Source organism: Trichechus manatus, unplaced genomic scaffold (assembly GCF_000243295.1).
Source record: "Trichechus manatus latirostris isolate Lorelei unplaced genomic scaffold, TriManLat1.0 scaffold00028, whole genome shotgun sequence".
NCBI lineage: Eukaryota > Metazoa > Chordata > Mammalia > Sirenia > Trichechidae > Trichechus > Trichechus manatus.
In genome coordinates this window covers 16422101-16491889 of record NW_004443964.1, presented here as the reverse complement: position 1 = coordinate 16491889, position 69789 = coordinate 16422101, and the positions used below count along the sequence as shown (strand labels likewise).

Here is a 69789-nt window from a genome sequence, read left to right as displayed (position 1 = left end):
TTTTTTTTTTTTTTTTTTGGTATCCATTGCAGGCGTGGGGTGAGTAGTGCTTCTGCCTCTGGAGAAAACTTGACTGAAGTCCCAATGGTCTGAAGGGATTAGCCTGCAGGGTGGAAGGGCGGGGGCTTTGCCTTCTTTTGCTCCTTTCCTCATCCCTGCCCTTTGAGTCCTAACCATGCAGCGGGAGCCACTGGGCTGGGCGGTCGGTCAGAGGGTGACTGGGTCTGGACTCTGGACTGGACGACACTGGGGACGGCTGGCCTTGGGAAGAGGGCCAGGCTGGATCATTTTTCTGGCTACTATGGGCCTCAATAGACATTCCTTTCCCCTGTCCAAGCTGGAAACGCCACTGTGCTGAGCATCTGTGGTATATATGTGTGGTGTGAAAAGCACTAGGCCCTGAGATCCAGGCCCTCAGCTCTCCGGAGGTAAATCCAGTGATTCAGCCTTTGGCCTTTTAGGAACTTGGATGCAGAGCAGAGAGCAAGGGCCCTTTCAGTACTCTCCAGGCTGATCACAGGCCAGGTACAGCATCAGCTTTACATCAAATGGGAAACAATGACAATAGCAAATCTCTATTTAAAGGCTTATGACAAAAGCCCGGTACTGTTTGTGCCTATTTCATCGCAATCCCCCAGGGTAGGTGGAAGAGGATTGGAGGGAAGCAAGGAAAGGGAGGCTTAGTGAGGTCAAGTAACTTGCTCAAAGTTAAGCGAGGTGTCAACACCTTTGGCCTTATCTTTGTAGCTCCAGGCCAGTCATTTTGCCTCTCTGAGCCTCAGTTTCCCCATCTGCAGAATGGAAATAATAGTAATACCTACATGGAGAAGTTAATACAAAGAGAAGCTGAGCCAATGCATGGAAATTCACTTGATGAACTAAAGTACTTCACACACACACAAGTAAGGTTAGAAAGCTGCTTGACTAGAACCAATGTTGGAGCAAACCCAGATGTCTTCCTGGTAACAAGGAGTAACAGTTTCTTTGATGACACTCTTCTATGCGGTAAACTAGATTATCTCCTGGTAAGAATAGCTGTCTTTTCGTAAGACACAATAAAGCTCATTTCATCTTGACTGGGAAAAAAAATGAGGCCTTTACACATTTGTGTTTTCTTGGAAATAGCCCTTGTGCTAAAGGGGGGCTGCTCACTACTGAACAGGCTGTGAGCTCCCCCCAGGCAGACCACGTTATGTTCTGTGTCACCAGCAGCTTTTAGCCAAGTCCTGAGCACGAGTTAGGCTCCTGCCAAACACCTGGCTAACAACAGATACTTTCTTCAATTCCTACTCAAATACAGTAAAGGCCCTGCAGGCTTCAGCTACCTTAAACAAAACAAAAAAACCCACTGTGGTCGACTTGAGTCTGACTCATAGGGACCGCACAAGATTTCCAAGGCTGTAAATCTCTAGGGAAGCAGACTGTCAAATCTTTCTCCCGCGGAGCTGCTAGTGGTTTGGAACCACCGACCTTTCGGTTAGCAGTCAAGTGCTTTACACACTGCGCCACAGCTACCTTACTCAAATAGTATTTTTTCTCCATTACAAAGTGCAAAGAAAGTGTCCCATATTCTTAAATTTTAAAGTTTTATTCATTTGTTCTATACACAAAAATATATTTGAAAATTCATTCTGCAAATTTCGAGCATGTCCACAGTACCAGGTAGTGTCTAGATTCTAGGAATACAGGACAGACTCCATGCTATCCACATGGAGCTCACCTAGTTTAACAGGAGTAAGAGAAAACCCAAGCAAACTAGGAAGTAAATAGCACTGTGATCAGTGCTATGGAGGAAACAAAGACGATGCCGAGATAAGGTGGTCCGGAAGGCCTCTCCATGGAGAAACACAGAAGGGTAAGAAGGAGCCATGCTGTGATGGGGCCGGAGACAGGATGCTAGGCAGAGGGAACTGCACGAACAAAGGGCTGGGGGAGGGCTTGGCAAATCTGCCTAGAGGAGGCAGGTAGGACAAGACTCAGAGCCAAAGGAGAGGTAGGCAGCGGGGCTTGGAGGCCATCAAGAGGAGTCTGGATTTTAAGATTGCAACAAGAAGCCATGGATGTTTTTTAAAGGGCGTGAGAAATGATCTGATTTACATTTTAGGATCTGTATCATTCAGGGTTCTTCAGAGAATAGGATATATGTATGTTGTTAGGTGTTCTTCAGTCTAGGAGCCCTGGTGGCACAGTGGGTAAAGCAACTGACAACCAACTGAAAGGTCAGAGGTTCAAAACTACCAGTGGCTCTGTTCTCATCTGTCTGCTTCAAGATTTACAGCCTTGGAAACCAGTTTCCAAGAAGCTGCTGGTGGATTTTGACAGCTGACCTTTTGGTTAGCAGCCAAGCTCTTAACCATTGCACAACTGAACCAAAAAAAAAAAAAAAAAAACCATTGCTGCCAAGTCTATTCTGACTCATAGTGATCCTATAGGACAGACTAGAACTGCCCCATAGGGTTTCCAAGGAGCAGCTGGTGGATTCAAACTGCCGACCTGTTGGTTAGCAGCCATAGCTCTTAACCACTGCGCCACCAGGGCTTCATATATAAGTGTGTGTATATATACATATATATGTATATAAAACTCCTACTTATGGAGACCCCATGCATGTCAGAGTAAAACTGTGCTTCATAAGGTTTTCAATGGCTGATTCTTTTGGGGTGCCCCTGGGTGGACTCAATTCACCAACCTTTTGGTTAGCAGCTGAGCACGCTGACCGTTTGTACTACCTAGGGACTGACTCTCTCTATATAGAGAGATATATGTATGTGTGCACTTGTGTGTATACATACACACACAAACGTATAGCTATAGAGAGAGACAGAGTGAGAGACTGAGATTTATTTTAAGGAATTGGCTGCAGGTTGGAAAATCAGGCAGGAGTTGATATTGCAGTCTTTAGACAGAATTTCTTCTCCTCCAGGAAAATTCAGTTTTTGCTCTTAAGGCCTTCAATTGACTGGATGAGGCCCACTCACATTATTGAGGGTAATCTCCTTTACTTAAAGTCAACTGACTGTAGATAACGACCACACTTACGACACCTAGATTGGAGCCCTGGTGGCTCAGTGGTTAAAAAGCTTGGCTGCTAACCAGAAGGTCAGCAGTTCGAATCCACCAGCTCCTTGGAAACCCTATGGGGCAGTTCTAACCTAAATCAGTTCAAGCCAGATTTAGAAGAGGACGTGGAACCAGGGATATCATTGCTGATGTCAGATGGATCCTGGCTGAAAGCAGAGAATACCAGATAGATGTTTACCTGTGTTTTATTGACTATGCAAAGGCATTTGAATGTGTGGACCATAACAAATTATGGATAACACTGGGGAGAATGGGAATTCCGGAACACTTAATTGTGCTCATGAGGAATCTGTACATGGATCAAGAGGCAGTCATTTGAACAGAACAAGGGGATACTGCATGGTTTAAAGTCAGGAAAGGTGTGCGTCAGGGTTGTATCTTTTCACCATCCCTATTCTATCTGTATGCTGAGCAAATAACTCGAGAAGCTGGACTGTATGAAGAAGAATGGGGCATCAAGATTGGAGGAAGACTCATTAACAATTCACGTTATGCAGATGACACAACCTTGCTTGCTGAAAGTGAAGGGGACTTGAAGCACTTACGGATGAAGGTCAAAGACCACAGCCTTCAGTATGGATTACACCTCAACATAAAGAAAACAAAAATCCTTACAACTGGACCAGTAAGCAACATCATGATAAATGGAGAAAAGATTGAAGTTGTCAAGGATTTCATTTTACTTGGCTCTACAATCAACACCTATGGAAGCAGCAGTCAAGAAATCAAAAGACGCATTGCATTGGGCAAATGGGCTGCAAAAGACCTCTTTAAAGTGTTGAAAAGCAAAGATGTCACTTTGAGGACTTACAGTGTGCCTGACCCAAGTCGTGGTGTTTTCAATTGCCTCATATGCATGCGAAAGCTGGACAATGAATAAGGAAGACCGAAGAGGAATTGACACCTCTGAATTGTGGTGCTGGTGAAGAACACTGGCTACACCATGGACTGCCGAAAGAACGAACAAGTCTGTCTTGGAAGAAGTACAACCAGAATGCTCCTTAGAAGTAGGATGGTGAGACTACATCTCACATACTTTGGACATGCTACCAGGAGGGACCAGTCCCTGGAGAAGGACATCATGCTTGGTAGAGGGTCAGTGAAAAAGAGGAAGACCCTCAAGGAGATGGATTGACACAGTGGCTGCAACAATGGGCTCAAGCATAGCAACAATTGTGAGGATGGTGTAGGACTGGGCAGTATTTTGTTCTGTTGTGCACAGGGTCGCTATGAGTTGGAATCAACTTGATGGCACCTAACAATGACAAGTCAGAATTGACTGGACGGCAACGGGTTTTAGTTTTCAACACCTAGATTAGTCTTTTATCAAATGACTGGGTATATAGCCTGGCCAATTTCTGCATGTGTATGAAGCAATTGAAAAGATCATGGTACCTTAGTTCATTAAAATGACATCTCTGCTTTTTAAAAACTGTTGAAAGAAAAAAAGAAAGATTAACAAATCAATTAAGAGTTAACAAGGTTTACTGAGAGAAAATCTGTTGGCAAACTGGGAGCATCTAAGCAGAAAGTGGCAACGAGCTTGCTCAAGCAGCATGAGCACAGGGTTTTAAAGGCAGTTAGCGAATTTCCAGTGAGGAAGGTATAATGATTGGATCTTGAAAACTAAAACCAAACCTGTTGCTGTCGAGTCGATTCCGACTCATAGTGACCCCGTAGGACAGAGTAGAGCTGCCCCATTTTTGACTTATTTGTTCTTGGCAAGGTTTTGCACTGGCACAAATGACCATCAATTTTTAATATTTAACAAAACTTTAAAGTGGTCTTTTGCAACAGATTTGCCCAATGCAATACGTCATTTGATTTCTTGACTGCTGCTTCCATGGATGTTGATTGTTGATCCAAGTAGAATGAAATTGTTGACAACTTCAAATTTTTCTCCATTTATCATGATGTTTATCAGTTGTGAGGATTTTTCATTTTCTTCATGAAGTGAAAAATGAAGACAGAAGAACTGATGTGTTCAAAGTATGGTGTTGGCAAAGAATACTGAACATACCGTGGACTGCCAAAAGAATGAACAAATCAGTTTTAGAAGAAATACAGTCAGAATGTTCTTTAGAAGTCAGGACGATAAGACTTCAATTCACTTACTTTAGACATGTCATCAGGAAAGACCAATTGCTAGAAAAGGACATCATGTTTGGTAAGGTAGAGGGCCAACAAAAATGATGGAAATCCTCAATGAGATGGACTGACACAATAGCTGCAAAAATGGATTCAAACATACCAACGATCATGAAGATGGTGCAGGACCAGGTAACATTTTGTTCTGTTGTACATGTGCTTGTCATGAGTTGGAGCCAACTCAACGGCAACTAACTTGGCCTAGCCAATGGGATACATAAAACTAACCATCACAGGATCACTTTCATCGCTATGGAGAGAATGGAGAGAAGAATGACGGTGGGCAGATAAGTTAGGGACTGTCAAAGTTGGGAAGGTGAGAGATGATGGCAAGCCACGGATGCAGTGGACACGGAAAGAAGGGGGGCACATGTGGGAGGTATTTTATAGGTAGGGTTGGCAGGACTTGCTGACGGACTAGATGAGGGGTAAGAGAAGGTGGTGTCATGTACACAGGAAGTCAGAAGAGGATAGGTGTGGGGAAGAAATAAACAATTCCATTTTAGATATGTTAAGCTTGAGATATCAAATCGGAGATTTTAATTAGGTCCTGGAAATGTGGGTCTGGGAATTAGCAGGGAGGTCAGAGCTGGAGAGAAAAATTTGAGGATCATCAGCCTGAAGATCGAATTTAATCCAGGGGAATATGTATTGAATTAAATAGATGCATTGTAACACAAAAATTTTTCACTGTCAAGGGTAACCAAGAATTAAAAAACAAAAAACAAAAAAACCCAAACCCAAGCCCATGTCGTCGAGCCAAGTCTGACTCATAGTGACCCTACAGGACAGAGTAGAACTTCCCCACAGGGTTTCCAAGGAGTGGCTGGTGGATTCAAACTGCTGACCATTTGGTTAGCAGCTGAACTCTTAAACCAAGAGTAAAAGTTAGTAAATCTAGTTCTCAGCTCCCTGGAAAAAGCTGAACATTCTGCATATGAATGAGTGCTAAGCATTTACAAAGACAGCAGTCTGGGTCTTCAGTGGACTGTATTCAGAGTTGACAACTTCACTTAACAGACCTCTTTGCATTTCTATTCCTACAGCAGGTAATTCTCATTGAGGGGCAAAAGTGAAAGGATTCTTGCCTTTCTATAAACCTAGTTGCCAAGTAGAGTCACGGCGACCCCATGAGTGTCAGAGCAGAACTGCTCCATAGGGGTTTTTTTTTTTCCTTCTCTCCGTTGTCAAGTTTTTCACCAACCTCTTACCCTATGGTTTTACCTTCCATTGATGGCCACTACCTACTTCCATTAGAAGCTGAAAAATGGTGATTTTCTAATTCTGTCAGTTTCTCTGTAATTCATTGAAATTTTTCAATACAGAACTTTCCTTCATCCCCTACAGGTGTTTGTTTACATTGAAGTGTGGTTCATGCTTGGAATACTGGTCAAATGCTGAGTCCATAGGGTTTTTAATGGCTGATTTTTCAAAAGTGGATCTCAGGTCTTTCTTCCAAGGTGCCTCTGGGTGAACTCTAGCCTTTTGGTTAGCAGTGGAGAGTGTTAACCATTTGCACCACAAAAAAGTGGGGTCAGAGTCTCGGCTCTGGCGAAAAATGAATCCTTTGTTCGTCAAATTGACTTACATTGAAGAAGTCAAACTTATGTTTTCTAAACTTCTGTTTTAGTTGAAGGGAAACATTTATTCATAATGTATTTCTACACCGTTATGTTTTCTAGTGATTTAGACCCCTGAAGTATTATAATGAAATGTGCAAAGACCCGGAGTTAGCAAATCAAAAGGGAAGAACACACTCAGTATTTCTCAAGTTGCAAGAACCGAAAAAAAAAAAAATTCAAGCTTTGAGTTACAATTTTGAAGAATTCTATGGGCAAAATATTGAACGATGTAGGAAGCATCAAAAGAAGATAGGAGGAATACAGACTCACTGCATCAAAAAGAACTGGTTGACATTCAACCATTTCAGGAGGTAACATACAATTAAGAACCAATGGTACTGAAGGAAGAAGTCCAATCTGCTCTGAAGGCATTGACAAAAAACAAGGCTCCAGGAATTGATGGAATACCAATCGAGATGTTTCAACAAAGAGATGCAGCACCGGAGGTGCTCACTTGTCTCTGCCAAGAAATTTGGAAGACAGTTACCTGCCCAACCAACTGGAAGAGAGCCATATTTATTCCCATTCCAAAAGCAGTTGCAGCGGTACATTGACAGGAAACTGCCAGGAATTCAAGCTGGACTCAGAAGAGGATGTGGAATGAGCACAGAATACCAGAAAGATGTTTATTTGTGTTTTATTGACTATGCAAAGGCTTTCGACTGTGTGAATCATAACAAATTATGGATAACGTTGTGAAAAATGGGAATTCCGGAACACTTACTGGTGCTCATATGGAACCTGTATATAGACCAAGAGGCAGTCACTCAAACAGAACAAGGGGATATGTGTGGTTTAAAATCAGGAAAGGTGTGCATCAGGGTTGTAGCCTTTCATCACCATACTTATTCAATCTGTATGCTAAACAAATAATCTGAGAAGCTGGACTATATGAAGAAGAATGGGGGATGAGGATTGGAGGAAGACTCATTAACAACCTTAAATATGCAGATGACACAACCTTGCTTGCTGAAGGTATAGAGGACTCGAAGCATTTACTGATGAAGATCAAAGATTACAGCCTTTACTATGGATTATACCTCAACATAAAGAAAACAAAAATCCTCACAACTGGACCAATAAGCAACATCATGATAAACAAAGAAAAGACTGAAGTTGTTAAGGGTTTCATTTTACCTGGATCCACAGTCAGTGCCCATGGAAGCAGCAGTCAAGAAATCAAATGACATGTTGCATTGGGCCAATCGGCTGTAAAACACCTCTTCCAGATGAATGAACATGTCTGTCTTGAACAAGTCTGACTTCATCTCATGTACTTTGGACATGTTATCAGGAGGGACCAGTCCCTGGAGAAGACTATCATGCACGGTAAGGCAGAGGGTCAGTTGAAAAGAGGAAGACCCTTGACAAGATGGATTGACACAGTGGCCGCCAACAATGGGCTCAAACACAGCAACGATTGTGAGGATGGCGCAAGACCAGGCAGTGTTTCATTCTGTTGTACACAAGGTAGGTATGAGTTGGAACCAACTCAACGGTACCTAACAACAACAAACTCCTGAACAATCTGTACTTCTGTGTGGGTGATTACATTAGTTTTCTAAACAGTTAATCAGTTGCCTCTGAGTCAATTCCAACTCATGGCGATCCCATATGTTTTAGAGTAGAACTGTACTTCATAGGGTGTTCAATGGCTGTGATCTTTTGTAAACAGACCGACAGCCTTTTCTTCTGAGGTACCTATGGGTGGATTCAGCCAGACAACCTTTTGGTTGGTAGCTGAGCGCTTAACTGTTTTTGCGCCACCTAGGGACTCCTATTAAAATCAAAAACCCATTGCCGTTGCGTCGATTCCAACTCATAGCAACCCTACAGGACAGAGTAGAACTGCTCCACAGGGTTTCCAAGGAGCATCTGGGGACTCCTTTTAGTTTCCTTAGGAAAAAAAAAAATGTCATTGAATCAATTCTAACTCATAGAGACCCTATAGGACAGAGAAGAACTGCCCCACAGGGTTCCAAAGAACGGCTGGTGGATCCAAACTGCTGATCTTTTGGTTAGCAGCCGAGCTCCTAACCACTGCACCACCAGGGCTCCGATTAGTTTCCTAGGGCTGCCTTAATAAATTACCACAAACTGGGTGGCTTAAAACAACAGAAAGTTATTCTCTTATAGTTCTGGAGGCTAGAAGTCCAAAATCAACGTTTCAGTAGAACCATGCTCTCTCTGAAGGCCCTGAGGGAGAATCTGTTCCATGCTTGTCTCTTAGCTTCTGGTGTTGCTGGCAATCCTTGTTCTTTGGCTTGTAGAAGCGTCACTCAGATCTCTTCCTCGCTGGCCCATGGCTTTCTCCTTGTGTGTCTCTGTCTCTTCTCCTCTTCTTCCAAGAACACCAGTCATATTGGTGTTTGCCAGTATGACCTCATCTTAACTTGGCCACATTCCTGTGTACTGAAGGCTAGGACTTTACTATATCGTTTTGGGGGACACAAGTCAACCCACAACAGTGGTTACCATAATCGCTAACACAAAAATCTCTGGGAGGAGTGCTATAACCAAATCAAACACCTCACCAAGCAGATCCACGTTTGCTCTACCTGCAGTGACTGGACTCCCTCCCCTGCCTTTGAGGGCAGCGGTGAGGTTGGAAAGACAGATTTTTCAACAAGTGTCCTTCCTTTGTTGCCCACAGCTCTTAATTCCAATCGCTGTAAAACACAGAGCGGGAGCTCAGGCAGATAAAACACGAGAGCTTAGGAGGAAGGAAATGAACTCTCACATCAGGAAGTCCTCTCCCCTCAGCTGAAAGGATCCTTTAGCAGCAAGGGGATGCCCAGTGGCAAGGCTGTCTGTAAGTTGGCTGCCTGGCACTAGCGCTGCCTCGTGGCTCTCTGCCAGCAATTTCAGGGCAGAGGGCTTCGTTTCTTCATCTGTGGCCCTGGCTGTTCGCTCATTCAGCAAGTAGATCTTGAGCACCTGCTATGTGCCAGATGCTGACCTAGGTGCTAGGACTTCGGCCGAGAACAAGACAGGAAAAACCCTTTGCCTGTTTATATGGGCAGACAAAAAACACAATAGTATGTAAAACACAGTGCACATTGCCTAGTGAACAGTTTTAAAAGGGGGGGTGGTGTTAGTGAGGGAAAGGTGTTAGGGAGTGCCATGTGGGGGTAGAAAGGAGCTTGTGATTTCAATAGGGAGTCAGGAAAGGCTTCACTGAGGTGACCTTTGAGCACAAACCCCAAGAAGCTGAGGGAAGAAGGCATCCAGGAGGATTCAGGAACAAGCCTGAGCAAGAGAGCAGCTGATGAGGCTGGAGAGGTCACTGGGGTGGGAGAGGGGAAAAGGAGAGAAGGACACAGGGCTGGACCTTTAGGTTTGATGGAGAAGACTGACATGATTTTCTCATTTTTTAACAGATCACTCCAGCTGCTATGTTAAGGGGACAAGGACGGCGGCTTTTGAGGTAATTCAATTGCAGGAATGATGGCTTGGACCAGGGGTAGTGGTAGAGCTGCCACCGGGAGTTAGAACTAAAAAAGCAATGTTTTTATCCCTTACCGGATGAAGTGGCTCAGAAACTAGTGTCCTAAAAAATTATTTATTTGGGGTGGGCGTGGGTAGTAAAACATTCCAAAGATACAAACGGGTATTTACTGTGAAAAGTCAGTTGAATTCTTAACACAGGTGTTCTCTCCAGAGGCAATCATTGTTACTAATATATTTTATGTGTCTTCTCAATATTCTAAGTGTAAACATCTTTTTTTTTCTCAATTGTGCTTTAGGTGATTAGTTTCTTATACAAAAATTTATACACAGATTGTTATGTGACCCTAGTTGCTCTCCCTATAATATGACAGCACACTTCCCCTTCCCACCCCGATTTCCCATGTCCATTCGGCCAGCTCCTATCCCTTTCTGTCTTCTCATCTCGCCTCCGGACATGAGCTGCCCATTTAGTCTCATGTATCTACTTGAACTAAGAAGCACACTCTTCACAAGTATCATTTTATGTCTTACAGACCAGTCTAATATTTCAATAGTTTGCTTCAGGAATGGTTTTAGTTCTGGGCTAACGGAGAGTCTGGGGGCCATGTCTTCTGGGGTTCCTCCAGTCTCAGACCATTAAGTCTGGTCTTTTTACTAGAATTTGAGTTCTGCACCCCACTTTTCTCCTGCTCCATCAGGGATTCTCTGTTGTGTTCCCTGTCAGGGCAGTCATTGGTGGTAGCCGGGCTCCATCTAGTTCTTCTGGTCTCAGGCTGATAGTCTCTGGTTTATGCAGCCCTTTTTGTCTCTTGGGCTAATATTTTCCTTGTGTCTTTGGTATTCTTCATTCTTCTTTGCTCCAGGTGGGTTGGGACCAATTGATGCATCTTAGATGGCTGCTCGCTAGCTTTAAAGACCCCATGCCACTTCCCCCTGTTTTTAATACCAATCATAGCACATCCACTATTTTGCACTTTGCTTTTGGTTTTCTTCTGTTTTCTGGAGGTTGTTCCGTATCAGTACATGCTGAGCTGCCCCTTTTTTTTTCTTTAAATTTTATTTTGTTGTTGTTGAGAATATACACAGCAAAACATACACCAATTCAACAGTTTCTACATGTACAATTTAGTGACATGGATTACATTCTTCAAGTTGTGCAACCATTCTCACTCTCCTTTTCTGAACTGTTCCTAGCCTATTAACACTGCCCAGGAAGGTTCCTTATCCAATCTTTCAAGTTGCTATTGTCACTTTGATCCCATATAGATAGTTCTTAAAACAGTATAATGCTCAAGGCAGACTTTTTTTTTACTAGTTAAGCTAAACTATTATTCCGTTTTAAGAAAACCTCAGGGGATATTTTTGGTTTGAGGTTTAAAGATTATCTCAGAGCAATAGTTTCAGGAGTTCATCCACCCTCTATGGCTCCAGCAAGTCTAGACTCCATAAGCATTTCAAATTCTGTTCTGCATTTTCCCCCCTTTTGATCAGGATTCTTCTATGGAATATGTCATTTTTTTAAAGGAGCCTCAGTGGCACAATGGTTAAGTGCTCAGCTGCTAACTTAAAGGTTGACAGTCTGAACCCACCCAGCGGCTCTGTGGGATGCCTCTTCTTTTTAATGCCTCTAAGTTAAACCATGGCATGAACTTACCATATTTATTTATTTAACCAGTATTCTCTTGGACATTTATTTCCAAATGTTTGCCACTGCAAACAGGGTAGAAATGAATATCCCTGTATACACTTCTGTGAGCATATGTGCCAGTATGTGCAGGATAAATTCCTATTAACTAATGGCCCGAAGGGTCATCAATTTTACATTTCAATAGATATTGCCAAATTACCTTCTGATGAGGCTGTACTAATTTATACTTACACCAAAAATGTAAATAGGCACTTTTTTGGCACATTTGTTCATAAAAAGCCCAAATCAGTGCAGACATTTCGTCAGCAAACTTCATCTAGTCTCCTGTCCCTCTTCCCTGAACCATGACAGTATTTGGCTGCTGAGCCCTCTTGAGAGCTGATGGGCTTACTTTCCTGATTTTAATCTCCAGGACAGAACTTCTGATTTTTATCCTCTGGGCTCATGACTTGTGAGAGGCACTCCACTCTAGAAGGCCACCTATAACTCTCGATAGCCACCTCTCTCCACCCACTCCTGTGGAGGGCAGTGGTCAGATGACGTCGGATTCTCCATGAAGATGCTCCTTTCATAATACTTGTTTCTGCAACATGAATGGGGTTATTACAGCCATCTTAAATACCACCCATGGTGCAAATCATACTGACATATCTTCACAACCTCATGGCATCTGCCTCACACTCAGTCTTCACTACAGAGCCTTGCAAACACTGCAAACCTCTTCAATGGGGAAGGAATAAGCAAGGCAACTGTGACGGATTGAACTGTCCCCACAAAGAAATATGCTGACATCTTAATCCCTGGTATCTGTGGACATGAGCTTGTTTGGAAACAGGGTCTTTGAAGATGTTATCAGTCCGATATGAGTGTATCCTTATAAAAAGAGAAGAGACACAGAGGAAGAACACCAGATGACAACAGTGGCAGAGACTGGAGTCCTGCTGCCACAAGCCAAGAACACCTGGGGCTACCAAAAGCTGGAAGAGGTAAGGGTTACCAATGGATTTAAAACCACTGTTGAGGAGGAAGAATATTCCAGAGCAGGACAGTCAGTCAGTCTCAAAGATACACATAGATAACTTATAAAGTACAAAGGGAAGTACTTTTAGAGTAAAGTAATCTGGTAAACCTGCCTTAACTAAGTGATCCAATTTAACTTCACTGATGATGAGATACAACTCATCACAACCTGTGTCCTTCTCTGTAGCATTCTTCCCAAAAATGTTCAATCTGAATCTAATCATATGGAAACACCCAGAAAATCCAAACTGAGGGACACTCTGCAAAACAACTGGCCTACATTCTTAAAAAAAAATGACAGTGTCTAGGGAAACGTTCTAGATTAAAGGAAATTAAAGAAACATGAAAACTAAATGCAATGTATGATCCTTGAACAGATCCTGGATAGGGGAAAAGTCCAGGTATATAAAAGACATTACTGGGACAATTATGGAAATTTGAATCATTCTAGGTAATAGTACTGTATTAATGCTGCATCGTGGTTATATAGAAGAAGACCCTTGTTTTAGAGGATCAAGCTAGAGTATTTAGGTGTAAAGTATCTGGATGTCTGTAAATAACACTCAAATGGTTCAGGAAAAAATAAACATATATATATAGAGAGAGAGACAAAGCAAACATGATAAAATGTTATCAATAGGTAAAATTTAAGCAGCCAATAGACACTCCATGGATCACAATGGTCTGATTCCATTGTATGTGGGGTCCCATGAGTCAAGAGCCAACTTGAGAGCAGCTAACAATAATATGGGTTCACTGTATTTTTCTTGCAACTTTTTGTAGGATTAAAAATTTCAAAATAAAGAGCTGTGGTAAGAAGTCCATCTTTAAGTTCTATACACGGTCCAGAATGGACTCCGCTAGAGTGATAGTCACCAAACATTTACAAAGAAGGCTAAGGAGAAAAAAAGCAAATAAATGTCTAATAATCTTAAGTAGTAATGATAACCTACCATTTCATAATGTCTGCATTAGTCTGCATTTCCTTCAGAAAACAGATATGGTTCACAGGAAATCATCTCCTAGACAGAGAACTTCAGTTTAAAGAACAATTCTTTTATTATTATATAGATATAGTATATGTAATCAGAAACAAATGTGAGATACAATTTAGTGCTATAAAAAATAAAAGCCTATGATGGAAAAATGTGGGAATGGATAAGGGTGATGGTTGAACAATACGATGAACATAACTAATGTCACCGAACTGTACATGTGAAGGCTGCTGACATGGAAAACGTTTTGTTACATATATTTACCACAATTTTAAAAAAGTGGAAAAAAAATCCTAGAGGTAGAAGACAACACTGTTTATATTTAGTGAACAAACATAGATGATTTATTTCCTGGAAAAAGTAACTGCTGCAAACCCTAAGAAGTATCACTCTACAGTAAGACAGATAAAATCCACTGTTCAATAACTTTATTCAATAACCATTTACTGAACACTTATGTGCCAGTGGTCCTGTGCTCAGAGTACAGAAAGGATAAGACATAGTCCTTGCCTTGAAGAACTCACCCCAAGAATCTATGTTTCTCTAAAATCCTTTTTAAATTTCTAAATTCAGTGACTTTGATTGCAGATAACCTAGAAACGATATGCAACTAGTATTGACAGGCAATTAAAATTTTCAGCTTAATTAAAATGAGATTCAATTCTGCTAGTCATGATACTTTATATCCTTGTGTACAGTAGCCATATTTTATCAAGTATCTGACAACACTCCAGAAATTTTAAGCATCAGTAGGTATGCTTTTACAACCCATATTATTCAACTTAAAACAAAGACTTTACAAGAACCCTATATAGAAGGTTTATTCAAACAGACAAAAGTCTGAGGGCATGGGGAAATCTCCCTTTTACCTCTTCAGCCTCAAAGGCCTTGTTTGATTCCTGACCAGGCAGGTCATTTTTCACTGCAGAAGCCATCTTCAAGTACAACTAAATCAGGAGTCACTAAGAACAAAATGGCAATTTAAGAACTGTCACTGAATTTCAGTTACTTATCTTATTTTCTCTGGCTCAAAGAATCCACAAGTCAATCAGACTTGTCTCTTAATTATGACTTCTTATAAATAAAATCATCAATAGTTTATAATCTAGAAGTGTGAAAATCCCAAATTATCTTAATGCTCATAAAATGGATCTGTAAATCATAAAGGATCTCTTACCCTGAAGCTCATAAAAAGTTTAGAAATTCACAATTTTATAATGTCTGATGTCTGCAAGTAACTCTTAAATGGTTCAGCAAAAAAGATAAAAAGGGGATATACTGTGGAGACCTACATTTTTCACTGCTGCTGAGAAGAACTGTATCGCTTTCGTTAAAAATGGTTGAGCAAAAGGTCCCACTGTATAAAGCATGACAATATATACTCTTATCTTTGGTATTTCTTTTCTTTCAGGTCTAAAAATAGTAAGAATGACTGAGGAGAACCTGTGTGTGAGCTGCCATAGTTGTGACTCAAGTTTCCACAGAGTGACCTGAAATAATGCCTTCACTTTTCTAACGCCAAGTGAAATTAAACGATTCTGTAAAGCTGGCCTCTAGAATCACCCTTGAACTTATATTTATGCACTAGAATTCAGAGGACTTTTGTTTTTTAAAAACGTATTGTAACTCTTCACATTAAAACAGGTTTCAAAATCATTTACTCAACAGAGACTTTCATTCATAGCTCAGAAGGGTTTCAGGTCACTTTGGGGAAACTTAATTCTTAAATATAATTTACAACTTCATTATCATCTGAAAGTGATTTCAAATTTAACAAAAATAATCTGCGTTTATCTTCAAGAAACAAAAACATCCATTTCTTCTACATAAAACATTTCCATTTGTCCTAAATTCAAACAGTTAAAACTGGAAAGTATGGTTAATCAACCTATAAAACTATTTTCAGAAGCGCTTTTTTTTTCTTTTTTAACTATTTGGTAATACACTAAAACTTGCAAAAGCCAGAACCTGTGCAAGGCAGAAACCTGTCAGAGAAGGAAAACTCAAATATTCTCCACTAACACAACTGATAGAAAAGTGGTAAGACTGTACCCTCTCAAAGGCGGAAAACTTGCGAGACTCGGAAAAACAAGGCAGTCCTATCAAGTCTGGATCTTACAGATTTCACTGCATACTTTCATATCTTAAATTGACTGCTATCAATTAATCATGGAGGTAATCTGAGAGACAGTATATAGAAAGAGAAACTTTTCAATCTTTGGGTAGGTAAGCAGGTGAGTGGAAACAGGTATAACAATAAAGGAAAATGGCAGGAGACAGCTCTCCCCTGCATGAGGCCCCCTCCCTGCCCTGCTTGTGGATTTGACCTCTTCTGCCATGAGCACCGATGAGCCAGGGCAGCCTCTGACTTTGATAAAACTACTTTCTTCCTAGAAGCACTGCTTCAGTGGTGATTTTTTTTTATTAAAAGAATTACTCAAAACGTATGATAAGAAATTAGACTTTTATCAATACACAAATAAATTTACTTAAAATCGGCTTAGTTACATGTGTAAAAAAAGTTCGAGAACCTCTTCCATCAACATCCACAAACTAGAATAGGTTCTTGTGAAACCTGCAGTCCTACCTCCCATTGCCGTCAAGTTGATTCTGACTCATAGCGACCCTACACCTAGCCAGCATCAACAAGCAATAGTCCCAGGTAGTTGCTGACATGTTTTTGATATTGAGAGCCGGCCACAAACAAAACACCTCTCTTGCCTGGATAAGTAGGAAGAGTTCACATAAAAGGGCTTTGTAAAACGTCTATGAAGGAAAACTGATAATGTCAGAAGAGTTCCAGCACTTCGATTGAATACAATTCTGTATTATTCTTTTCTTGATTTAATTTCTGTAGCTCCCGAAAACTTACTTCAATCTTGTTGAGCTCAGAATAAACGCTTATCTAAAGAAAAAAAGTTGTCAGAGTTAACTTTTACCATAACTTTGACCTATAAACAAATCCTCCATGATTACTAATGACTATTTCAAGAACAAAATTTAAGAACAAATGATAGTTAGGTGGTGCTTGGGAATACAAACAGAACTCAGTATATATCCAACAGTCACAAACCTGGGCTTTCACAAACTTGTAAAGATTTATCAGTAGCCTTTTTGCTTCTGGTATCATTACCACAACAGTAAAATTAGCATCTAGAAGTAGGCATATCCAATCCATAATCTGAAGATAAATAGGAAAAGAAAGTTAAGATTTTAAATTTAAGTTTAGGTTAATTCATTTTACAAAGTCTATAATTACATCAAACAGTTATAAAAAATATAAATCTTCTTAATAGGAGTCTGCACATCTTAGTTTAGACATGGAGAGACTTTCTAAGTAACATAAAAAGGCTCTTTTTCACTTTTATACTTGATATTTGACAAGCATAACTGGAGCCTTTTCATAGGATTCATAGATAATAAGAAAGTCAGGGTGATATTTAATCCAAGGAAGAGTCAGTGCTTATATCTTATTTTTAAAAAAATTGGTTTTGGTAATTATTTGCAGTTAAGAAAATAGAACTCACTCATCCTTTATTTTGAAAGATACACTACACCCCAAGAATAGGGTGCTGTGTATTGTAGGTGAGCTACCTTGAACTAAAATAAAGTTATTTATAAAAGTATCCCATGTAGTTCTACATCTTCAAATGGTATAGTTAACACGCAAATATCACTGTCATGAAAAACTGGCTATCTAATTTTGAAGGAAAAAAAAACGAATCTTGATAAAACTCCTTATTCCAAAATAAATTCTGTCTGTATCAAAGAATTAAATTAAAAAAAAAAAACACACAAAGAAATTATGAATGTACTAAACAAAAACAGGATGATTATTTCTATAATTTTAGAGTGGGGAGGACCTTAAGCATAACATAAGCCTAAAGAAGCCATAAAGGAAAAGCGAGTAAATACTGATAGCATAAAAATTAATAACTTCTCTATGGCAAAAACTACAATAAACAGAGTAAAAAGACAAATGGCTAGGGAAAAGCATTTATAATGTAGGATACAAAAAGGTTAACACAAAGAACTCTTTATAAGCAAAAAAAAAAAAAAAAAAGATAGGAAACACAATAGAAAAATTGGCAGGACTCTGACATGGCAGTTCACGAAAAGAAATAGAAACAGCAAAGATGGTCCACTTCTTTCACTATCAAAGAGACAGAAATGGAAACAAGGTACCATTTGTAACCTATCCAATTAGCAAAAGTTGGACAGTACCAGGTGTTAGTAAGGATGTGAAGCAATAAGCCCTCACACCTTGGTGGTGGTAGTAGTGTCTACTGTCACAACCCTTCTGAAAGGTAATCTGGCATTTTCAAAAAATTGCATGCACCCTCTGATGCAGTAATTTCACTTCTGAGAACCTACCCAGCAGAAGTTCTCTCATACGTACAGAAGGATACCGTATAAAGGTTTGTTTACAATAATAAAAAGCTGTAAACAACTTAAATGTCTATCAACAGGGGACTGATAAATTAAGATAAATGCATAAAATGAAGTAGTATGCAGTGGTTCAAAAGAATTAGGCAGATGTATGTGTACCAGTCCAAAAAATGTCCAAAACACTGTTGAGTGAAGGAAAAAAGAAAGTAAGTTGCAGATAGCATGTATACTATGATCTCATTTGTGTCAGAGAGACAAAAAGAGAAAAAGGAAAATAAGTTGGTATATAGGAAGAAAATTTCTAGACATAAATTACTGTATTTAAAGAGTGTCTACCATGAGATTCTTTGAGAACATTACCTCATTAATTTTCATTCTCTTATTCTTAAGTGGTATATTAGAGGGAGAGCGCCTATTATCAGCCTCTCCCTGTCTTCTCCCAATGCAACTAAGGAAATGCTTAGAAAGGGATTTAAAAAAAAAAAAAAAAGAAATTTAAGATGAATCTAAGTCCTGTATTATAGAGCTATAGTTTTAAAAATCTATCTACCAAATAGAGACTCCCTCTACCTCCCCACTCCAGTGGTTTGTGTGCATGGTGAGGGAGGAGCATCATATGCACTAGGAATCAAGGAGAAACCAGTTACTGAATTCCAGGTTCTGACACTATATGACCTTTTCAGCAGACTTTTTCCAGCACCAGCTCAAACTAAGTATATTATCTCACCTGGTTCAGGGTTGGAGGCTGTATTCCAGGAAGAGTCATAGTAGCATTTTCACTACACTTCAGATAAAGAAAATACAAATACTGGAGAAATAGCTGGGTAGGAGAAAAAAGGGACAATTTATCACTGATTAGAAAAAAAAAAAAAATTCTCTCTATATAAAACTAACAGAGACTGTTCCATTTAACTGTTTATCAAACAAGTGTGCCAGGTATCTGGGGGCACACAAAAAAAGGACAATGCAGTACCTGCCATCAATGAGGAGCTCATGTGGTTTGGGGTGAGGAGCTTTTTCTATTCCTAAAGGTTCCTTAGTAACAGGCAGAGAAGAGAGAATTCTTTCCTGGCATTTTAGTGTTTGGCATTTATAACTGAGATGGCTTAACCCGGCTCTCAGGCTTGGCACAAGGACCACGTCAAGGCCTGCCACCCAAATATCACTCTAGTCTCCTAGGCACAGTTTTTCACCATGAGGGCTGAGCAGCCCCTTATTCACGGCAAAGAACTTGATGAGCTTTAGACTGCTCTAGCAGCTGGTTAGAGTCAAGCAGAGAAACATAAACCAGAAACAAGATTCTACAGGATTTGTAAGAATACTTACTGTGACATGTTGTGCAGGAATGTTTTTCAAGTGAGGCAAAAGGAATGCTTCACTATATGCTGAATGAAGAACTGCGTTTCTACTTAGGACTAAAGGAAAATCTTATTTCCATGCTATTTAAATTATGAGTAATGCCCTTCCTCAATAATATTTTTCTAAATTTATACAAAATGTTTTATTTATCTAGAAGAATTCTATCACTTAACACCCCCCCCCCCCGAATCACTAGTGATCATCTGGAATATTTCTCTATTACCAGTAACTGGTCTATTTATTTAGAACATTAATTTTTAGAATTGATGGAGCTTCTGCCTTTAGTATAGCTTCTTAATTAAGAAAACAGGTTTAAGTACATTATTTCAATGTAGCATTGAACATAATCCATTTTCAAGCAGAAATTGAAAAAAGAAAAAAAAAATCCTTAAATGATCTAATTACCCCCTCTTAGTTATTTTTTGGCACATGACTATGTCCATAGACAGAGACAGTTTAAGGAAACTCTGGATTTCCAAGGATACAGCAGAGCTGCTCTTTTGGGTGTTACAGGGCTCAAAGTGGTCTCCTCTGTTGTACCCTGAGGCTTTTCTTTATTGCTGTTATCTTCTTCAGGATTGAAACCATTTTCCATAATTTCAGTTTGCTCTTCCATTTTCTCATCTCGTACAGTATCACTATAGTCAAAAACCGATTCCGTACTGATATCTGTTTCTTGAAGACTGTCATCATCAATGCTATGATGTTAATTGAAAGCAAGAAATTCTTATCACATCTCGAACTTATTGGAAAAAATTTTACTTTTTAGGCACTCAAAGTTTTAGAAATCAAATAATGCAGTAGATTAAAAATGTAGTGAATGAAAAGGACCATCAGCTTCTAACTTACCTTAAGAAAATTTTTAAGCAAGCGCAGGTGACCGACTCAGGAATGTCAGGGAACTGCTGGAGACAGAGCTGTAAAATCTGCACGTCTGTCTTTTCTAAGGCAACTTCCATTAAGCCAGGGCATAAGCTAAGACAAAGAAAATTCCACATCATAGTTTTACGTATTAAGAAAAACTGCAATCACAGATAATTTATAAGCGTTTTCAGGGTATGTGAAACTTGGTATACAGAGGTACCCACCTGTAGGAAAGCACGTGTGTTTGGATAAGCTGCATCAGACAGTTCCGGGGATAAAATGATGGTTCTGCTTTACACCTTCCCAGGAGTCCTGTTACTATGTCCCCAATAGTAGTATGAAACTCAGGTGTCTGTTTAATAGCCAAAAATTTACGGAGTTCTACTTCAATGTGTTTTTCTGTATCATTCTGAAAGGACAGAATTAAGAGTTCAGTCTGGAACATTAATAAATATCACCGAATTTAAAAATTCCTAGCTCAACACTTGTCAGATTACTAACAGCATTCACACGTTCTTGTGCAACTGGGGTTAATACTACTTTTTGCTTCATAAACACAAACTGGAATGAAAAAAACATTCAAGGAGTGATAAACCAAAACATTTTAGGAGACTAAATTACAAACATGTCCAATGCACAGTTGAATGAGAACTGCTGAGGCCAACGCCATCAATCATCTCACAAAATCACAATGAGAGTCAAATAAGCCAAAGTATTGGACCAACTCTGGCAACTCTAAGACACTATACAAGTGTTCGCTGTAGCTACAAAAACGATCATAAAAATAAGACAAAATGAAAAGTAGATGGAATTTCTTTTAATCTTCTGTGTTGATTTTTCATATAGCTATTATTTTTTTTTACTTACCTTTATGGTTAATAAAAGTTGTGCAGATGCTGAAACAGCTGGCTGTAAACTCACTTCAACTTTTCTCGTCCTTAACTGAAATTAAGTAAATTGATTAGGTTCTCAAACCAATACAAAAGATCAATTACACATTTAGAAGCATATGGAACACCCTAAAGAGACTAGCAGGTTTTTGCTCTAATCACAAACTGTTTTTAATAGCATATATTTTTTTTAAATAGTGAAAAGTGGGCTTATTTCAACTTTCAAATTAAATACCTCAAAAATTTTAAGGTTTTTGATTTTTAAGCACAAAATAAAATCTCTGGATTCAGAAAGGTATTATTGCTGATTGCATACTGGTTCAGTTTCACACCTGGGCCTTAACATATAACACACACACCCTGATAAAAATTAACTAAAGGACATATGTGCCATTTCTGATAAAGGGTGTGAGATCACTGGATTCAAGCTTCAAATTCCTTCGTCATCAAGATCAGAGTTGGAAGAGTTTTACAAATATGAATCATTAAAATAATTTAGCATTTTTCTGTTTTTCAATATCTGCACTAACATTTCTGTTTTGATGTTTAAACTTACAATTCTTGACTGCTCTGAGTTCTGTGATCCAAGTCCATATTCCTGAGATGTTTCCCAGTTCACAAAATGGGGCACAGCATGACTGCCTATGAAAACACAAAATGCACAATTTCTGGAATTTTTTGGACTATCGAACAATAACAATCACTCATGCACAATTCAAGAGAAGCTTGAAAGTCCACGTAATTCTACTGATAACCTCAGATCAGTAAATCATAATATAGTAAAAGGCCATATGCCCAGCAACATTAAGCCAAAGATGAGGCTGTCGGAAAACCAGGGAGGGTAGAGGCATTACTGATCTTGCCTTGGGGATTCTCTCATTGCCCCTGAAGTCAGAAGAACACTGGCTGTTCAAAACACAGTGCAGCTCCTCGGTCTGCAGCATTACTTGCAATATGGGCAGCTCTCAAGGTAGCCTCCTGGGTCAAGGAAGTTTCCGTGAACAGTGGCAAATTTCAAAATTAAGAACAGGCTCTGCAAATTGAGTGGGAATCTACATATCAAACTGAGAGCTAACAAAATGCTTTGTTTCAGTAAAACAAACATATAGGTAAGTTCCTACCTGGTTCATAACTATGCTTGAGTTTTCCAAGTGCACCTGCTAACGATGACACTTCACACTTGTATGGAATCACGGTCAGAAATTTTCCATGTAGCATAAACAGATTTTCCCCATAATACCAGAGCTACAAAAAAAGTTATTAAAAATATAAGCAATTTTTTTCCTCTCCAAAGAACTGACTCAGCAAAATCTTATAATTGGTAACACTGTGTAAGCTATCTTAGTGTAAGAAAAAAAGGACAAGCTAAAGTTAAGCAACTTCCCAGAAGACACTCCTATATGCAACATATTAACTGGAGTAAGATTATATAGCTCTTATCTGTGCACAAGTCTGAATGAAGCATTAATTTTTTTAGTATTTATTGAACAGCTTTACTGAGATATAATTCAGATACCATACAATTCATCCATTTTAAGTATACAATTTAATTGCTTTTAGTGTATTCAGAGTTGTGCAACCATCATCACAATCAATTTTAGAACATTTTCATCACCCAAAAAGAAACCCTTTATCCAACAGCAGTGCCCCTCCCGAGGTAACTTAGCATAATTTAAATGATACTTTCAAATACAGGCAGTCCCTGGGTTACGAATGAACGACTTACATACAACCCGATTTATGTACAACCCGTAGTTATGAACCAAGCCCTCTAAAGCCTATTATATTAAAAACCAAGGTACATACAATGGTTTGTCATAACAAACAGGCACTACTTTGCGACGTGCATCAAAACATGATTATTACTGTATTATTAGGTCAAAGATGTTTTAGTGTATCTGCAAGTGTTTAATGTTTTTTATGCATACAAAAGTACACTATATACTAAGACAAACATCTGACTGACTGATGTACATGTTCCAACTTATGTACAAATTTGACTTAAAGACGTACTTAGGAATGGAACTTGTTTATAATCCGGAGACTGCCTGTAATAAAAATCTGACCATTTTTACGTTTAAAATAACTGAACTGTTTTACAATAATACAGTATTACACATCTAGTAACACAATAACTACCAAGGCGACTGTAACACGAACACACTGTCATGATGCACTAGATGAAAAAAGAATTTAAAATCGTCTCTATTTTACGATTACAATGATAAATTTTTAGAAATAATACAGGTAGGTAAACAAAAGGCTTAGAGGCACATGGAATTCAAAAAATAAGTTTGTGAGAGTGGTGGACTTGTGAGTGGTTAATTTTGTTAAAATACTTTAAATATAAACTAGAATTAAATTGTATGCTGAGAAGACTAGCCACCTTATCCTCTAATTACAATTATCAATAATGCCCTACTTCTTGATTTATATTTTATTTTTATATGGATAGTCATTCACTACATAACGAACACTTACTGAGCACCTTTGCTCCGAAGAATTGAAAAAACAGAGAATAAAACTGATGAGGAATTACCTCAGGAAGTTTACAGTCTGGTCAGCTTAAATTTTAATTCTTTAAGTATTTCTATGTAATTCTACGGGAACGTTTTAAGATATAACCTAAAAGACTAATTTATTAAGGCAAAGTAATAGCCTTGGGGTATAGTTAAAAAAAAAAAAAAAAAAAAAAAAGATCAAACCCACTGGCTTCCAACTCACAGCAACCCTGTATGACAGAGTAGAACTGCCCTAGAGTTTCCAAGGCTGTAAATCTTTACGGAAGCAGACTGCCACATCTTTCTCCTGAGGAGCAGCTGGTGGGTTCGACCTGCTAACCTTTTGGTTAGTGGCCGAGCGCTTTAACCACTATGCCACCAGGGCCCCTGATCAAACCAGAAAGCACTTAAAAGACAAAAATGTTGTTCTATTAACTAGCTAATTGTTGTCCCTTGATTTAAAACGTGCTATAATTTAGTCTTCTAAAGTGATAAACAGAAGGAAACTATTAAAATATAGCCAAATTAAAAATAATCTTAGAGGTAAAAAAATATCTCTTATATTAATAGCTGCCAAAAATATTTAGCTCCAAAGAGGTCTCTTCTCTTACAACGTATTTATCAGACACAATACTTATACGTGAAAAAAGTTTCCCAACTATAAAAACTTACCTGACCACTGGTCCCTTGAAGTAAATCTTTTGAAGCCTGCAGTGTTTGAAATTTGATGTTCCAAATGGAGAGGCATTCTATAAAATAAGATACACAAATTCAGAAGCCCCCAGTATAAATATATGATGCTTTGGAAAAGTCACAGTAAAATACACAAGTCTTGCATTATTAAGAATAAAAATTAGTGAGTGCCACAGAAGCTCAAAGAAACGAGCTCACTGCAGGCTGAAATAATCAGATGTTAAAGAGAAGGTGAGCTCTGAAAGGGGGCCTCAAATAATGGATGAATGACATCCGACGACAGGGAAGTGACTAAACACACTGAGGGACATCCATTCAATGAAATACTATGCAGCTGCTAAAACAAGCAAATAAATAAGGAAGATAAAAAATAATACAGTGATAAGTAAAGACCTCCAAGAGATTTTAAGTGAAAAATAAGGTGCACAACAGTTTGTATGGTATGCTCCCATTTGTGGAAAGAGGAGCATATATATTAGTATTTGCTTGTATTCGCACAAAAAAAGTCTGGAAAGGTACAAGACAAACTGTAATAGTAGTTCTCTGGTTTTCTGGGGAGTAAGGGGTGCAGTGGGATCAAGGAAGAGGAAGGATGGGGGCTGAGAGAGGAAAATCACATAAAGTGGTTAAGAGCCAGGATTCTGGAGCCAAGCTGTCTGGATTTGAATCCCAGTTGTGCCACTTAATGGCTCTGTCAGCTCTGTGATAATTAACCCATCTTGGCCTCAGGTTTCTTATCTTTAAATATTATCTTCCTCATAGGGTTGCTGAAAAGATTGAGTTAATATATATAAAGTGCTTAAATTAGTGTCTAGAACATGGTAACTGCCATAGCTTTTCATGCTTTTTGAACAATGCAAATATACCTATTCAAAAAATTACAAAAATAAATTTAAATTTTAAAAAATAACAGTAAAGAATGGATAGGACTTAGGGTAGGGTTTATAGCATAATGGAGTCAACTTGCTTGACTTAGCTACATAACTTTCCTATACCTCAGTTTCCGGATTTGCAAAACAGGGACAATAACTACGTTCTCTCATAGGGTTGGTTGAGTGGAGAATTAAACATTACAAACAATGAGATGATAAAAGTCAAATGTCCAGCACATGACAGTCACACTGTGACTGTCAGTCAATGGGCTTAGCTGCTAACCAAAAGATTGCGGAGGTCCAAGTCCATCCAGAGGTGTCTCGGAAAAAAGGCCTGGTGATCGAATTCCAAAACATCAGCCATTGAAAACCTTATGGAGCACAGTTCTACTCTGACACACACACGGTGTCATCACGAGTTCAGGCTGAACCAATGGTAACTGGTTTAACTGGTTAAAAGAAAACCAAACCCATTGCTGTCAAGCTGATTCTGACTCATAGCAACCCTATAGGACAGAGTAGAATAGTCCCACAGGGTTTCCAAGGAGCGCCTGGTGGATTCGAACTGTCGATCTTCTGGTAGGCAGTGGAACTCTTAACCACTACACCACCAGAGTTTCCCGTTTAACTAGTTAGTATCTTTAAATCATATGCAGGAGAAACATAAGAACAAAGGGCAGGTGAGGATGAGAATAGCAAGCTTGTAGTCAATAGGGAGCCTGGCCTGAATGAAGCAGACGGTTCTTGCTCAGAAACTGGGGGAAGAGGTTGAAAAAGACAGATGGGGTCTAGGCTATAGAGGGACCTGAATAGTAAACAGCAGATTCTAAGTTTTACGTGTAGGCTGGGACGCCCACTGGCAAGGAGCAACTGTGTTCTTTACGATAGACTAGAAGTCTGCGTGTGTTTGTAGGTGGTGATGAGAATCCTGCTTAGAAGTCACAGACACAAGAAGCTTACTAGTAATTCTGGCACCTCAAGCTGTCTAAGCCCAGTAGATTTACATGCCGTGAAATATCACCAGGCTATGCATTCAATCCCTTATTGCAAGGCTAACCAACATTTCAAATGTCTATGAACTAGCACAGGTATTAAAAAATGTTTTAGAAAGATTAATCAAGGCAAAATAAAATCAAAGACCTATTCAAGAAGAGATAGGAAGCTGTGAAAATAATTCAAGTATAGTGATAAAGAGAATGAATTAGAGTGACAATAAAGAAATGAAAAAGAAAGGGAAGACTAAATGGTACACTTTGAAGCAAAAATCCAGAGGACTTCTTAATTGATTGGATTTTAGTCACCCTTAGAAGCTGACAGTGGAGTTCCCAGGACCGCTATGTGATCTTGATCCAGGACGCTGAGTGCAACACCATTTCGAACATCACCAGACACAACTGCCTTGAGCAACAGTGACCTAACTACCACCTGATTTTTTTCTCGATCACTTGGATGTGTTGGTATCAGGGTTTCATATATGCATCCATCAGAGCCTGTTGGAAATAAGCATTTGTTGTTTGTTATTGGGTAAAAGACAGTTCTATCTCTATTATAGGTTAAAGGCACTAGGTGTTTATAAAATTTTACCAAATTGATAAAAGAGTCAACCAGAAAAATAAACGAATGTAACCTTATACTAACATATTCTTTCCCTTAAAGAACATATAACATACTTAAAATTGAGGGAGGAGTATTGTTAATAAAAATCTCAGTAAAGAATGTCATAATAGCCAAGAAATAAAAACTGTAAATACCTATATTGAGAGGGGACTGTCAGGAATACAGGAAATTAGGAAATAAGTCACTAAAAAGGATATACCTCTCATTCATCAGAAATTAATTATCATTCTATACATTAAAGCTCTTGTTACTCAATCACCCTTATCTTAGTTATCTAGTGCTGCTATAACAGAAACACCACAAGTGGGTGGCTTTAACAAACAGAAATTAATTTTCTCACAGTTTAGGAGGCTAGAAGTTCGAATACAGGATGCTGACTCTAGGGGAAGGCTTTCTCTCTGACAGCTCTGGAGGAAACTTAATGTTTCTTTTGAGCTTCTGCTCCTGGGTGATCTTCATGTGGCTTGTCATCTCTCTTCCCTCATCTCTGCTTGCTTCTCTTTTCTCTCTTGTAAGAGATTGACTGAAGACACACCCTACACTAATCCTGCCTCATTAACATAACAGAAACTCATTCCCAAACAGGATTATGACCATAGGCATAGAGGTTAGGATTTACAACACATATTTTTTGGGGACAAAATTCAATCCGTAATAACCATGAAGATCATATGAAAATACTGTTTTTTGTAGATCAATTAAATTTTGGCAGTTTCATGTGGTTTTATGTTACATGAAGATTTACATGACCCTTTGGTTCAGACTCCCTTACTTCAATGCCCATTAAGCTAAAACATAACTAGCAAACTTCTATTCAATATGAAATCTGCCCTACTGGTTAAAGTTAAAGAAAGCAAAGACACAAGTATTCCAATGACCTTCTAGATATGATAAATGATGGCAGTCTTTTTAATAGCCATTGCAAACATCTCAACATTTAAAAAGTTCACAAAGAAGTTTAACTGTAATAACATGGAAATGTTTCCTAAATCTTGTCCTTGTTTTTTTCCCCCTCCTTAACATTCTCAAAGCAACTTCAAAAGAAGCCATGTAAGGTGAGGGGAGGAGGTACCACAAAAACACCTTTCTTTTTGCCGTAGAGGCTTAAGACTGGGGTTTAGACCATTACATAGAACTCTGCGGCAATAAAAAATCTGTAAAATGCCAGCTGCCATAGGCCGAGGCTGCTGTTAACCCTCTTTTGTCCATCCATCTTAGTCACAGTTCAGAAAAAGGCACATCAAATCTTAAGGCTGGAAAAGAGAAATAGAGGGGTCCTTTAATGCCAGTCTCAGATATGTTAATGTCCCACTAATTATGCCAACAAGAAACCTCGGCTTTATCATGCTAAAGACAAAAGATCAAGTTCTTTTTTACTGTTGTTATACTATTTATTGTTTATGGTAAATTTTAGGCCATAAAAGTTAAAATACTAATGTTTAAAAACTGTGTTCCACCTTAAGTGCATCAACAGCCCCAAACACAGCACCACCCGCTAAGAAGCACAGACCTAATGTATGTGCAAACATGGCAAAGTGCAAAAAGTGAAGGATAAATGTTTGTAAGGAAGCATGAAAAGGGGAGTGCCTCCACAGAAAACTGCAAAAACCAAAGACTCTAACTCAAAAGTACGCACAACGCTTCAATATTCCTTGATATACGATCTCTGAAATTTTAAAAGAAAAAAGTCTTACTTAATGACATCAACGAGATGAACTTCCGATTCGCAGATGCTGCAAAACTCTGTATGGCAGATTTTTCTTCTTGTCCAGGTAAGAGTGTGTATTTGCTTAAGATACGTGAGTTAAACATCTGCACGTAAGCAAAATAATTTCCATGCTGCAAAAAAAAAGGTTGCTTTGTTTTAAATATTTTCAACAAACTGTATTCAAATATGTTAAAAGCAGAAGTTGTTACCTCATTCTAATTACTTCAAAGACTACTTAAAACTCTCTTCTCCAATTAAGAGTTATAAAAACATTTAGGCATTGAAATAATTATACTTAATAGACTTTTTAGTATTTTTAAAAAAACACTTAAAAAAAATCTTCTGAGAGAAATACTACAGTGTAATTTTAGTTTTAAAAATAATGTAGGAATGGAAGCTACCACTTACTTTCTCAGTAATAAAAATTAAAACAGGATGCTTAAATACCATGAAAATCTTTGTCCACCTAAAAATAATAAAAAGAAAAATTACAAAATGCAAAATCACCAGTTGAGAAAAACATAATATTAATCTAAATTTAAGAGAATATCTTTTATTAAACATTTTTTAGAGCTGGAGAGACATAAGAAAACACCTAGTCTGGTGTTTCTCAAAATACATTCCATAGGGAATTAGTAGGTCTTTCTCTGTCAAATGCATCTCTGGATTAAAAGCAGGTTGCTGAACTTCCCAGAGCCTTGAAGATGATAATGTGCATTATAAAGTTCCGACAGGGGAGTGACACTATGCAGTGCTTCCCAAACTTACTTGATGCCTGTTCTTTGTTTTCAGTCACTTTTGGGACTGGTGTTGGGAGGGAAACATTAAGCTCTCATCTGCCTTCTTTATCTGACAGAGGGAAGGGAGGCACAGGGAGGTTACAGGGCCCACAGCCAAGGCTGCACAGTTTTTGGCAAAGCAGCGACTGGAACCCAGACCTTCTGCCTATGTATTTTTTTCCTGAAGATTCCCCCAAACACATGAGAGGCACTCATCAGGTCAGTCTGAGCTATAACTGGCCATCACCTACACTGTTCATTCATCAAGTACAAGTCTTCCCTCTGACTTTCAGAAATTTAGTTTGCAACAGGTAGACTATGAGAGACAGCAAGTTAACCAGACAGAAAATGTGATGAAATAACGAGGATCAAAGAGATGTGAAATCACAAAATTTAACTTCTATCATTTGAGTGAGTCATTCTTCCCAGTTTTACTCCAGAATTTGGGAAAGCAGATGTCTCAAGATACTATTATGACCTCCCTATAAACAAACTTCATTTTTCTTTAGGGGAAAAGGTTGTGAGCTTGGCAGTCAGAGCAATATGACAGAAACACAAAGACTTTGATCTTTTGGGATTGTCCACTTCATCTTCAAATAGCTCTTACTACCCAGTAGTCTGGCATTAGAACAGAACTCATATGATCTTTATGTCTTCCTCAATCATCTAGCACATCTATCACCCCTGAGGCTTTTGGGGGATGTTATTTTGGCCAGTTTGTCTTATATATATATACACAATATATATATATACACACACACACACATATATATATACATGTCTTACATATATCTATACATACACATACACACATGGAGCCCTGGTGGCACAGTGGTCAAGAGCTCGGCTGCTAACCAAAAGGTTGAATCCACCAGCTGCTCCTTGGAAACCCTATGGAGCAGTTCTACTCTGTCCTATAGAGTCACTATGAGTCAGAAAAAAAAAGTATATATATATACATTTTAACTGCATTTTTGGTGAAAGTTTACACAGTAAGTTAAGGTTCCCATTTGACAATTTCCACACAAATTGTTAACTGACATTAGCTACAATTATCACAATTTGACCACATTCTCTGTGTCTATACCCATCCATATATGCTCAAACACTTGTTTTTACTTTGGTTGTGCTGTACTTGCTACACCCACATTTGGTGCTGCTTTTCCCATCACCAAAAATAACTGGTCTCTATGGTCTAAAGTGTACTTTCCCTTTGCCCCCCTCCTCTCCCTGGTAACCACCAATGAACACTTGTCTTTCTATATTTATCTGTTCTTGTCTTCTTATAAATGAGGCATCACACAATATTTGTCCTTATATGCTTGACTTATTTCACTTACCATTATGCCCTCCAGGTCTATCCATGTTATAAAATGTTTCGCAGACTCATCATCGTTCTTTATGGTAGTGTAGTGTTTCATTGTATGTATGTATCACAATTTACCTGTTCATCCTGATGGGCACTTCAGTTGTTTCCATTTTTTGCTATTGTGAATAAAGCTACAATGATCATAAGAGTGCATATATCTGTTCATGTCAGTACTTTCAGGTCTCCACGGTATATCCCTCGGCGCAGGATTGCTGGATCATAAGGTAGTTCTATTTCTAGTTTTTTAAGGAAGCACCATACCATGTTCCATAGTGGCCGTACCATTTTACAGTGCCACCAGCAATGGATAAGAGTTCCAATCTTCCCACACTCTCACCAACATTTGTTATGTTTTTTTAAATCAGTGCCATGCTAGTCGGGGTGAGATAGTATCTCATTACAGTTGTGATTTGCATCTCTCTAATGGCTAATGATTGTGAGCACCTTTTCAAGTGTTTGTTGACTGCTTAGATGTCTTCTTTGATAAAGGTTCTGTCACGTGTTTTGCTCATTTTATAATTGGGTTGTTTTGTCTTTTTGTTGTTAAGCTGAAGTTTTCTATAAATTTTGGAGATTAGATCCAAATATGTCATATCCAGAGATTTTTTTCCCAGTCTGTAGGTTCTCTTTTTACTCTTCTGATAATATCATTTGATGAGCATAAGTTTTTAATTTTTATGAGATCCCATTTATCCATCTTCTATTCATGCATTTGTTGTAATGTTTCCTATTTTTACAAAAGATTAGGTCCCATAGTTTTCTCCCAAGAATTTTATGGTTTTAACGTTTAGGTCTTTGATCCATTTTGAGTATTTGTGTATGGTGTGAGGTATGGGCCCTATTTCAATTTTCTGCAGGTGGATATACAGTTTGCCCATACCATTTATTAAAGAGACTGTCTCTGCCCCACTGAATGGACTTTGACCCCTTGTCGAAAATCACTTGTCCAGAGATGTTTGAATGTAGTTCTTGGTTCTCAGTTCTATTCCACTGGTCTCTGTGTCTATTGGTGAACCAAAATCAGGCTGTTTTTTTTTTTTTTTCTTTTCTTTTAAATTTTATTTATTTTGTTGTTGATGCTGAGAATATACACAGCAAAACATACAGCAATTCAACAGTTTCTGCATGTACCATTTAGTGACAATGATTACATTCTTTGAGTTGTGCAACCATTCTCATCCTCCTTTTCTGAGGTGTTCCTCCCTCATTAACTCACTGCCCCCTAAGGTTCAAGTTGCTGTTGTCAATTTGGTACCGTACAGATACTTCTTAAAAGAGCATAATGCTCAAGGCAGACCTTTTTTACTAGTTAAGCTAAACTATCACTTGGTTTCAAGAAGACTCCAGGGGATATTTTTGGTTCAAGGTTCAAAGATTATCTCAGGGTGACAGTTTCAGGGGTTCATCCACCCTCCATGGCTCTAGAAAGTCTACAGTCTACGAGAATTTGAAATTCTGTTCTAAATTTTCCTCCTTTTGATCAGGATTCTTCTATGGAATTTTTGATCAAAATGTTCAGTAATGGTAGCTGGGCAACAACCAGTTCTTCTGATCTCATGAAAAGCAGGCAGTTGTTCACAGAGTCCTATTCCAGACTCTCCTTCCTCTGTTGCTCCAGGTGAATAGAGACCAATTGTTATGCCTTGCATGGCCGCTTCCAAGTTTTTAAGATCCCAGATGCTATGCAATGAACTAGGAGGTAGAACAGAAGCACTAAATACATTATTAGGTCAATTAACTGGGATGTCCCATAAAACCATGACCCTAAATCTCCAAACCAAGGAACCAAATCCCATGAGGTGCTTGGTTGCACATAAGCAGCCTCAGCAGCTACTTTTTTTTGTTGTTGTTGTTGTCGTATATGTATCTATCACAAAACTTTTGCCAATTCAACTTTTTACAGGTGTACAACTAACTGACAGCAATTACCATAATAGACTGTGCAACCTTATTCTTAATGTGATTTTCCCATCACTGTTAATCCCTCTCTTCCCCTCCCCCCATCCCTGGTAACCACTTGTCATGGACTGAATTGTGTCCCCAAAAATATTTGTCAACTTGGTTAGGCCATGATTCCCAGTATTGTGTGATTGTCCACCATTTTGTCATCTAATGTAATTATGTGTTGTAAAGACTATCTCTATCATGTTAATGAGGTGGGATTAGCAGCAGTTATGTTAATGGGGGCAGGACTCAATCTACAAGATTAGGTTGTATCTTAAACCAATCTCTTTTGAGGTGTAAAAGAGAGAAGCAAGCAGAGACATGGGGGCCCTCATAAAACCAAGAAAGCAGTGCCAGGAGCAAAGTGCATTCTTTGGACCTGGGGTTCCTGTGCAGAGAAGCTCCTAGAACAGGGGAAGATTGATGACATGGACCTTCCTCCAGAGCTGAAAGAAAGAGTAAGCCTTTCCCTGGAGCTGACACCCTGAATTCCGACTTCTAGCTTACTAGACTGTGAGAGAATAAATTTCTTTGTTAAAGCCATCTACTTGTGCTATTTCTGTTACAGCAGCTCTAGATAACCAAGACACCACTAATAAACTTTAGTCTCTATACATTTGCCTTTTCTTATCTTTGTATGTAAGTGAGGTCATACAATATTTGTTCTTTTGTGATCGACTTATTTCACTCAGCATAATGTCTTCAAGATCCATCCATACTGTAGCAGGTATCAAGACTTCATTTCTCTTAAACTGGCTGAGTAGTATTCCATTGTATGTATGTACCACATTTTGGTCACCCACTCATCTACTGATGGGCATTTAAGCTGTTTCCACCTTTTGGCTATTGTGAACAATGCTGCATGGAACAATGGTGTACAAGTCTCTTTTTGAGTCTCTGCTTTCAAGTCTTTTATGTGTATATCTAGGACTAGAATTGCTGGGTCATATGGCAGTTCTATTTTTAGTTTTTTGAGGAACTACCACACTGTTTTCAACAATGGCTGTACCATTCTGCATTCCCACCAGCAATGGATAAGAGTTCCAATTGCTCCACATCTTCATCAACATTTGTTATTTTCTATTTTTTATCTTAGACATCCTAGTGGGAGTGTAATCATTTCTCACCATGGCTCTGATTTGCATCTCTCTGATGGCTAATGATACTGAGCATTTTTTCACGTGTTTGGTGGTCATCTGAATGTCTTTGGTGAAATGTCTATTCAAATCCTTCGCTCATTTTATAATTGGGCTGTCTTTTTGTTGTTAAGCTGTCAAAGTTTTATATATATTTTGGTTATTAGATTCTTTTTCGGTATATGGTTTCTTAAGATTTTCTTCCACTTGGTAGCTTGTTTTTTCACTTTTTTGGTAAAGTCTTTTGATGAACAAGTTTTTAATTTTTATGAGATCCCATTTATTTATTTTGTCTTTTGCTGTTTATGCTTTTTTTTATTATATTAGATAATCAATTGTTGAAAGCTAGGCCTGACAGCATTGCCCCTGCTTGTTCTTCTAAGAATTTTATGGTTTTAGTTTGCACATTTAGGTCTTTAATCCATTTTGAATTTGCTTTTGTGTATGGTGTGAGGCAAGGATTCCGTTTCATTTTCCTGCATGTGGAAATCCAATTTCCCAAGTACCATTTATTGAAAAAAACTCCTCTTTCCCTATTGAATGGACTTAGCACCCTTGTCAAAAATCAGCTGACCACAGATATGTGGGTTTATTTCTGGACTCTGAATTCTATTCTATCGGTCTGTGTCCATTGTTATATTAGTACAAGGCTGTTTTGATTACTATACCCGTAGCATGTTTTAAAATTAGGAAGTGTGAGTTCTCCTACTTTGTTCTCTTCCAGCTTTTTTTTTTTTTTTTTTTGAGCTACTTGGGACTTCTGGCTTTTCCATATAAAGTTGAGGATTGGTTTTTCTATTTTTGTAAAGAAGGCTGTTGGAATTTTGATCAGGATTGCACTGAATGTAGATTTCTTTGGGTAGTATTGACATCTTAACAATATTAAGTCTTCCAATCCATGAACACGGAATATCTTTCCACTTGTCTTCTTTAATCTCTTTCAGCAGTGTTTTATAGTTTCCATTGTATATGTTTTTCACATCCCTGATACCAGGTTGTTTTGATTATAGTGGCTGTATAATATGTTTTGATATTAGGGAATGTGAGGCCTCCTTCTTTGTTCTTTTTCTTCAATATTGCTTTGGCTATTTGGGGTTTCTTTCCTTTCCATATGAAGCTGGTCATTAGTTTTTCCATTTCAATAAAGCATGTTGTTGGCATTTGTATCAGGATTGCATTGTATCTGTAGACGGCTTTAGGTAGTATTGATATTTTCACCATATTAAGTCTTCCAATCCATGAGAACAGGATGTCTTTTCATTTGTGTAAGTCTTTTAGTCTCTTGTAGTGTTTTATAATTTTCATTGTGTAAGTCTTTTATGTTCCTGGTTAGGTTAATTCCTAGGAATTTTATCGATTTGGGGCTACTGTAAGTGGTACTGTTTTCTTGATTTCTTTTTCGGGATAGTCTTTGTTAGAGGAACCCAACAGACTTTTGCGCGTTGATCTTGTACTCTGCAACACTGTTAAATTCTTCTATTAGTCCCAGCAGTTTTCTTATGGAATCTTTAGGGTCTTCTATGTATAGGATCATGTCATCTGCAAACAGAGATAATTTTACTTCTTCCTTTCTGATTCTGATACTTTCTTCTCTTTCTTGTCTTATTGCTCTGGCTAGGACTTCCAGTCTTGTTGAATAAGAGTGGTGATAATGTGCATCTCTGTCTTACTCCTGTTCTCAAAGGGAAGGCTCTCAGCCTTTCTTTGCTGAGTATAATGTTGGCTGCTGGTTTTATGTATATGTCCTTAATTATGTTGAGGAATTTCCCTTCTATTCCTATTTTTCTGAGAGTTTTTATCAGGAAAGGGTGTTGAATTTTATTGAACGCCTTTTCTACATCGATTGATACGATCGTATGGTTCTTTTCCTTTGTGGCACAGTGGTTAAGAGCTACAGCTGCTAACCAAAAGGCTGGCAGTTCAAATCCACCAGCTGCTCCTTGGAAACCCTATGGGGCAGTTCTACTCTGTTCTGCATGGCCACTATGAGTCGGAACTGACTTGACGGCACTTAACAACAACAATTTATGTGGTGGATTCCACTGATTGATTTTTCTGATGTTGAACCACCCTTGTAATCCTAGTATGATGCACACTTGATTGTGGTGTATGATTTTTTTTGTATGTTGCTGAAGTCTGTTGGCTAGAATTTGGTTGAACAGTTTTGCATCTATGTTCATAAGGGATATTGGTCTGTAATTTTCTTTTTTGTGACATCTTTGCCTGGTTTAGGTATCAGGGTTATCCTGGCTTCACAGAAGAGTTTGGTTGTGTTTCTTCCTCTTCTATGTTTTTGAGGAGGCTGAGTAGAATTGGTGTGAATTCTTCTTTGAATGTTTGGTAGAATTCTCCAGTGTAGCCATTTGGTCCCTTTTTTTTTTTCTTGGTAGTTTTTTGGTGACATCTTCAATCTCTTCTTTTATGATGGCTCTGTTTAAATTTTCTACCTCCTTTTGTGTTAGGTTGGTAGGTAGTATGTTTCTAGGAATTTGTCCATTTCATCTAGGTTTTCAAATTTGTTAAGAGTATAATTTTTCATGGTAATTTATTATGATCTTCTTCATCTCTGCTGAATCAATTGTAATGTCACTAATTTCATTAATTAATTTGGTTATTTGTCTCTTCTGTTTCTTTTCTTTTGTCAGTCTAGCCAGTGGTTTGTCTAGTTTATTGATCCCTTCAAAGAATCAACTTCTGGTTTTATTAATTCTTTCAATTGTTTTTCTATTTTCAAATTCTTTTATTTCTGCCCTGTTCTTAATTCTTTTTTTCTGGTAGCTTTTGCCTTTTTTTGCCCTTTCTTTTCTGTTTGTTCAAGTTGTCTGTTTAGGTTAATGATTTTGGATCTTCTTTTTTAACGTAGGCATTTATTACTATAAACTTCCTTCTGAGTACTGACCTATCTGTGTTTTAAAGATTTTGGTATGTTGTGTTTTCATTTTCATTTGATTCTAGAAATTTTAAAATTTCACTTCTGATTTCTTCTATGACCCAACAGATTTTTAGTAATGGATGATCTACTTTCCATGTATTTATTTTTTTCCCCTTATTTATCCTGTTGTTAATTTCTAGCTTCATACCATTATGGTCAGAGAAGATGCTCTGTATGATTTCAGTCTTTTTAAATTTGTTGATACTTGTTTTGTGACCTAGCATATGGTCTATTCTGGAAAATGATCTACATGCGCTAGAGAAGAATGTATATTGTTCTGAAGTTGGATGGAGTGTTCTATGTATTTCTGTTGGAGCCAATTGGCTTATGGTTTTATTTAAGTTCTCAATGTCCTTAGTGAGTGATTTTCTTTTAAAATGTTCTATCATTGAAAGTGGTGTTTTGAAGTCCCCTACTATTATTGTGGAATTCTCTATCTCTTTTATATTAGTCAGTATTTGTTTCATGTATTTTGGTGCACTGCTGTTAGGTGCATGTTATGGATTAAACTGTGTCCCCCAAAATGTTTGTCAACTTGGCTAGGCTATGCTTCCCAGTATTGTGTGACTTTCCACCATTTTGTCATTGGAGATAATTTTCCAATGTGTTGTAAATCCTGCCTCCATGTTAATGAGGCTGGACTCAATCTGTAAGATTAGGTTGTCTTAAGTCGATTTCTTTTGAGATATAGACAGAAATGAGCACAGAGACATGGAGACCTCATACCACCAAGAAACAAGCTCCAGGAGCCTGGTGCATCCTTTGAACTGGGGTCCCTGCACTGAGAAGCTCCTAGGCCAGGGGAAGATTGATGACAATGACCTTCCTCCACAGTCGACAGAGAAATAAAGCCTTGCCCTGGAGTTGGTGCCCTAAATTTGGACTTCTAGCCTCCCAGACTGTGAGAGAATACATTTCTATTTGTTAAAGCCATCCACTTGTGGTATTTCTGTTATAGCAGCACTGGATAACTAAGATAGTGCATATATGTTTATAACTGTTACGTCTTCTTGCTGAATTGACCCTTTTATTATTATGTAATGTCCTTCTTCATCTCTTCAACAGATTTTGATTTACAGTCTATTTTATCTGATATCAGTATGGTTACCCTGCTCTTTTCGTTTATTGATAGCATTGAATATTTTCTCCATCCTTTCATTTTCAGTCTGTTTGTGTCCTTATGTCTAAGGTGTGTTTCTTGAAGAAAGCAAAAGGATGGATCATATTTTTTTTATCCAGTCTGCCTCTCTCTGCCTTTTGCATGGGGGCGTTTAGACCACTTACATTTAAGGTTACTACTGAAAATGAAGTGCCTACCTCACTCAATTTTGTTATTTATTTTTTGAGTGTTTGTATCTTCTTTGTTTTATCATTCTGATTTTTCTGTTTTTGTTTGTGTTTGGATGCTTTCCACGAGGAGCCTTTAAGTTCTTCTTTTCTTCTGAATGTTTCTTCTTGGTAATTTCTTGGTGGTTACCACATGTTACATTACATAACTTATAATTACTACAATATTTAACATATGAGCAACACTTAACATACGACCTTAACATAATAAATCTATTCCTGATAAGCTCCTCCCTCTCTCATTTCTGTTGGTGTGTCTCCACTAACATCACTATACAACCTGTGTTTGATAACTTTTGTTGGCTTTAGTACTTATTTGTTAATGCTCTTGCCTTTCCATTTGGAGTACTCTCTTGAGTAATACTTCCAAAGCTGGTCTGGTAGTGGCATATTCTCACAGTTGCTGCTTACTTGGGAATATCTTGCTTTCCCCTTTGTTTCTGAATGACAACTTTGCTGAATAAAGAATTCTTGGTTGGCAATTGTTTTGGTTTAGTATTTTATATATGTCACTCAATTGTCTTTTGGCTTCTAGAGTTTCTGAGGAGAAATCTGCACTGATTCTTATAAAAGACCCTTGGTATGTTATATTGCGTTTTTCTCTTGCTGCTTTCAGAATTCTCTCATTTTTGGTTTTCCAAGAATTTTACTAGGATATGGCTCAGAGTTATCTTTTTGTGGCTCTTTTGACTGGGGTTAGTGTAGCTTCCTGTATTTGCAGGCTTGGTTCTCTGCTCAGGTCTGGGAAATTCTCTCTGATTATCTCTGAGAAAATTGAGTTTCTGCCTTTATTGTTGCCATGGTGCTCTGCAATTCCAATAATTCTAATGTTAGATTTCTTAACTGAATTGCACATTTCCCTTTTAGTCTGTTCTCTTTTCTTTGCTCTTTTGTCTCTGTCAATAACTTGTCAGTTATTTTGTCTTCTAGTTCACTTATTCTATCTCCTGTCTGTTTGACTCTATTGTTGAGTGTTTCTCTTGCTTTTTCTAATTCAGATGTTTTATTCTTCAGTTCCAGTAGTTCTTTTTGGCCCCTTGTTAAGTCTCTCATTTTGTTCCCCTATTTGTTTCCTGATTTCTGCTGTATGCCTTTTGCTTTTTTTAAACATATTCAGCACCATAGCCCGAAAATTATCAATCCTTTGCGTTATTCTGGCCTCCATAGGAGAGGTTTCCTCTTCATCATGTTTTGCTTTTGATTGTTCCTTCTTCTCTTGTGATTTCGTGTGTTTCACTATCTTTTGCTGAACTTGAGCCATTTTATTATTTATTTATTTATTTTCCTTTAGCTTTTTAATTCTGTTTATTATGGGAAAATTTGCAGCTTGGGTGCCGTGGTGGCGCAGTGGCCTAGTGCTTGGCTGTCAACCAAAAGGCCAGGGCCCACATCCACCAGCCGCTCCCCAGGCGAAAGATGTGGCAGAGCACCTCCACAAAGAATCACAGCCCACGTAATCCCAGGAGGGAGGGTCCCTCACCCTTCAGTTTCACCATGAGTTAGACTGGTGCAGCGGCAGTGGGCTTGGTATCTTCTGATAACCACTAGATGGCACCGTAGCCGTTAGGATTTTTTCAGTGCTGGTTCAGGAGCTCTAGATGTTTTATCTCGGATTTCAATACACATGCGGGGGGGCGGGGGTTAGGTGGTTGCAGATGCTGATGTAAGTGGTGGGTATCGACCTTCTTGTGGCGACAGTGGGGAGTTCTCTTTATCCCTCACCAGTGCTCCTGCACAGCCCACATGGTGTCCTGCTGGGGGCTGGGGACCACCTCCTGTGTGCCTGCCAGTCTGCAGTATTCCCCTTATCCCACTGCCCTTGCTAATCTTCCCAGTCCCAGTCCCTGTCTGTCTTGGTCCTCTGTGAGACCCAAGAGCATTCTCACACAGCCCCCTTCGCCCCATCCCAACTGCGCAGCCTACAAACTCTCACATCCAATTTGTGCCGTCTTAAAAAAAAAAAAAATCCATTTCGTCTCACTAATGCCTAGGATATTAATTTTTATGTGTTCCATTTCATTTTTGACGATTTCCAATTTTCCTAAATTCAAACTTCATACATTCCACGGTCAGGTTATTAATGGATGTTTGCAGCTGTTTCTTCTCATTTTGAGTCGTGCCACATCAGCAAATGAAAGTCTCGAAAGCTTGACTCCACCCACGTCATTAAGATCGACTCCCTGGTGGTGCAGTGGTTAAGAGCTTGGCTGCTAAACAAAAGGTCAGCAGTTTAAATCTACCAGCTGCTCCTTGGAAACCTATGGGGCAGTTCTACTCTGTCCTGTATGGTCACTATGAGTCAGAATTGACTCGACCGCCAATGGGTTTGGTTTTTGGTCTTCTACTTTGAGGAGGCAGCTCTTCCCCAGCCGTATTTTGAATGCCTTCCAATCTGAGGGGTTCATTTTCCAGTACTATATCAGACAATGTTTTGTTGCTATTTGTAAGGTTCTCACTGGCCATATTTTTTCAGAAGTAGACCACCAGGTTCTTTGTCCTAGTCTGTCTTAGTCTGGAAGCTCCGCTGAAATCTGTCGACCAAGGGTGACCCTGCTGGTATTTGAAATGCCAGTGGCAAGGCTTATGGCACTTCAGCAACACATGAGCCACCACAGTACAACAAACTGACAGACTACTATGCTGGGAATAACAAATTGAAGAGGAAGGCCGTCACGTTCATCATCAAAAAGAACATCTCAGGATCCATCCTGAAGTACAACACTGTTAGTGATAGGATAATATCCATATGCCTATAAGGAAGACCAGTTAATAGAACAATTATTCAAATTTATGCACCAACTACTAATACCAAAGATGAGGAAACTGAATATTTTCACCAACTTCTTAAGTCTGAAATTGATCAAATATGCAATCAAGAGATACTGTTAATTTACGGTGATTGGAATGTGAAAGTTGGAAACAAAGAAGAAGGATCAGTAGTCGGAAAATATGGCCTTGGAGATAGAAACGAAGCTGGAGATCGCATGACAGAATTTTGAAGGATCGATTGACTTATTCATTGCAAATACCTTTTTTCAACAACATAAACAGTGACTATACACATGGACCTCACCAGATGAAAACACAGGAATCAAACAGACTACATCTGTGAAAAGAGATGATGGAAAAGCTTAATATCATCAGTCAAAACAAGGCCAGCGGCTGACTGCTAAACAGACCATCGGCTACTCGTATGCAAGTTCAAGTTGAAGCTGAATAAAATTAAAACAAGCCTATGAGAGCCCAAATACAACCTTGAGAATCCCATCTGAATTTGGAGGCCATCTCAAGAACAGATCTGACGCACTGAACACTAATGACCAAAACCAGATGAGTTGTGGGAAGACATCAAGGATATCAACAAGAAGAAAGCAAGAGATCATTAAAAAGACAGGAAAGAAAGAAAAGACCAAAATGGATGTCAGAAGAGACTCTGAAACCTGCTGTTGAATGCAGAGTAGCTAAAGCAAATAGAAAAAATGATGAAGTAAAAGAGCCGAACAGAAGACTTCAAAGAGCAGGTTGAGAAGATAAAGTAAAATATTATAATGAAATGTATAAAGACCTGGACTTTGAAAACCAAAAGGGATGACCACGCTCAGCATTTCTGAAACTGAAACAAGTGAAGAAAAAATTCAAGCCTCGAGTTGCAATTCTGAAGGATTCCATTGGTAAAATATTGAATGACGCAGGAAGCATCAAAAGCAGATGGAAAGAATACACAAAGTTTAACTGTACCAAAAAGAATTGGTCAACATTCAACCATTTCAGGAGGCAGCATATGATCAGAACTGATGATGCTGAAGGAAGAAGTCCAAGCTGCACTGGAGGCATTGGGGAAAAACAAGCCTCCGGGAATTGATGGAATACCAACTGAGATGTTTCAGCAAATTGATGTAGTGCTGAAGGCATTCACTCATCTATACGAAGAAATCTGGAACACAGCTACCTGGCCAACTGACTGGAAGAGATCCATATTTGTGCTCATTCCAAAGAAAGGTGGTCCAACAGAACACAGGAATTATTTAACAATATCATTACTATCACGCATAAGTAAAATTTTGCTGAAGGTAATTCAAAAGTGGTTGCAACAGTACACTGACAGGGAACTGCCAGAAATTCAAGCCGGATTCAGAAGAGGATGTGGAATGAAGGATTATCACTGTTGATGTCAGATGGATCTTGGCTGAAAGCAGAGAATACCAGAAAGACGTTTACCTGTGTTTTATTGACTATGCGAAGGCATTTGACTGAGTGGATCATAACAAATTATGGATAACACTACGAAGAATGGGAATTCCAGAACACTCAATTGTGCTCACGCGGAACCTGTACATAGATCAAGAGGCTGTCGTTCAAATAAAGCAAGGGGATGCTGCATGGTTTAAAATCAACAAAGGTGTGCGTCAGGGTAGTATCCTTTCACCATGTCTATTCAACCTGTATTTTGAGCAAATAATCCGAGAAGCTGGACTATATGAAGAATGTGGCATCAGGATTGGTGGAAGTCTCACTAACAACCTCCAATATGCGGATGACACAACCTTGTTTGCTGCAAGTGAAGAGGACTTGAAGCACTTAACTGATGAAGATAAAAGACTACAGCCTTCAGTATGGATTACACCTCAATATAAAGAAATCAAAAATCCTCACAACTGGACTCTGTGCTAAATGGAGAAAAGACATTGTCAAGGATTTCATTTTACTTGGACTCACAATCGACACCCATGGAAGCAGCAGTAAGGAAATCAAACTACGTAGTGCACTGGGCAAATCTGCTGCGAAAGACCTCTTTAAGTGTTAGAAAGCAAAGATGTCACTTTGAGAACCAAGGTGCGCCTGACCCAAGCCATGGTATTGTCAACCGCCTCATATGCGTGTGAAAGCTGGACAATGAATAAGGAAGACCGAGGAGGAATGTATGCCTTTGAATTATCGTGTTGGTGAAAAATACTGAATATACCATGGACTTTCACAAAAATAACAAGTCTGTCTTAGCAGAAATACAGCCAGAGTGCTCCTTGGAAGCAAGGATGGTGAGACTTCATCTCACGTACTTTGGACTTGTTATCAGGAGGGACCAGTCCCTGGAGAAGGACATCATGCTTGGTAAAGTAGAGGGTCAGCAAAAAAGAGGAAGACCCTCGATGAGATGCATTGACACAGAGGCTATAATAATGGGCTCAAACATAACAATGATTGTGAGGATGGTGCAGGACTAGGCAGTGTTTCGTTCAGTTGTACATGGGGTTGCTATGAGTCGGAACTAACTCGATGGCACCTAGCAACAAGAAAATCCAGCTACAGCTTCCTCAGACTAGCTCCTTTTCTGTGTTCCCTGCTTAGGGTGTTGTTACCCAGCTCCATCCCAAAATGGCTGTGGTGAGTGAACACTCCTGATGTTAGTGGGTAGGATCTCTCAGCTTCTATGCCGACCCTGTTCTTCCTCTTCCCCGCTTCTGGGCTCAATACGATTCTCCAGCTCCTCAGCTGCTGCCTGGAGTTCTGAGATCTCAGTCCGTGCTTTTTTTAACTCGTTTTCAGTGGGTTAGTTGCTGCGAGAGTAAATGGGAGTATCCACTCACTTTGCCATCTTGCTCCCTTGGCCAGTGTCTTGTAAATGGTTTTTAGTTACATTACTTTTGACAAATTTTTAACCAAAATATTTATGAATAAGGCAAAGAATGTTATAGAAAGGATGCAAAAGATACACAGTGAATTTTCATTTTGGTGGAAATTCCCTTACAAATATTGGAACTTACTTAATAATTTCTTCATCAGAGATCACGGTTTCAATCTTCTGCTGGGGTTCTGCAAGCAAGGCCTCCAAACCACGAATGGCACCCTTCTTGAATAGCACTAGTGGTTCTGTCCCTTGTACTGAATGTATCCTACATACCTCAGCTGACAACTGTAAGAACATAAGCATATTTTAATTTTCATTTTAAAACAATTATCACCTAACAGAATAAGGACATTTACGGAAGATATACTTTTAAGGGGCTGATTTGTTTTCATTTTGTTTTATACGTGGTTCCAAAATCAAATCTACAAAATACATTTACAAGTCTAACTTCTGTTCTTATTTCCTCCATGCTGTCCCCTGCCTTCTCCCATAGGTAATCACTTTTATTTTTGGTTTATCCTTCCATGTGTTTTTCTCCCAGTAAGCAAACATTTATTTATACGTGTATTCATATTCAAAGGTAGCATTCTATATATACTTTTCTGCAACTTTCTTTTCTCACTTAACAGTATATGCTGGCGATTACTCCATAGCTGTGTGTGTGTGTGTGTGTGCGCGCCTGTGTGTGTGCGTGTGTGTGTGCGTGTGTGTGTGTTCCTCACCAAAAGGCCTGATTTTTAAACTAAGATTTCAAAATAATGATGAACACAGTCAGAGCTATGGGTGTGGGTCTGGAACAATTCTTCCAGAATTTACAAGCATTAATCACTATTTTGTCAGGTTCTGTCACCAGTCAACTAAAAAAAAAACATGCAAACAACAACCATCATCAGCAAGATGACAAAAACACCTAAAATTCTCGGCAGGTTTAGGGGCAGTAATACTACAAACTCATCAAGTGACTACACAACCTAAGTGCTTGACACACAGTAGCACCACCACCACATGGCGTTTAGTCAATTTCGACCCACATGTCTCAGAGCAGAACTGTGCTCCATAGGGTTTTTCAGTGACTGTGATCTTTGGGAATTAGATGGCCAGGACTTTCTTCAAAGGCACATCTGGTTGGATTCAAACAGCTAACCTTTCAGTTAGTAGACGAGCACTTAACTGTTTGCACCATCAGGGACTCTTTGACACATAGCAGACACCTAATATAAAAGTCACTAAGTGACTGAAATATAATTCCACTTTCTTCACAATAAATAAGTTTTTATTTATTTTCGGTTTATCCTTCTCTCTGAGCCTCATTTTCCTTATCTGTCAAGAAGGACTGTATATGAAGTATCTAAAAGTGCTTGAAGCATAAGAGATTTTCAATAAACAGCAGCTCTTATTATCTCATCTAATTTACTCATTTCATGGACAGTTAAGTCCTAAAGTGGTAAAACTTACTATCTACACTATGAATGACTGGAGATGGGAGGTACAAATAAAGCCACTAGTGCAGAGTTCAAAGCAGTTCTGGGGTCACACAAAGATCGACACCTGGAAGACCACGAAAAGATATGAACACTTTATGTGGGGTCAAAACAACTCCACTGCATAAAATTCAGGACTGTGTCACTTGTAATGCTACAGGTTTCAAGGGTCCAGGTGACAACTACATTACATCTGAATCAGCACTACTGTGAGCTACTTCTTAAGGGGCCAATTATATTTAGAATTAGGCTTTTCAGAACTGGAAGGAACTTTCAAGATTAACTTAGTTTGAGATCCTCATTTTATAGGTGAGAAAAGTTCATTAACACACTTTAGGTCATTAGTAGGAAGGCCATAGCTAGTCATGGTTCTTGTTTTCAGCATTACATGTCACTCTTAAAATGTACAATGTACGTAAAATCTGCAGGGTCTATTCTACCTGTTTTAGGGTTGGGCACAATGAGATTCAGTTGTTCTTATAAGGGAGTATCTCAAACATCTAAACTCATGAAAATAACTATAAATTCATCATCCATGAATTACTTAAATCCTCAGCCTCCTGTAATGATAAAGTCTATACTTCCTAACATATTAACTCATGAACTGCGACATGTTACCAAGATATATTGCAAGATAACTACAATGAAGAATCGATTATTATCTTTATGGTTAGTTTGCCAGAGACTTTAAGTAAAATGACACATGCTACATTACAAATCATTCCATTTCCCCAATAAATTAAGGAAATATGTTGGAAAATCCAAAAACTTACTGTAGCTTTAAATACTTTATCCAAGTTTACATCTTCATTATTCCATATTCTCAAAACCTTAAATCAAAACATACAAGTTAAAAAGTACCCCATTCACCATTTAAACATCTAATAAACATGAGTAGTTAATAAATCAACATTTGATGTACATGTTACATATCCGAAGCATCCCATTCTCCATTTGTTGTTGCTAGGTGCTGTCGCGTTGATTCTAACTCATAGTGACCCCATGTGACAGAACAGAACTGCCCAGAGGGTCTTTATTTTATTTTATTTTTTAAAGTACTTGATTGTTTTCTGTGAAAGTTTACACAATAAATTAGGTTCCGATTTAACAATTTCTACACAATTTGTTCAGGGACATTGGTAACATTTTTCAGTGTGTCAGTGTTCTCATTATATCCATTCTGGTTGTTCTGGTTCCAGTAATCCAGTTTCCCTGCCTCCCTTGCCTTCTCCCTTGTCTTTGCTTTTGAGTAAATGTTCACCGTTTGGTCTCATATAAATGATTTTTTAAAGAAGCACAGTACTCATGGATGGTCCATAGGTTTTTTTAGGCTGTAATTTTTATGGGAGCAGATTGCCAGATCTTTCTCCCAAGGAGCCGCTGGGTGGGTTCAAACTGCCAGCCTTTCAGTTAGCAGTTGGGCACTCAAGCCTTGCACCACCAGGGCTCCTCAATCTCCATTTAAATGTATAATAAACACAAATAACTAATAAATCAACATTTGATTTGTGTGTTGTATATCTTATTATATAAAGCTTTTAAAACTCACCCTGTCATCATGGACAACAATATACTCTCCAGTTTGAAAGTTGCACACAGCTGGACATGTTATAATTTGACCTTGCTTCACTGACCAGCTCCCCAAGGGTTTCTGATCAGATACCTAAAGAAATTTAAGATTAACATTTAATACTCAGAAAGTCAAATTCAGACATTAAAAGCCATTAACTTTACAATCAAAACACAAGAAACCATTAAAAATATGCCATTTACCAAATTTTCTAAATGAAAAAAATTCTTAGAATGAAAATATAAATATAACTAAGTTCCTAAAATGAAAAAATAAGTAACAAACTTTGCTAATAAACCATAGTAAATTTTAAAACTGTTTCCCCTTTGCCTTCGAAAACCAAAATAAGTACGTCAACCTTTTGAACAAACAGACAATTTGATCAGGGACATGGGAAATATAGTAAAAATAGCTGGGATCGTGTCAATTTCAAATAGCCACTGTCTTCTTATCCAGGAATTGCAAAGCTGCAAATTCCCTTGACAGTCCAGGTAAAACCTAACGGTATCATTTAATCAGACGAGTCAAAACAAGCCACAGTATAGGGAAGGGTTGACAACTTTTCCCAGAATCTCAAAGTAGATAGATAGCTTCTTAAAGACTCAGAAAAATGTGTTAAGCAGATCAGATAAAAATAACGCTTTCTACAAAGACCACTAAAAGCAAAGCCGGTTAGAGGGCTGAAAAGGGGGCGGGGCGTATGGCTTTCCTGGGACTCAACTACGGACTTCTCAGCGTGAACCAGAGTTGCAAACTGACAGGCCACCCAGACCCAAGATTCCCCACCACCCTATCAAGAAAGCCAAAAAGGCATTTTCCCTCCAAGGAGAGGGGAGATGAAGTGTATAGACACAGGACTAATCAATCCACTGTTTCCACCCTGTCACTGTCATCCTCTCCCGCCCAACCAGTGTTCGCTCGACCCTTCAGTGGGTAGCTGGGGTGGCAAAATCTCCAGAAAAGAATCTTAGCAAGGCCATATCAGGGAGATCCGAAGTGAAAGCACTGGCCTTGTTAGCCCACGTGCCCTCACACGCTCTGCCCACAACTCGGAAACATGCCTCCAGATTCTAGACCTCATTCAGCGTCCCGGAGAGGCCAAGCCGGCTCTCTGCTAAGCCTACTCCACAATCCCCTTCCGAAGACAGGAGAGCCGAGAAACCTGAGCCTCTGCCTCCGCGCTCAGAAAGGGGCGAGGTGGCAGCAGGGATGCTCCGACTTTATCGTCCTCACCTTATAGAGGATGACAGTCCTGCCACTGTGTGTCACCAGAAACTGGTCTGTTCTGTCGCTAGGTTCCACGCCTAGGAGTCCGTCAGGCCCGGCGCTCAGGGGTACACCAGACAACGTGAACTCTTCTTCCAAAGCTGCCATCTTGGGCAAACCTATGGAGGGCCGAACATCCTTCCCGGCAGGCCTCGCGCTTTCTCGCGAGAACAAGCGGGCCTGATGGGGTGGGTACTTGCCAAATGAGAAACGGGCTCTCGTAGTCCGCGACCCCTGGCGGGTGGAGGGGGCTTGTGGCGCGGCCAAAACGTCGGTGGGCGGGGTCTGAGGCCGGGTCTTGTTGTTTGCGCGTAGACTCCGCCTCCACAGGCCACGCCTCCCAGCGAGTCCCGGATGTGCTCCTTTTTGCGGGGGAGGAAATCTTTCCTGTAAAGTACTGTATCTTGCGTCTCATTGAGTGTACAGATTTGTGACAGAGGGTGAAGGTTGGGCTTGGGAAGTGGCTGAATATAAACTACTTTTTAAATTTTACTTTAAGTAAGCCATCTAGAAATTCCTACTATGGCCTCGTGGGACAGTGTACCAGAAATATATATACGTGTATACACATGTAAGGTCTCTTACAGCCAACAGGAAATTCAAGCTAGGCTAATGAAGAAGGTGAAGTTGAAGGTACCTCAGGCAATTTTTGGCAAGACTTAATTTCCGGGAGGGATTTGTTTGTAAGATCAGTAAGACTGACAATAGTGTGAAAACAAAAAGTAAAGAAGTTGTGCATGCTTTTAGGGAGAAACCATCTAAATAAGTGATTACTAAACAAACTGAAAGGTACCATGTGTTGCAAAATGCTTCCACATCAGTTTCGGTTAAGCCTCCACGTGGATGGCCTTATACGTGGAGTTTCTTCATCACCACAACCTTGTTGTTAGATGCCATTAAGTCGATTTTCGACTCAAAGCAACCCGATGTGACAGTAGAACGGCCCCATAGGATTTTCTAGGCTGTAATCTTTTTTTTTTTTTCTTCTTTGAAGCTGAGATGTCTATATTTGGTTTCTAATTTTGTTGTGTGTGTGCTTTCGGTGAAAGTTTACAGCTCAAGTTAATTTCTCATACCAAGATTTATACACATATTGTTATGTGACCCTAGTTGCAATCCCTGTAATGTGACAGCACACTCCCTCTTTCCACCCTGGGTTTCCTGTGTCCATCCAACCAGCTCCTGTCTCTTCTACCTTCTCATCCTGCCTCCTTACAGAAGCTGCCCATTTGGTCTCAATATGTATCTGCTTGAACTAAGAAGCACACTCTTCACAAGTATTATTTTATGTTTTATAGTCCGGTCTAATCTTTGTCTGAAGAGTGGGCTTCAGAATGGTTTTAGTTCTACGCTGTAATCTTTATGGAAGCAGATCCCCAGGGCTTTCTCTCACGGAACTGCTGGATGGGTTCAAATCGCCAGCCTTTCAGTTAGTGGCCAAGTGCTTAACCGTGCAGCCCTAGGGCTCCTTGCCACAACATTACAGCACTCGAAGAAGGATAATAGTCCTTCAGCTATTGTGGAGGAAACAAATACAGTAAATTCTTATAAGGCTAATAGGCGTTTTATTTTTCAAAGTGACCAAAAAATTTGACTTTGAAAATGTGTAGTCTCTTTGTAGTTGGAAAAGCAATACTGTGTTGAGATTTCAGCCTATGCGAAAACTTCCTCTCCCTCCCAGCACAGATAATCAACTCCTCTATTGAACCTTGTTTGGCATACTTCCCGTATTTCAGATCTCAGTCTAGACTTCTCCTCCTCCTCCAGGAAATCTTCTCTAACTCTCTAAGATGGTTTAGTGTCTGATTTCATGGCACCAGTGCTATTGTAACATGTGCCATCAAGTACTGGGATGACCTACCTACTCATGTATCTCCCTCATTTTATGGCTATTTCTTTGAAGTATCTCTGCTTTTACCACTAGTGTCTGGCACAGTGTCTGTCTCATAAATTTATGTTGGACTAATGAATGAACTCATCATGGCGACCCCATGTGTGCACAGTAGAACTGCTCCATAGGGTTCTCAAGGTTGTGACCTTGGAGGAGCAGATTGCTAGGCCTGTCTTCTGAGGCGCCTCTGGGTGGGACTGCCAACTTTTTGGCTAGGAGCCAAGTGCTTAACCATTAGCACCATCCAGGGACTCCATGCGGTCACCATAGTGAGAATCAACTACACAACAGCTACCAACAGTAAATGAACATGTGTAACTCTAACACATAAGTGAAAGCATATTCATAATATGGAATTCGTACCTTCCCTTGTCTTCAACTTGAAGACACTAAAATAGGGATTCTCACATTTTGTGGTTTCAGGACCAGTTCTCATTCTTCAAAATTATTGATGACCTCTGAAGAGCTTTGGTTTATATGAATTATATCTATAGATATGTATTGTATTAGACATTAAAACTGAGGAATTTAAAAAATATTTTTTAATTCATTTAAAAATAGTAACAAAGGCATTGCATGTTAGCATAAATAACATTTTTAGGAAGAACAATTTCAAAGATAATTTAGTGAGAACTGTGGCATTGTTTTACATTTTTGCAAATCTGTTTAATGTCTGGCTCAATAGAAGATGGTCGAAGTCTCACATCTGCTTCTGCAGTCTGTTGTGGCATCACACAGCATGTAGCTTCTGGGCAGCTCTATGGTGCATCGAAAAAGGCAAATAATAGTACATCTCAGTATTGTTATGAAAATAGTTTTGACTTCATGGACATCTGAAAGGATCTCAGGGTTCCCAGGGGTTCCTGGAACACACTTTGAGAACCATGATACCTATACTTGCACTTTAAGAACAAGTACGTTGTTGTTGTTAGGTGTCGTCATTTCCGACTCATAGCAACCGTATGTACAACAGAATGAAACACTGCCCGGTTCTGTCATCCTCACAACTGTTGCTATGTTCGAGCCTATTGGTACAGCCATTGTGTCAATCCATATCATCGCGGGTCTTCCTCTTTTTCACTGACCCTCTACTTTACCAAGCATGATGTCCTTCTCCAGGGGCTGGTCCCTCCTGATAGCATATCCCAAGTATGTAAGATGAAGTCTCGCCATCCTCCCTTCTAAGGAGAATTCCAATGCACTTGGATATTCCTCTGTAAATTTGAGTCTAAGTTTGGTAAACTATTAAAGGAGGAGGTTGCAATCCTTTTTGGGAGAAATACCAGCTGTAATGAAGGAACTAGGAGTCTTTTGCAACCTAGCCTAAGCTAGGAATGGGTCAAAGTGTTCTACTTCCAAGATGCATCAATCAAGGTCAATGAGCAGAAACAGAGCCTGGCTATCTATCACTGGTTAGAGACATGTAAGGGCTGGTCTTCAAAAGCAGCTGTGACCCTGTATGTTTCACTGTGTGCTGTGGCTGTTCTGTCTGGGTTGTTTGTCATGTTTATGCTGCCTGGCTGCCTGGCTGTGAAGACTAGGGGAAGATATCGTTTCTCACATTCAATTCCTAGAATAGAACTAGGTGGTAAATATACAATGAAGAAGTCTAATTACGTAACAGGTATGAAGGGATGCTTGCCGGTAGTCAAAAGGAAGGATGTTACCCATTATGGATCTTTCAGGGAAGGTTGACAGTTGGTGATGTGCACGTGGCATGAATGGGGTGTAGTAAGTGCTTTGTCAAAGAACATTTATAGAAGGACTGTTCTGCAAATAAGATGGAAGGTAGGTATGTGTATCTGTATTTCACCAAATCTCTGTGTTATATGAAAGCTGTGATGGTTCTTAAATAAGGTCTAAGGTGCTTCAAAGGAGCCCTGGTGGCACAGTGGTTAAGAGTTCAGCTGCTAACCAAAAGGTCAGCAGTTCAAATCCACCAGCTGCTCCTTGGAAACCCTATGGGGTAGTTCTACTCTGCCCTATAGGGTTACTATGAGTTGGAATTGACTCTACGGCAACTATGTTTTACAGTTTTAGAAGCTCAAAACACCTTTGAGATAAATGCTCAGATCATATTAATGAATTGAAGAATGTTACCAGAACTTAGGCAGACACCGCTGAAGATGACTTACCCACAGCAGAAATTGGTGATAGAGGAATAATGTAAGGTCTTTTGTCATAATTTGGGGCATATATTTCAACTGAGTGCTAGCACCTGCCCAGTGAGTTCCCAAACCAAGAGTATTTGGAATCTGGGGTCAAGCAAACCCCTGTTACTTAATTGTAACAGGACCTCGGCAGAGGAGTTTTAGTTGGGTGGCCAGAGTATTCCTTTAGCGTCTACAAGAACCCAGAATCCAGAAATCTTCAGGAACAATTTGGGTAACTAGTCATCACTAGGGGTCCAAGCAGTGACCAGAGTACCGGAAAAGTGAGTGCTGGCAGATGGATGAATAAACAGCCTAGAGAGAGGTCTGGCCACTGGAAGTAGTTTCCAGTTGCTGGGCCAGGGATCAGGAGTGAAGCAGGAGCAGGAGAGGGCTTCAGACCTGGCCAGAAACCACTGGTACTTCTTGTCTCTTAGATCTAAACTGTGCCAATGCATTCATTCATTTCACAAATACTGATGAGTGCTTTTGCCAGTTACCAGTTGCTGTCAAGTCAACTCCAACTCATGGTGACTATGTGTGTCAGAGTAGAACTGTGCCCCATAGGGCTGATTTTTCAGAAGTAGATCCCCAGGCCTTTCTTGCAAGGCCCCCATGTGTGGACTTGAACCTCCAACCTTTTGGTTAGCAGTCGAGCATGTTAACTCTTTGCACCACACAGGGACACCTGAGGAGTGCCTAGGAGCTGTGAATGCAGCAGCAAATGAGACAGACAAGGTTCCTGTTCCCAGAGAGCTCACAGTCCTATGGGGAGAGGCAATCTGCTCAAGAAAAGCTTCTTCGAGGGTGGGACCTTTCTGGTGAGATTTGATTAAAAAGATTTCTGTTTTGAAAAGATCAACTCATAGAGGATAAATGTCGGAATGGAAAGACTGGTGTTGAGACTGTAGCCGTTGTCTAGATGTGAGGTGATTGTGGCTTGTGATAGGTGCTAACAGTGGAGAAAGAACATGGACCAATTCAGGATGCAGTCTGGAGGCAGAGCTGACAGGATGGCTGATGGACTGAGTGTGAGTGGTGTAAAAAAAATCAAGGGCATGCCCTGGATGTTTGCCTGGAGTGACCAGGTGGCTCGAGGTGTTCTTTACTGAGGTGGGGAGGACCAGGCAGGGGAGAAGGGATTTGCAGGGAGTGGCTGGTGGAGGCCAGACCCAGAGTTCTATTTTGGCTGTATCAAGTTTGAGGTGCCAGAGAAGCAGTAGCCTGGTCTCCCAGGGCCTACGCTTGCCCTTGTCCAATCTGTAGCCAGTGTGATCTATTCAAAATTCCAATTTTTTAAAGATTTGAGGAGACTCATTTTTAAGATAGGTATGCTTCTCCGGGTATATTTGGTTTCATTTTATTTAAAAGGAATCATTGAATATTTTCAGCTAAGGCAGTGGTATTGGCTTGTTGTTGTTAGGTGCCATCAAGTCAGAAGCTGGTAAAAATCTTCAGTTTCTTCATCTTTGGCCTTAGCGGTTGGTGCATAAATTTGAATAACAGTCATATTAACTGGTCTTCTTTGTAGACATATGGATATTATCCTATCACTGATAGCGTTGTACTTCAGGATAGATCTTGAAATGTTCTTTTTGACAATGAATGCAACGCCATTCTTCTTCAAGTTGTCATTCCCGGCATAGTAGACCATATGATTGTCTGATTCAAAATGGCCAATGGCAGTCCATTTCAACTCATTAATGCATAGGATGTCGATGTTTATGCATTCCATTTCAATTTTGATGATTTCCAATTTTGCTAGATTCATACTTCATACATTCCACATTCTGATTATTGGTGAATGTTTGCAGCTGTTTCTTCTCATTTTGAGTCATGCCACATCAGCAAATGAAGTCCCAAAGGCTTGACTCCATCCACGTCATTAAGGTTGACTCTACTTTGAGGAGGCAGCTCTTGTCCGGTTGTCTTTTGAGTGTCTTCCAACCTGGAGGGCTCATCTTCTGGCACTATATCAGACAATGTTCCTCTGCTATTCATAAGGTTTTTACTGGCTAATTCCTTTCAGAAGTAGACTGCCAGGTCCTTCTTCCTAGTCTGTCTTAGTCTGGAAGCTCAGCTGAAACCTGTCCACCATGGGTGACCCTGCTGGTATCTGAATACCAGTGATATAGCTTCCAGCATCACAGCAACACACAAGCCCCTACGGTACGACAAATTGACAGACGTGGGGGTGGTATTGCTTAGCAAATTCAAATACGCAAAATGTTGGCCTTTCTAGTTAAACTTCTGTGTAGTAATCAGATCTCTCTCAAAAGCCCTTCATCAGGTTGGGGAGGGTGGCTTATCATGCTAAAAAAGCTTTTTCATTTAGATGTCAATTAGACCTACCATGTCAGAAAAAAGAGAAACTTATGAAATTATATTAAAATTTTTTGAATAATAATAGGTCAGTTGCCCAAAATAATCTGACTATAACACACTATTGACCCACGAGACAATCTGAATTAGCCAGGTGGTTTTTTTAAAAATATTTTTTTATTTTTTTAATGATCCAAGCATTGTCATTTAAAAATTAATTCTCTTCACAGAAGTAAAGCATAACTGTTTTTACAACTGGCACGCATAAAAACAAAGCAGGTTTTTCAGGTCTGACTTCATGTGTACAGTTCTTGTCAAGCAGAGACAATATTTTCCCTTACTCTCACTTGAAATGTCATTCTTTCCACTTGGGATATTATTAAGGTTTGTTGGAATCCAAGAAAGGGACCCAGAAAGTTGCATTCCTTACCTTTGTATCCTCTGGCAAACTTGTTTCTAGAAAGAACCTTTTAAAGTACTTCCCAACTACTTTTAGGTAGCTCCTGTGGCTGAAAGGAACAGAGACTCATTTACGCTAACTCAAAATCGAGCTTCATGCAATGATAGAACTCTTGAGAACTAGAAAATGGCATCTTCTCTGGCTTTCCCATGAGCTACCTGCTGTTTCTTCTGGAGTTTCTGCTTCCTTTTTCCTGTATGCGCTCTCTTTTTCTCATGCTTCTGCAGCAGCAGCTTCCACCACCAACTGGTTATTTTATTTTGACATGCTTGTTGTTCAGATTTAATACATGCCACCTGTCATTACTGTTGTTGTTACACTGGAAGAAACGAAGGCTCAGAAAGATGAGGTGACTTGTTCCAACAGCACACAGGCTGACCTGTTTCCTAACGCAGCTCACAATACAGCGTCTATGTTTATCAGCGTTAGCAGACATTTTTCCCCTGACATAAACTTTAAAATGTTTATGAGCCTGTGATGAATATGTTATAGCAGAGAAAAAAACGAGATGACTGTTTGCCTCACTGAAATATTTTATTGTTTTTAAAAGTAAAGGGTTTTTTTCGGGGGGGGGGGCCAAGGTAAGTGTGGCTATGAAGGAGTTGTATGAGGGAGCCCTGTAGTGATGGAGCAGTTCTGTATCTTGAATGTGGTGATTACACAAAGCTACCAAAACCAAATCAAACCCATTGCTGCCAAGTCAATTTTGACACATAGCGACCCTATAGGACAGAGTAGAACTGCCCCACAGGGTTTCCAAGGAGCAGCTGGTGGATTTGAACGGCTGACCTTTTGGTTAGCAGCTAAGCTCTTAACCACTGTGCCACCAGGGCTCCTACACAGAGCTACACAGGTGATAAAATTGCATAGAACTACACACACACACACACACACACACACACACGTAGAACTGCTGAAAGCCTAAGAAGCTCCTTGGGTTGTGCCAATGTCCACTTCCTAGTTGTGATACTGTACTATAGTTATGCTAGCTGTTACCGTTGGGACCAGCTGGGTAAAGGGTACACAGGACCTCCTTGTACACTTTTTTGTAACTTCCTGTGAATCTATAATTATTTCAAAACAAAAAGTTCCAACAAACACCAACAGCAAAAATAAAGGCTGCAGTCAAATTCTAAACTGTCTTGGGGGTCATTTTTATACCTCCTCTTTGTTATGTGTGAGAAATGACCACAGCCGTCTCTGTGGAGAGTTCTCTATTTCCCAGCAATGGCTGTCGCATAGCTCAAGCGAGTATGCTGCACAAGCTATTCGCATCTTCCTTTTTGGAGCAGACATGCAATCTATCATCACGTTCTTTCCAAGAAGTTAAACGAAAGACTTAGGAAGGACCCTGCTGTCCTTACCAGGGTCCTGCTAGAATCGGAATCGCTGATTCGAAGTAACAATGAACGAGAATTTTTACTCTGATTCTTGGTTAGAAAAAAAAATAACTTGTTGGCACTTCTTTGGTGGTTTACAGGAAAACATCAAGTAAAGGTGCATTTAATGTTCCTCACTGAAAGCCTGAGAACAAAATGACTTAGAATTGATGTTTGTTTATTCAGTTAAATGCAGTTCCTTATGCTCAAATTAGGCTATTTTTTTTTCTTCTTTCTGTAGTAGCCAGTCAATGTTTTTAGGTTGGTAAGCCAGAGAAGGCACCGCACGTCTAAATAAATCAGAGCGCTTCTTTGTGTCTGGGCTCTCCCTCCACCCCATTAACACCCCCCAAAAGGATATCTGCCCTATTAACACATTAACAAAGGACTTATACGGGAATTGGATGTTAGCAATTGTTTAACAAACGAGCTCTGGTGGCGCAGTGGTTAAAGTGCTCAGCTGCTAACCGAAAGGTCGGTGGTTCACACCCACCAGCCGCTCCACAGGAGAAAGATGTGGGAGTCTGCTTTTGTAAAGTTCGCAGCCTTGGAAACCCTATGGAGAAGTTCCACTCTGTCCTATAGGGTCACTATGAGTTGGCATCGACTCGATGGCACACAGCAACAGTTGCCTAACGTGTTGAGAACAGTGAAATGTGATTACCTGTTAGAAAGACATGTCCTCACTCATATGTTGTCAGTGGTGTTATAAATCGGTACACTTTTCTTTGGAGGGAACACTGACAACAAACACCCTAAGAAGGAAAAATATTCACATCCTTTGACCCAGTAATCCAATTTCTGGGAATTTATCCAAAATAAATAATTAAGAAGACACAAACTATGTTACAAAGATGTTGCTAACAGCAGTCTATGTAACAGCAAAATCTAGAAAATAACCTAAATGCCAAATATGAAAGGATAAAAGTATGGATTTTTTAACCCAATGAAATATTATGTAGCTATGAAAAATGATAGATACGCTGTGTATCAAATGTAAAGGTGTTTATAAAATAATTCAAAATCCTTGAAGCATTATGTGGAATATGCATGTGTCTAGGAATTATCTCCCGCAGAAGAAGGAGCAAATCCTGAAGTACTCAGTGATAGTGAAAACAAAGTTTGCAACCTTGGGTCTGTATCACAGATTTTAACAAAATGCAAAGAAATAGAAGAAGTCTAAGATGATAGTGGGAAAACTCAAACTTGTAGAAATATTTCTAAATGTCCAGGCTGTGTTCTGAGAAAAGGTGAAATACCCGGTGAGTACCGATGACCTACTGAACTTGACTCTTAACTGTGCTGCACACACAGAGCAGTAAGTCGTTTTTTGGGATGCTCTGAATATAATCACTCATGTGCTCAAGAGAACAAAATGATTCTCAGAGTTTGCTAATGAGCAGTAAACTGCTAGCATCTTGCATGTAGAGACTCTTGGGGGTAGGAAAGTTATTTTGGAATAAGATCTTTTGAAAAAAAACACACAGATGTCTAGATCTGGCGGCCCTTAAACACCCTGGAGTCGGAGGTGAGATCTCCCTTCTATAAGATAAAGGAGGGGAACTGATCCCAAGTGATTTGGCGCAGAGGGTTGGTACTTACAGCTAAACATAATTATCCCTTAAACTTCAGGTGTATAATTCAGCCCAGGAACGGTGCTGCACTGAACCATGGGATTCGGTAGGATGAGAGAGCATGTCTAGTTTCTTTGGCTGCATATTAGCACCAGCACTCACTCCTGACAACAGAGTATCAGCATTGGGACAAAGTACCACCCTGTTTCTAACTTTCCCAGAAGCAGGGAATTAGTTAAATTTTTGGATTTTGAAGATATCCTACTAGGCTGCATGTTATAGAATAGGGAGAAAAAAATATATACATAAAAGACAGAATTTATGGGAGCATGGGATGGCAGAGGTAAGCAGAGAAAGTCAATATGACAAACTTGAAAATAGGGCTTGCCTGGATCAACCACACTGAGTTAAACACGCACACACACAACGCTTCAGGTCTGAGCAACGTTTTCATATGGGATATTTCAGGACAGAGCATGGAGAAGGAACAATGACTCATCCTGAACTTGAAGGCCAAGGTGTAGTTGGAGGTAAGAACCCCCAAGGAAAACGTTACGGAGGAAGCAAGGATATTTTAAGAAAATGTAGGTATTCAGAAGTCTAAGAGCAATGCCCAAATGAGATAGTGCCTTGATTAAAAGCTATACTGGGAAATTGGGGGTGTTACAAACATATACATTTAACACTAGGCAGCCAAATATTTAACAGCTCCTGTGGTTTGGCCCTGGGAGTAAACACCAAGACTGGCTGTGCCCAAGTTTGCTGGCTCTAAGTCGGCCAGCTACCCCGGGCGTGGGAAGTTTGTGTTTTGCATAGAGAAGTAAAAGGCAGGATGGGGGTGGTCATGGTGAAGTTGGAGCTACAAAAGCAAGCATATTTTAGCTAACTGGGTTGATGTTACATCATTTTGGGAACATTTTCAGTGTAGAAAGCCTAGTCATGGTGTATTGTTCCATGAAGCTGTGGCCTGATCCAATGAGATTCGAGCACACGATGTGGATATTGATGTTAGTTTCAGGATTGAGAGGAGAGCATGAATTGAGGAGTATTTTGCTGCTTAATCTCTGAGGAGACCAGGGCAATAAAGCATTTCTGTCCTTACCCTATCCATCCCCAAGGGGCCCTTTTGTGAACAGCAGCAGCTACTTGAGATGGAGAAACCACATCAGAGTACTTTAAGTTCACCTTAAAGTCTGCCCTGCTCCTCAGTGGAGAGAATCTGGTGTCCCGCTGAGATGGTGGTCCTGTAGATTCTCTCAGGGTGCTTTTCCTTGGTCACCATTCAGGTGTAGCTTCACGTTTGATGACGAGGAACCAAACGCTCATTTAGATGAATGGATGAATTAATGTATGTGTGTCCCACTGGGTTATAGATTTACTATGTGTATTTTATAGACAGATAATTAGATCTGGCACCCAGGCTTCTCCTACCAAGGGCCCTGGCCCCAAAGGTATTATTAGCAGGCCAGGCTTCCTTGCACACAAGTTTCTTTGAACTGGGTCTAAGTCAAGGCCACTGGTTTGTTCCTTTTTCCTCTATAGCTTCTTTCCTATCAACCCACTGGTTCACAGTTGCCAACATTGTCTTGCAGAATAGCTGAGAGACAGAGAGAGAGAGAGAGAGAGAGAGAGAGACACAGACACAGGGGGGTTGGGGGTGGGGGGTGGGGGGAAGCTACACGTGGAAAGAAGATTGCTTTGTACTTTATTTACAATAGAATGTAAGAAAAAGTAAGTAGTTAACAATAATAAATACTTGGGAAAAAACACAGAACAGCCATAAAATGACACAGAAGGATGGCATGTGTGAGGATCAACTTTTGTTTGCTTTGCTTTGTAGTCTGTAACACTGTGCATTCCAAAACTTGGTCCTTTAGCAGTGCCAGTGGTATATTAACTAATTTAACCAATCAAGATCCCAGTTTGAAATGTAAACACTAAAAATTACACTTGAAGCTACATAAACTGGCATAGGTATAACATGAACTCAACGTCTTCTTGGTGTTATATAAAAAATGGAGACTTGCAATTGAACAGACATGCTTTCAATTTAAAGCAAAAACATTGAGAGACTTCTCCTAAAGCATTTGTTCACAACAAAATTACATTTAGTAACAATGGCATCTGAAAAGTTCTCGACATGTTCACATTCTCTTATTGCACTAATTCCTAAAAAAGCTGAAACCCATATTTTAAATGCAAACAGGTTGTTTTGAAGGTAGACACAGAAGAATCCGCTATGCTTTGTCTCAGCATGCCAACACCGTACGATTGTGTAACTCTTCAGTTTCAGCAAGAATGAATAATTTTAACTAGTTTATGACCAAATTGCAGTCACTGGGCAGATTTTTTTTTTTTTAAATTTCAAGAACTATGTCTCAGATGGCAGATTGTCACCTAGCCTACTGAGTCAAATGACCAGGAAAGAATCAGAACTATTGAGACAATTCCTTTCTATTGGATTATCTTATTATACATTACAAGCAGAGTAAATTATACTCTGGCCCATCTCTAAACCAAATTCCTATTGACTTAGCTAGCCAGTAACTTATTTCCTTGTTGTCTCTGAGCCATGAGGAGATGCTAACGAAAGTAGAATTCAAAAATGCATATAAATACATTAGCCCTAAACGGTCACAGAGAAATGGTATCTCAAGTGTCAGAATATACTCTCTTAGGTCCTGTTTATTACAATGTCTTGAAAGAAAACCACATAATTACTTTTTTGGGGGAGTATTGTTTTGTTTGTTAAGTGTCTGCATTATACATCCACAACTGTGCTATTTAGAGATTTATTTTCACAGCCAAAAACAACGGCTAATAAATAGCTCCAAATAAATTAAAACCATTCCCCCCCCACACAGATGCACAACTGTAACAGAAGAGTTTATAAATCAGTTCACCAATGAACCCGCTATTGTCTCAGTTATAACTGTGGTAACTGGAAAGCATCACAGCCTCCTTTGTTGTCATGCTTTTCCTTTGCTTGGTCTTATGACAGCCCAAAAGAAGGAAAACGAAATGGTCCTCAGAGCTGATTTCTGACAAAGCTTATGTAGTAGAAACGAGGTCTTCTCGTCCCAGAAAAGCACAGCCAAACCACTGAGAGCCAATGGGAAGCACAGAGGCATTTTGTATTTGAAATCCACCCAAAGTGATGAAATTTACGGTCATTTGATGGTCTCCGCTGGCATCAGAGATGAAGATGTGATGAAGACATGTTATTCTATAGACTATTTACTTTACTTTAGCTATCAGAGACTGAAAATGGATGGTGTCTGATTCACTATACTATATTTATATATATATATACAGGTATAATACAATTTTGGTGAACAAAGTTGAAGGTTTCCACATGGCAGACAGAGGCACTGAGTTAAGGATTCTATTTCCCCCCACACATGCTTAGTGAATTCAAGTTTCTGCTTTTTTTTTCTTCTAAATTTCCATCATGCAGCCACTTAATTTCCACCCTTATGAGAATTACTAATGTTTATATGCATGTTCATCGCAGGCTTGTATCCCACAATAACAAACTCAGGTATGGAGAATGTGAAATGACACTTGAAAATCAAGGTATATAAAATATTAACGTCCTTTATATGCCTTATAATGACTGGGTTAAATATTCAAAGCAAATAAAGGAATATTTGCATCCCCTTCCCCTTCTGTTAATGCACACAAACCACATGTAGACAAAAAACGGAACATACTTTAGGAGCACACGTTTGTTGGCAAAGAACCACACTATCACGGGGAGAGCTTTGCAATTGATGTCTGTGGCATTACACTGGCTATAAAAGAAATTCAACTCACAAAAGGAAATCACAGATTAGCTTTCTAAAAGCACACAGAACTGTGCACCTTGAGAGCAGAAGCTACTTTATAAAAAAGGGAAAATAGTAATGGCTTTAACGGAAAACCTCGGTGCCAGATGTGTTAACAAACTACATAAAATAAATTGGTTCTATGTGAAAATAATGATCCCACCCCCACCGACTTCAGCTGGCAAATGGTAAGCAAATACATACACTATCTAAGTGTCTTCTGAAAGTAGAATTTTGCCTTCTAAAACTACCTGTCTAAACCACATACTCCCATTTAGTACTACTGTGTGGAGAGGGAGCCATTTAGAAGTCAAAGGTGTTTGATAAGAGATTCTGTTTTCCCACAGGCAAAAATCATGCTGCCAGACCATGCAAAGAAGGTGTCTTACTAGATGCTATCATTCTTAGGAAGAGATGAATTGTTGCTCTAAGCTATCTGTAACTGGTTTCCTCTTGAGTTCTGGGTTTATTCTCTTTTTTTTTAAAGCTAAATGTCAACCTACAGATAAAGAAATGATCTTGACAGTCTGACCTATGACTTGGAACACTTTGGTGCTGGGCTCACGGGGCCAGCGTCTGCACCTTGGTAGAGTGTATCAACCTGAACGACGCTACAGGTCATAGTGCTGGGCACTGAGGGAAACAGGCAGGCGCCACTGGCTGAGAGGAGAAGCTCCTTGGCCTATTTTGTTTCCTTTGGGATCTGTGTTTTGGGAAGGTCCCTTTCCTGAGGTTGGACATTACGGTCAGGAAGGCTAGCTGGGGCACAGGCCTTGAGTTGCCCAATGACCTTGTTCTCTTCCTTTCCTGGAGGATAAAAGGAAATGCCGAGATTCTGCTTGCCCTTCCTTCTGCGTTTAAAGGCAGTGAGGTGTGAAGGTGGCAGATTTTTCTCTTTAGACTGAAGGAGAATTCTCTCTCTGCCACTTTGGTGAATGATCTTGCCTCCTGTCAACTTTGACTCTAATCCCGCATTACCACTACTTGCCGGAAAAAACTAGATACAGTGGCATCTGTTATCATGCCTCCTTTTTACTCTGCAAACAGGAGCCAGAGATTCTACTCATTCTCCCCTCCTGTTTGACGGCATTTACTTGACTCCTGTGACATTCCCAATATTTGGATTTCAAGTAAGAAGCAAGAGAATAACAGTCTTTTCTAAGGTCCGGTGATGGCCTATCTGTTCCAGGGAAGTTTGGATGTTACTAAAACGAGGTGGATGGGAGACAGTTCTCTTTTAGGGTTTATGCACCAGACCTCCTGACAGTGTTCAAGCCCAGTTAGCTTCCTCTGTACTTGAACTTCTTTGAATGGGTAAGTAGCCAATGAATTCTACTCAATTAATTGCAAATTCTGAGAATATTAACGGACAATGGAAACTGACAAGTCAAGGTTTGTTGGTACCTGTAGAGAAAAGAGATGTTTACCTCACCTGGGCCTTGTGATTCCTAAAATAAGTCGTACCAAACTCAAGTCAGTTATGGTCACATTCATCCATGCAATTCTTAAAAAGTTTCTGAGGCCATGAGAGGACAGAGGGGACAGTTATTAAAAGATAGAAACAGGTGGAATTTTTATTAAATTCTGTGAAAGGTATAAATCAGTTATCATTAATTGCACTTGGAGCCTCTATAGGTTGAGAATTAAAATTTTCAAAAGTTTAAAGAGTTAATTAGGCCCCAAATCCTGAGTCAGACTAACCAAAATAGGAATCTCAGTAACTATTGGTATTCAAGTATTGGTGACCAGTAGTTCAAAATTTAACAATTAGGTATGTTATGCCTGAGAGTGTTTTTGAGATTTCAGGTTTGATGGGAGAAAACTGACTTCCACTATTTTACCACAACTTTGTCACAAAGTGGTGCGAAGTTTTCATTTGTTTACCCTTGAAGTCCAAACGCCCAACAGCAAGACTTCCTGCCTGGCTTACAGCTGTTGCTATGGAAGATTCCGTCTGTCCTTGGCAAGTCTTACATCTACTGTGATGCTGTGTGACGGACTTAGGCATTCATGTTATATGTGAAATTACTTAACCACATGCACACCCAGAGATCGAAGGAACATGTTTGAGTGACAAAGCAGTCTTTCTCTATATCAGAAATTCTTAAAACAAAACAACCCAAAATGAAAATATAAAACCCCATGAAATATCCGTATTAGAAGTTACTCTGACTTGGGCCGACATGGCTTATCTGAAGAGTGCATGCCAGGTAAATTCAGGGTGGCTTTCTTCTCAGGGTCTGGAAGCGTGAGAGTTTCTGGGGCGGACTTCTTCCGGGGCCGATCTCTGGGGACTGACAGAAATTCAGGCGCATCTGTGGAGAGAGGTGTGGACGGAGCACTGGAAGGGGCACTGCGGACAGAAGAAGGCAGCAAGGGGATGCTGGAGATAGAAATCGCAGGTGGAAAAACGCCAATTTTCTGGTTGGTGGCTTCCTGAGTGGCTCGTTCAAATTCTCGGACTTCATCCATTGTCATGTCTTCAAAGGGGAAAAGAAAGAAAGAAAACTGAACAGTTATTTACAAGAGATGGCAATGGATTCATCACTATGACTTTTTTCAAGGAAACAGAGGGAGTCTATCTTAAAGGGACCTCTCCAGATTATAAACCCAAACGATCGTTTAAATGCTAAATCTGGTTTTTTCTTTTTGTTGAGGCAAACCCCTGAAGACAATATTCCTTTATGAATATCTACCCAAGACTTTTCAAAGCACTTTTCAGTGAATATTTTAAGTATTTGAACAAGGACTTAACAGGAGAGTACAGAACCAGCCCAGGGGAGTGTGTGTGTGTGTAAAGGTGTATTATTTTTATGGGTATGGTGGGTACATGGAAGTTAGTATTAGGTCTGGTCATCTCTTCCACAAAGATAAGGTAATTAGTAAAGCAATCAATGGTGCTGAAATGAGACATATTACTGTCTACCTTAGATGACAAAAGTACAAGAATACTTCGTAGGGTAAACAGGTAAATCATTAGAATTCTCAGCATGCTATCTTCTCATTCAATAAATACACTTTTTGCATTCTGAGCAGGAGCAAAGATGCTGTGGTTACTGGTTTCCTGACTATGTAGCCATCCTGTCTGACATGCTTTGTTTTAACTGATTCAGCTTAAAAAAACAAGAAGACAACAATGACAATAAATCCCATTAATTATCCTATAGCCAAGAAAATAAAACCAGTTCTTAAAGAAACCTAAAAGAAAAAGAATAGAGAATGAAAAGAGAAGATAATTATTATTATTTTTAAAAGCATTATTTGGAATTCAACAAATAAATACAGCGATGCCTCATCCAGCAGGCACCGACAAATAATGTAGATTTTCCAAATACTTGAAATGTTCTTACTAAGGGAGAAAGTGAAAAAAAATTAATGTGAAACTTTCTTTAATGTACATGATGTATTAAACACTTACTATCTTTTAGTCAGAATATACTGAATGTCTATCACTGTGCTGTCTAATACAGTGATGACTTCCTTCTCAGGGGCTGTTTGCTCTTTATAGTTTGATGTCTCTTCTCTCATTCTCAAGAACTCTCCTATTATTAATATTAACGTTATTATTACTATTATTCACTCTTAATCTGGCTATCCCTGGTATCCTTTGCCATTTTCGTCTGCTGGGACCAGGGAAACTGGGTAACTGGGCTTATTAGAATAAGCACTGAGTGAAGTCCTAAAGGGCTCATCCTTGAATAAGAGGTGAAATCTGCTGTCCATGAATTTTCTACAACTATTTTAGCTTCTGGAGCCCCGGCAGTGCAGTGGTTATGAACTCGGCTGCTAACCAAATGGTCAGCAGTTCAAATCCACCAGCCGCTCCTTGGAAACCCTATGGGCAGTTCTACTCTGTCCTGTAGGGTTGCTATGAGTTGGAATCCACTCGACAACAATGGGTTTTGGTTGGTATTTTAGCTTCTCAGAGACCCGTTTTTCATTGTGTCTTGCTCTCTGCCACGTACTTAGTAGTTGAAAGTTCATTCGATAATACTGCATGAATAAACTAGCATGAAACAATACAGCCACTTTAGAAATATTAATTATGGAATTAATATTCATAATACAATATTAATCCTTAGGTCTCATAATGTATTAATTAGCAAACCAGAAAGATATTTCATAAAACAAAATCCTTAAATGGATTTCCTGGGAAAAATTATTAAAATTTTCTGCCTGGGAACATTTTTTACAAAGGAAATTAAAAATTATGGCTATGATGATATAACATAAAATTCAGAATATATCAAGAAAAACGACAACTGTAAACTTAACCAATATTTTTTAATACTAAAACTATTTAAAAGGTTTAAAAGAGGGTATTTACTTCAAAATAAAGTTGATACTTTCAGAAAAATTTCAGTGAACTGGATATATATTTCTGTTATCGTAAACGGGTATCACTGAAAATTTAGACTTTATAAACAAGTGGTGGAAACCCTGGTGGCATACTGCTAAGAGTTCAGCTGCTAACCAAAAAATCAGCAGTTCAAATCCACCAGGCGCTCCTTGGAAACCCTCTGGGACAGTTCTACTCTGTCCTATAGGGTCGCTATGAGTCAGAATCAACTCGACAGCAACGGGTTTGGTTTTAAACAAGTGGCTGAATATATTGCTCTACTCCATTCATCCAGCAGGGGGCAGAAATTACCCAAAGTATAGTCTCGTAGCCGTTCCCTTCCTTGAAGGCTTTTAAACTGCTCAGTTGAAAAGCAGACTGTTATTTCCTTATTGCTGTGTTCATGAATGTTAATTTTGCATAATTTCAATGTAATTTGTCCCTGCTCAAGTTGATGATTTCGATTTTATTTAACACCCAAGGCACTTTTCATTTGTGATGGGCAGCAGCCTCTTGATTTGAACTGTTCTTCATTATGCTAGAGGAGAAAGGCTGTGGAAAAATAAATGACCCCCAATTTCATGGGATTTGAAAGAAGGGAAGTGTCTTAAGCATTCAAAATAATCACTTTGTGTAACTTCTGAGGAGGGAGGCATCTCTTACACTGAAGTCATGGGAACAACTGGGAGTTGCAGCCAGAAAATACATGGTTTTTCCCATGGAGGGAACCACTCTAGGTGTCTACATAGTAAGCTGACTTTATCATAGTAATAATCATAGTAAAACAGAAAACCAAACAAAAAGCCTTAAGCAATAAGAACTTGGAACAGAAAAGCACTGTGCTTAGTATCCTTTGCACATATGGTGTTTCCCTCTTTCCTCTGGCTGTATTTATAGTGAGCAGCTCTCAGAGACTGGCTGAGGGGAAACTGGTGTCTAACATTCCTAAAGAAAAAGGTAATTGAAAGTGATGTAAAATCATGGACAGTTTCCTTAACGAGCATTTCTAACTTTAGAACAGGGAGAGAGGAAGTCCAGTTGGAAGGAGGATCATCTAGATCTGTGCAGAGAGAGGAATGCCTCTGTTTCTGCAAAACCAATCACCGCATGCAAAACGGGGGGAAGAGTTAGGGCCATTTCAACCTCAAGGGCAGTCACATGCATCCAAAGAGCAGCACATGGGCCTGGCAGGGCACAGCACACATTCTAAAGACATGCGCTAAAAACCGAACTAAACATTCCCAAAGTGCACCCAAAAGGTCTTCACGATTCTAAAGCATCCTTTAACAACTCCTGCCACCTCTCAGTTTTCCATAATTTCATTAACTATTTTTTAAAACACCAAAGATGTAATATTCTGGGACCTGGGCTAAAGAACATGAGGGTTCAAGCCGGCACCTGAAGATATCCCAGCCCTGGCTGAAGACGAGTATCAATGACGCGGTGATTACTATTTTCTTTACTAACTGCACCTCCTCTTCACTTTATTAGCATGAATGATTGAGAGATAACTATATTTAAAATGCTAGCATACACCATACAGTCAGCTCTCAATATCCAATGTATGACTAAGCAATCTGAAGCCTCTCTGAGGCTCATCTAAGTCCCAGGCTAGATCTACTCTGCAGCCCAGCACAATCCCAGCTTACCACCCAGTTTAGCTAGTGTGTATGTGAAGACTGTGGCCCAATCTTGACATCAACCTAAGTGAAAAGGAAGTGACTGGGTGAAAAACAACTATATCGAGTCACAGAAAGCATTTCAAAGCAAATGTAAAGAAACCTAAAACAGCAGATGAGCCAGACGCTCGTCCTTGAATAACTGAGTGTTAACTATGTTTTTAAAAGTTGTTCCAGTTTACATATGACATCCACTTTTATGCCTTTGCTCTTTTATGGTGCGGGCTCTTTTATTAGTACCACAGAACGTTTCCACTCTCCATGTTCTTGGTTTTATGGCTGAAATAACCTCCAACTCAAGTCGCTTTCAAGAATCGGAATGTCTGGAAGGGAAAAGTGACATTGCCCAATTCAGACCCAGCTCAGGTTCTTCACCAACAATCTCTGGGAGACAACATGCTTTTGTGGAAGGCTCGGAATGGAGCGTTTGCCGTATTTCAAAGATCAGTTTACATTTGCATTTGGGAAAGGGTGGGCAACATGTTTCAAAAATTCTACATACACTTGTTTTGGCCTGGCTCTCTATGTCATCCACAGTGGAGGAATGCTGATTGCAAACTTTTATGTTGGTTTGTTCATGCATGTTTTTCTCGTATTCTCGAACATCATCCATTGACATATCTGAAAGAAGGTCAAGATGTTGGCAACTTCCGTTATTAAATGCAAACTTTCAATGGGGAGACTTTAGGGGAAGATGGTAACTTAGCAGAAGCCCAAGAGAGGTTTAAAAAGCAGGGAATTCAGTAACTTTATGAAAAGTAGTCATAAAGTTAGCTAAACCAGCCAAAGGGGGAGTGAGTGCAAGTTAAGTCAAAATAGTCTTAGAACAGAGAAGAGTGGAAATTCTTTAGGAGTGTTTCCATAAAGTGAGCCGGGTAGGTGGAAAGTATTAGCACGCGGGCTGTGCTGTAGCCTGAGATCTCCTAAAGCATCCTTAGAAGATCCCTTAGGGATAGATGTTTAGATCTGTTTAACACTTACCTTCCGTATGCTTTTCAAAATTGACTTAAGAGTGTCTTTAAATTAATGCATTCAACAGAAAGGACACTTTCATTGCTATTACAGGAGCCGTGACATAAAAGGCAGGGAGATGATATTCACTGGTACAAGTGAAATGTGGAATTCTCACAGAGATATATTTTTACACAGAACACACAGTGTCAGATAGTGCAAGTCTGTGATGAACTTCAAGTCAAGCTGAACAGCTTGAAGATGGTTGGCACTACTTCCACCCACGCTTATCTATAAATGAAATGGCACATGACATTATTATGATTTTTGGCCCAAGTCTGAAGTTTTTCAGTATTTCAGGATAATCTCTTAATCCAGTGGTTCTTAATGGCAATTTGGTGACATTTTTGGTTGTCACAACTGTGGTGCTACTGGTATCTAATGCATAGAGGCTAGGGTTGCTGCAAGACATTCTACAATGCATAGGACAACCCCCAACCACAAAGAATTATCTGGCCCAAAATGTCAACAGTGCCATGGTTGAGAAACCCTGTCTTAATCTAACTGATAACAAATTTAAACAAGGAACCCAGCCATCTTCAGCATAAAATAAATGCATTAACATGACAATTAGTCTCACTTGGAGTATTTCTGTTGCTTCATCCCCTCTTCCCTATACCTGTCCAGCTCCTTGGTTATTTTACATTTTATTAGCACTTCTCCCAGCTGGGCATTCTTCTGTTGCTCTCTTGGCAGAATTTAACTTCATGCCTCTTTACAATGAAGGTATGCTGAGCAATTCCTTCATGTACCCCCCTGCTAGCTAATTAGCTTGGAGGGGATTTAGCGGGTATTCACAGCTGGATGTTTTCCTTAAGTATTTTCTGCATTGTGTAGTTCAGTGTCTTTT

General features: G+C 39.4%; 2 protein-coding genes across 10 annotated transcripts in view; both read right to left on the bottom strand.

Moving 5' to 3' along the window:
- Positions 1–15025: 15025 nt before the first annotated feature.
- On the bottom strand, positions 15026–48442 carry NOL11 (nucleolar protein 11). Of its 7 annotated transcripts, XM_023729309.1 has the most exons (19): positions 48275–48442; positions 47021–47134; positions 46245–46301; positions 44127–44275; positions 29266–29323; positions 28844–28988; positions 26834–27022; positions 24640–24716; positions 22588–22711; positions 22023–22108; positions 21444–21518; positions 20801–20985; positions 20562–20687; positions 20198–20410; positions 19680–19761; positions 19081–19173; positions 18714–18812; positions 17038–17145; positions 15026–16869 (listed from the first exon to the last, which is right to left on the bottom strand). In XM_023729309.1, the coding sequence occupies exons 1-19, from the start codon at positions 48413–48415 to the stop codon at positions 16753–16755; spliced, it is 2238 nt and encodes a 745-aa protein (XP_023585077.1). In that variant the 5' UTR covers positions 48416–48442; the 3' UTR covers positions 15026–16752. The 7 variants fall into 7 exon arrangements, with proteins under 7 accessions (XP_023585077.1, XP_023585079.1, XP_004374263.1 ...); XM_023729311.1 differs by lacking the exon at positions 18714–18812; XM_004374206.2 differs by lacking the exon at positions 18714–18812 and having other exon boundaries at positions 19680–19758.
- An 11987-nt stretch (positions 48443–60429) lies between these two features.
- Positions 60430–69789, bottom strand: part of PITPNC1 (phosphatidylinositol transfer protein cytoplasmic 1) — a 325421-nt gene continuing 316061 nt past the window's right edge. The window contains exons 9-10 of one of the 3 annotated variants that reach the window (XM_004374205.2): positions 68431–68549; positions 60430–64390 (exon numbers count right to left, since the gene is read on the bottom strand). In XM_004374205.2, coding sequence (XP_004374262.1) covers positions 64385–64390; positions 68431–68549 — 125 coding nt within the window. In that variant the 3' untranslated portion in view covers positions 60430–64384. Of the gene's footprint in view, positions 64391–66454; positions 68550–69789 lie in introns of those variants that run through there. The other 2 variants (XM_023729304.1, XM_023729305.1) reach the window with 2 other exon arrangements.

Excerpts from the sequence above, each read along its gene's own strand:
- NOL11 (XM_023729307.1), bottom strand. The coding sequence starts at position 48,415 with ATGGCAGCTTTGGAAGAAGAGTTCACGTTGTCTGGTGTACCCCTGAGC. Across the intron at positions 29,324-44,126 it reads TCTGATGAAGAAATTATTAA|GTGGACAAAGATTTTCATGG; the intron begins GTAAGTTCCAAT and ends TATTATTTTTAG. Across the intron at positions 22,109-22,587 it reads CAAGCATAGTTATGAACCAG|GCAGTCATGCTGTGCCCCAT; the intron begins GTAGGAACTTAC and ends GTGTTTTCATAG.